The sequence below is a fragment of the Pecten maximus genome, chromosome 16, assembly GCF_902652985.1.
Source record: "Pecten maximus chromosome 16, xPecMax1.1, whole genome shotgun sequence".
Classification (NCBI taxonomy): domain Eukaryota; kingdom Metazoa; phylum Mollusca; class Bivalvia; order Pectinida; family Pectinidae; genus Pecten; species Pecten maximus.
This window is the reverse complement of record NC_047030.1, coordinates 140,554-212,642: the sequence shown is the minus strand read 5'-3', so window position 1 is coordinate 212,642 and position 72,089 is coordinate 140,554. Positions and strand designations below refer to the sequence as shown.

The following is a 72,089-nucleotide window of genomic DNA, read 5'->3' as shown; positions in this document are numbered from 1 at the left end:
ATCTTGGATTTTGACAATTGAAGTTTGTTATTGCTATTTCTGAGAAAGTACTGAAGGGATCTTTCTCAAATTTCATATGTAGGCTCCCCTTGGTGCCTAGTTATGCATATTGCATTTTGAGACCAATCAGAAAACAACATGGCCGACAGGCAGCCAGCTTGGATTTTGACAATTGAAGTTTGTTATCGCTATTTCTGAGAAAGTACTGAAGGGATCTTTCTCAAATTTCATATGTAGGCTCCCCTTGGTGCCTAGTTATGCATATTGCATTTTGAGACCAATCGGAAAACAACATGGCCGACAGGCAGCCATCTTGGATTTTGACAATTGAAGTTTGTTATCGCTATTTCTGAGACAGTACTGAAGGGATCTTTCTCAAATTTCATATGTAGGCTCCCCTTGGTGCCTAGTTATGCATATTGCATTTTGAGACCAATCGGAAAACAACATGGCCGACAGGCAGTCATCTTGGATTTTGACAATTGAAGTTTGTTATCGCTATTTCTGGGAAAGTACTGAAGGGATCTTTCTCAAATTTCATATGTAGATTCCCCTTGGTGCCTAGTTATGCATATTGCATTTTGAGACCAATCGGAAAACAACATGGCCGACAGGCAGCCATCTTGGATTTTGACAATTGAAGTTTGTTATCGCTATTTCTGAGAAAGTACTGAAGGGATCTTTCTCAAATTTCATATGTAGGTTCCCCATGGTCCCTGTTGTTGCATTTTGAGACCAATCCGAAAACAACAGACAGCCATTATTCCTAAATCGTAAATTTTATATATAGGTTCCCCTTGTTTGAAAAGTACTAGAGGGCTGTTTCTGAATTTACACAGATTAGTAAGACTTAGAGGAAGGGAAAAGTAGAGAAAAGATCAATCTGACATGGAACCTATAAAGATCATTCAATGGTGGGCGCCAAGATCCCTCTGGGATCTCTTGTTTGTATATACATTATGGCGCCAAATCGCCCGACCCGTTGTACCCCTAACCCCGTATTGGCCCTCTTTGTGGAACCCCTCTAGACTTTGTGCCTCATCATACTATTCGAGTCTCTCGGGGTTTGACGTTGCTCCTGTGTTGCCATTCAAACCAGGAAATTGTTTAGACATTATTGATTGTACTGCGTTTATAATATCAGAACAAATCAATTCTTTATTGGAAATTTTAAGTTTATGGCTTTCATTTATGTTATTTGCCCATGGGTTTTGCAGCGACTCTGTGTTATCAGCGACTATCTTCGCTAATATTATAGGTATCAGAATCTTCTTACTGAAATCTTAATTTCTTTTTGGAACACGTGGTGTCCTTTGTTTTACATGACTAAAGGTTTCCTTTTTAATAGATTGATTTGTAGGAGTTTTTATTTGTTGAATAGGAGTTTTTGATGGACCTAGTTTTTTCGTAGATTTTAAATATAATGTTAAATAATGTAAAACTTAATGTTAAATGTACCAAAAATGCTAATGGAATGTTAGGTTTTTTTTCAAAAAGGATATATTGGAAAAGGAATGGTGTCACATAAAAATCACTTAGATTAAAAGCTGTGTCATACCCTAAACACATTGTTACCGAGCTATCGTCTAAATCTAACAATTGGTTAAAAACCTCAAAAATTTCTGGTAAACCAAGAATAGTTCCTATGTCAGGATACACTTTAATCTCGTGGACAAAACCATCCAAGTGATCAGTAAGTAAATCCATTTTATAGATTTCATTCCTAGTAACAGTCATCGACCAGTGTAAGCTAATTTAAAGATTAATTATATTCATCAAGGTGTGAATGAGCCGCCCGTTACCTGGTCATGGTGACCGGTGTACCGTGTAGGCATATTTGTTGTTTTAGTATAAGACGTAGTGTGGTATCGGCTTGGGCGTACTCGTAAAATGGCGTCCGTGAATTTTTAATGAATATTAATAAAAAATATATCAGCTTGAAGCCTTTAAAATTATCTTATCTAGAGTGTTTCCCGAACAGAAATTGGTTAAGTAATAAAGGAGTTATGGACTAAGAAAGATGAAAATTTACATGTAACTTTATTTTGTCAATTTTTTATACCACCTCGAACATGTACAGTTGTTGCGGCAGTAGCGGATCACTTTGCATACAATCGCTGCCCAAATAGTATCAAACAGTTTATACCATGTGAAAGAGTTCAAAATTCTCCGTTTGTTGGTGGTTCCCGAACAAAAATCTGTTCAGAATCCAATTTGCAATATTAACAAATAACTAACATCATTAAAAGGGTCTGATTCTTCCCGATCCTGCCCGATTCGATCCTGTCCATTTCTGCCCGATCCTGCTATGCCGCGATCCTGTAAATCATCCAGCCCGGAGTTCAGAGTTGTCCGTCTGCTGATCGAAGCATGATCGTTTGCGACAGATTATTGTCTCATCAACTGTCAAATGATGTTTTTGTTTCACAATCAGATGATAAAGACATCGATGTGACTTGAAAGAAACATCGCGAAATTAAATGTAGTTTTGAGAGAAACGAAAGCGGAAGTAATAAAAAGTGGAAATCCCGATGATCTAGTCGAAGGTGGAGACAGCGCAATGAAACCAGTCTTTGCCTGAGAATTGCAAAAGTTTGAGAAGGGTCAAACCAAAGGTTAAGATAATATAACACCAGGTAATTATTTTATGTCGTAAGCTTTGTTGTAATGATGTTATAAAAGTACACGGCTAGTTTATAATGTCTGTCCATAAAATGATATATTCTGAGGCCATGCAGTGAGGGGGCGATGATTACATCGTTTTAAGTGTTTAAAACACATTTAATTGTATTTGGTCCTGGTTAACAGAATTGTCTCCTCAAACAGTTTTTAGCCCACCATCATCAGATGGTGGGCTATTCAAATCGCCCTGCGTCCGTGGTCCGTCGTCCGTCCGTCCCTCCGTCCGTCCGTCCGTCCCTCCGTCCCTCCGTCCGTAAACAATTCTTGTTATCGCTAATCCTCAGAAAGTACTGAAGGGATCTTTCTCAAATTTCATATGTAGGTTCCCCTTGGTGCCTAGTTATGCATATTGCATTTTGAGACCAATCGGAAAACAACATGGCCGACAGGCAGCCATCTTGGATTTTGACAATTGAAGTTTGTTATCGCTATTCCTCAGAAAGTACTGAAGGGATCTTTCTCAAATTTCATATGTAGGTTCCCCTTGGTGCCTAGTTATGCATATTGCATTTTGAGACCAATCGGAAAACAACATGGCCGACAGGCAGCCATCTTGGATTTTGACAATTGAAGTTTGTTATCGCTATTTCTCAGAAAGTACTGAAGGGATCTTTCTCCAATTTCATATGTAGGTTTCCCTTGGTGCCTAGTTATGCATATTGCATTTTGAGACCATTCGGATAACAACATGGCCGACAGGCAGCCATCTTGGATTTTGACAATTGAAGTTTGTTATCGCTATTTCTCAGAAAGTACTGAAGGGATCTTTCTCTAATTTCATATGTAGGTTCCCCTTGGTGCCTAGTTATGCATATTGCATTTTGAGACCAATCGGAAAACAACATGGCCGACAGGCAGCCATCTTGGATTTTGACAATTGAAGTTTGTTATCGCTATTCCTCAGAAAGTACTGAAGGGATCTTTCTCAAATTTCATATGTAGGTTCCCCTTGGTGCCTAGTTATGCATATTGCATTTTGAGACCAATCGGAAAACAACATGGCCGACAGGCAGCCATCTTGGATTTTGACAATTGAAGTTTGTTATCGCTATTCCTCAGAAAGTACTGAAGGGATCTTTCTCAAATTTCATATGTAGGTTTCCCTTGGTGCCTAGATATGCATATTGCATTTTGAGACCAATCGGAAAACAACATGGCCGACAGGCAGCCATCTTGGATTTTGACAATTGAAGTTTGTTATCGCTATTTCTCAGAAAGCACTGAAGGGATCTTTCTCTAATTTCATATGTAGGTTTCTCTTGGTGCTTAGTTATGCATATTGCATTTTGAGACCAATCGGAAAACAACATGGCCGACAGGCAGCCATCTTGGATATTGACAATTGAAGTTTGTTATCGCTATTTCTCAGAAAGTACTGAAGGGATCTTTCTCAAATTTCATATGTAGGTTTCCCTCAGTGCCTAGTTATGCATATTGGGACCAATCCGAAAACAACATGGCCGACAGACAGCCATTATCGCTAAATCTTAAATTTTATATATAGGTTCCCCTTGTTTGAAATGTACTAGCTATAGAGGGCTGTTTATGAAAATACACAGATTAGTAAGACTTAGAGGAAGGGAAAAGTAGAGAAAAGATCAATCTGACATGGAACCTATAAAGATCATTCAATGGTGGGCGCCAAGATCCCTCTGGGATCTCTTGTTGTCATACAACCTGGCAATGGTCAAGACAATGCTGTGATGAAAAGGAATTATTGAGAAATCAATCGTAATTTTAGGAAAAACAAAAGAGGAAGTAAAAAGATGGAAATTCCGATGACGTAATGGGTTTTTCTAACAGAGAAAACAGCCGAGGTGGCACAGACAAGCCAATCGAGCTTGTCATCGGAGCAGTGAATCTTTCCCAAGAATGTCATAACATTTAGAAGCATCAAGTCAAAGACCAAGTGTTAATTTACCGTAAGGTAATTATCTGATATGGTGTTAGCCTCATTGTAACAATGTATTGTACTTTACTGCCTTGTGTACCTAAGTGTAACAGGAGGGAGAAGGGGGGGGGGGGGGGGGTAATGTGAATTGACACCCCGTCTCGCCCTGTACACCAGTCAACCCAGGTTCGATGGGTAAATACTTGTACTGTAGGTTCGGAAAGGAGGACAAGAACTATAGAAATACCATTTAACAATTTATTGTGAGAAACATGTCAGTATTTACAACTAGGGTTGAAACGGTACACCTTCTCCACGGTTCGGTACGTATTGCGGTACACAGGTTACGGTTCGGTACTTTTCGGTTCGGTACATATATATTATACTCTATTGAATTCTACTGTAAGTTTGATATAACAACATATTTTTAAAGTCAACTTTTATTAAAGCTTATAACAACAACAAATAAAAAATGTCACGCCGTGACTAGAACTTCTTAAATAAAATGAATTAAGTAAATGTTTACTTAATAATAATCAACTATCATTCATATATGTAAAATTTAAATGAGATCATTTCTTCAAAACAGCCAGTCTCCATATCTCACAAACTTATAGGTCACTGCAAATCATGTAGGGATGATTAAATTTTTTTTTTAGGAAAACCAATTTATCTGTAGTTATAGCAACACTAGTGGCATGTTTTAACTCTGATTCTATCCTAGTTCTCACTTTGTTATATAGTACAGGTATTACAACCTCAGCCATATGAGTTTGACTTGGTATAGCATATCTTGGCTCAAGAGTATTGTGTAGATGACGAAAGCTCACGTTATCAACAACCGAATATGGTCGCATATCATAAGATATGAAACACCCAATTGCCTGGGTAATACACTTAGACTTGGTGTTGGAATGAGGTAGTTGTTGGTTTAAAAGTATTTGTATGATTGTTTGTTTACTATTAGTACTAGTAGCTGTTTGTTTTGAAGAGCTTGACTCCGCTATTAGCGGTAATTTGAAAGCGCATCTGTCAACTTGACAGTCTCATCCGCCATATTTGTTCCTTAACCCTTTGCCACATGCAGGTTATAACACTTCAGCACTCTGTGCCAATAGTGCAAAGATACATTGTTGCAATGCAACATTATTGCGCTGACTGAAATATATACATACACCATCTCAATGGCAGTTTTTGAGAAATTAAGCTTTCCTGTTTTGATTAATTTTTCTAAACCTAATTTTGAAAGTGAAATAGTTGTTTTAGACATTTTTAGTAAGTTACAATTATGTTCAGAATTTCTTAAATTTTAATCTGTGCTATTTTCTTTATAAAACCAACAACACATAACCACGAAATCAGCTGTATACAAACAGAACAGAAAAATTTCAAAATATTTTGACAATGTAATTTATAATTCATTGAATTCCTGTACATGAAATGATTCATCATTAACTCCCAAATGAAACAAACTGAATTTTCAAAGTTTTCACAAGAATATTTCAACAGTTCAGGCTTAAGCCTAGAATATTTTATATCCGATGTCGCGACGAAGGAATGTGTATCCGACCATTTCGGGTCAAATCTACCTTCGTTTTTCAAATGCCAGCGAGTGTAGTTATTAATGTGTGGAGCTATGGTGGAAAACTGATTCTCATTGAAGAAAAGGTAGAAATAATCAATGGGACTTGCAGTATCAAAATCAAAAGTTTCTGGAAGTACTGGCCCCGTTTCCCTAACAAAATCATTTACTGTGATCGGCGAAAAATCTCGGTCAACATTACCTAATGGTGGCGGTACAACTAGTCGCCGTTCGTCCTCATTTTCGGACTCGTTATCTGTTGACAGTTCATTTAGAACATCGTTAAGATCAATATCTGACTCAATGTATTCAGGTCCAAAGCCATCAAACTCTAAATTATCATCATCGTCGTCAAAAACGTCGCGCAAAATTGTAGCCACAGCCGCCATCACGCCTCGTTGTTGTCACACTTTTCTACACTCATGACTCACACTTTCTAGGTTAATTTATTCAAAAACTTTCGTATGAATGACGTGTACAAATCTGATTGGTCGATGCATTGATATCTTCTTAAAATAGTATCAGGGATTTCCAGATAGGTGTCGCTCTCAATCACGGGATTTTCCATGTCTAAGTTTACCGAACCGGCATGGCGTCGAGAGGCGCTTATATTGAGATAAAGTAGAGACGTCGAGAAGCGCTGACATGTGGCAAAGGGTTAAACCAAACAGGTAAATATAAGACCTCAAACGATTGGTTTATCGAAAGCTTTAGACCAATCAAAAACTCGCTTTCATAGGTGGTTCGATGTATACCGGTGTCGATGGAAATAGTCACCCTCGTACATGTGGTCGCGGTATGTACCGTCAATTAGAGTCACCGTACCGTGTACCTTACCGAAATAGATATACTGTGCTTTAACTACACCGCAGTATACCGTTTCACCCTTATTTACAACATAGAACACAGAACGATAATAATAGGCCTAACAACTAAGGAAACCCCCCATATCTATTAATAGCTAAGCTACGAAACTAACCCCCACCCGGCTATATAGCTCCCCATCCCACAATGATATTGTCTACACTAACGAACCTAACATAACCCCCAATTAACCCTAAGTACCTACGGCAGAGAAGGTTTGCACCACAGGAAACGAATCCAGCGCTCTGCACAGTATACGATACACCACCTTGAATTTATCCCACTTTTTAACAATACAGAACTATAAGGACCAATCACGACAGAGGATAATAGACGACACCCAGACAAGACCAAGATGCTCTACCAATTTAGCTACCTGGTCACCGATGATCGACTCAGTCCAGTACTCCACTACACTATTATAACATGTCATCTTTCCAAACGTCCTAATTTTAAAAGCTCAAACAATGGCATATACACTACAGGTCTACTCAGAGAGGTAAACATCACATATGTGATATATATATCTCTGGTCTACTATACAGTGAGGTGACAAAATAATCTTACTTGCGCTATCAATTTTTTTTTCTAGCCTTTCTGACCAATTTTTTGGGGCATATTTTTATAAAATTTTATACACTTTTAAGGACATGTTGTAACCCTTTCCTCACATATTAGCATAAATATATCCATTTCTTAATTTTGCAAGATAAAGACTTGATAAAAATGTAGTAGTGTGAAATACTGTTGTCACTGTGATTTAATTTAATTAGACAGTATATAAACACAAAGTAAATTTTTTTCTAAGACGATACATACATTTAACTCAGAGGATTTTCCTTGATGGTCATGAGGAAGTGGTGTTATTTTTCAGGTCGGTCACAAACCCCATGGCAACCATCTTCAAAAACACATTTTAAATTTCTTCTCCAGTTCCACTTGTGCGATTGAGCTGGAAATTGGTGAGGATGTCAAGGAAGGCGAGCCAACAAAGTGTTGTTATTTTTCTGCTTCGTAAAAACTTTGACATGGTAGCCATGTCGGCCATTTTGTAACACGATTACGCAATCATGGTTTTCCTGAACAACACCTATTTCAAACTTCTTCTCAAATTCCACCAGTGGAATTCAGCTCTATCTTACCAGGAATGATCCTGAGATTGTCTTGATCAAGTGTTGTTATTTTTCGGAATGATCCAAATTCCAAGATGGCCACCATGGCCCACAGTGCCACTATATATTATGCATACTACATGTAATAGTATAAGGGTCTTTAATTTAGAGTCAGATGACCGTTAAGGCCCCTGGGCCTCTTGTATGTGGTGAAAATGTTGTGCAGACATTCGTGTTAATTTGATAAAACCATATCATTTTAAATACCTAGTATATTTAAACTTATTAAGTTACTCAAAGTAGAAAATATGAAATAACTTAACAATTTAGAAAAATAATGATCACAAGCAAATAAATACAGGAAAGATTTTTTTGATCAGATTTTTAGGACCTGTCTGTCTTCGTGCGTCGTCCGTCCGTAAACAATTTACATTTTCAACTTCTTCTCCAAAACCACAGAACCAAATTCAATGAAATTTGGCAGGGAGCTTCTATGGCTAAAGTTCAACTAAAATTGTGAATTATATATATATGGTCCCCATCCCCCAGGGGCCTGAGGGGCGGGGCCAAAAAGGGTCGAATTGACTGAAATTTCAAAAATCTTCTTCTCTACTCTCATGATCAGATATGGTAGAATCAAATACTCTTATAGATGGAATGGTCTTAAGATGCTTTACCAAAATTGTGAATTTCATGACCCTGGGGTCTCGCGTTTGCCCCTGGGGAGGGGGTAAACTTTACAATAGTTTATATAGGGAAATCACATTTTTGACTATTATTTGTTGGATTTGTATTGGAATTCATTCTAATTTGGTTCAAATTATCAGCATAGGATGACGGTTTGATGGTATGTACATGTTGGCCCTGGTTGACCCCCAGGGGCTGATGGACGGGGCCAAAAAGGGTCAAATTGACTGAAATTTCAAAAATCTTCTTCTTACAAACCAAATAAGGTAGAATCAAATACTCTTCACAGATGGAAGGGTCTTAAGGTGCTGTTACCATAATTGTGAATTTCCTAGCCCTGGAGTCTCACATTTGCCCCATGGGAGGGGATAAACTTTACTATAGTTATAGGGAAATCACATTTTTATCCCCCGCGAAACGCGTTTGCGCATAACAGTTCAAAGCAGCTCCTTGAAACTTTCTGTATATATTATACTATATATAATAAGTTCCTTAGTTGTGCCTTTTGCTATTACGGACCTTCCATTTTCGGTATTTCTTCTGTCACCATGGAAACTTACCTGGTAGTCAAAAATACCAACTTACTGTTTCCTTTTGTTTCCGGGCTATAACTCAAAAACCGTTCGCCGCAGCTCCTTGAAATTTTCTGTATATATATATCAGTCTAGTGCCCTAGTTGTGCCTTTTGCTATTGTGGACCTTCCATTTTCGGTGTTTCTTTCTGTCACCATGGAAACTTAATCAAAAATACCAAATTACTGTTTTATATGTATACCTCTAAAAAATTCAGATAACTATTGTATTTATTAAATTATTATTAAATTTCCTGTTTTGCTACATAAATATCATCATCATTTTGTATATATTGCATCAATTTTGTGTTATTTTATTGTTTTTATTTCATTCAAGGACGATGCCAAACTCAAATACATAAATTTAAAGTTATACTTTAATATTTCAATTTCTACTCAAGTTGGACTCGATGAAACTACCAAACTTAATATGTTTCATTTGCTCATGAATTTGACCAGATTAACACTGATCAGTGCGTATGAATACATGGTTAAAATCCTTCCGCGGAACTATTTCACTGTTTCTACATTTTTGTTATAAACATGGATTAATTATTAAAATGATCAAATTTATAAGGTATTCTTGTATTTTATGAAAGACCAGATATGCTAGATACTTTATTTTGACAAAATAATGCTGTTTTTAATCCTAAAATTGCGGGCTATTTTACTCGACCGACAAGACATGCACAATCCGGAACTCCTCGGGCTTTTCCCCAATTAGACTTGCACAAGCTACAAGATATTAATATCTAGACCGACATTTTTATTCGAAAAAAAAACCAATTGAAATATAAGGATTGAATCTAGATTTGGTCGATTTCATGGGGTCATGAATTGAGTTGCTCTTGAGACAAATTCAACATGAACTGCTTCGCAGTTCATTAAATTTGTCTCAAGAGCAACTCAATTCATGACCCCATGAAATCGACCAAATCAAGATTCAATCCTTAAATAACTCTTACTTTGAGCTTGATATATATACGTGTATCAGGGTTTTCATACCAAATGCGGGGCGCGGGGGATAATGCCGAGCTTTGCGGCTCCTTATTGACTATCATTTGTTTTAGTTGTTTTGAAATTCATTCTAAATTTGTTAACATCATCAGCATGGGATGACTGCTTAATGGTATGCACATGTTGACCCTGACTGATCCCAAGAAGTGTCAATCAAATTTACTGAAATATTTCAAAAATCAGGTGAACGTTAAGGCCCATGGGCCTCTTGTAATTAGAATATATTCATTTCTTAATGATTATTTCTCCTTGTGACAAATCTCATCAAATTAGCTTATTGAATGAATTATATAGGAATTGTATTGTTCTTTAAGATCAAGTAGTTCAGTAATAAAAGTTGAATGTAAATGTATGTGAGTCGTGACGTCGTAAGTAACTATTTTGTAGAATGAATTATAAATCATGTAAGAGTGCATGGATGCCTTTGTCCATTAATGTTATAATATATATGTTATCCATTAAGTTGTAAAACTTATGGAATAGAGTTTAATTAAATACAGTTATTTAATGATTCATGGAATCATCACTGGAGTACATGTAACCAATATCATATATACAAACACTAATCTAATTATCAACCGCGAAACACGTTTGCGGGGAATATTAAATTGGGCTCTGTCCGTCCGTGTGTCCTTCTGAGATTCTTTTCCGGGCTATAACTCCATAACTGTTTAATGCAGCTCCTTGAAACTTTCTGTATATATCAGACTATAGTGCCCTAGTTTTGCCTTTTGCTATTGCGGACCTTCCATCTTCGGTATTTTTTCTGTCACCATAGAAACTTAATAAAAAATACCAAATTATTCTTTCCGTTTGTTTCCGGGCTATAACTCCATAACTGTTCAAAGCAGCTCCTTGAAACTTTCTGAATATATCAGACTAGTTGTGCCTTTTGCTATTGGGGACCTTTCATTTTTGGTATTTTTTCTGTCACCATGGAGACTTAATAAAAAATACCAAATTACTGTTTCCTTTTGTTTCCGGGCTATAACTCCAAAACTGTTCAACGCAGCTCCTTGAAACATTCTGAATATATCAGACTAGTTGTGCCTTTTGCTATTGCGGACCTTCCATTTTCGGTATTATTTCTGTCACCATGGAGACTTAATAAAAAATACCAAATTACTGTTTCTTGATAACTCTTACTTTGAGCTTGATATATACATGTATTTGGGTTTTCATACCAACTGCGGAGCGCGGGGGATAATGCCAAGCTTTGCGGCTCCTTGTTCACAGTTGTAACCAAAGTAACCCAATATATTAATGTGAAGTATTCCCGCATTACAAAACCGTTGTAATGGCAGATCGTGTGTAAATAGTGATTTAATGTGACATAGTGATTTAATGTGACATAGTAATTTAATGTGACATAGTGATTTAATATGACATAGTGATTTAATGTGACAGTGATTTAATATGACATAGTGATTTAATGTGACATTGTGATTTAATATGACAGTGATTTAATGTGACATAGTGATTTAATATGACATAGTGATTTAATGTAACAGTGATTTAATATGACAGTGATTTAACATGACATAGTGATCTGATATGACAGTGATTTAATATGACATAGTAATTTAATATAACAGTGATTTAATATGACATAGTGATTTAATGTGACAGTGATTTAATGTGATATAGTAATTTAATATGAGATAGTGATTTAATGTGAGATAGTGATTTAATACGACATAGTGATTTAATGTGACATAGTGATTTAATATGACATAGTAATTTAATACATAGTGATTTAATGTGACATAGTGATTTAATATGACATAGTGATCTAATGTGACATAGTGATTTAATATGACATAGTGATTTAATATGAGATAGTGATTTAATATGACATAGTGATTTAATGTGACATATTGATTTAATGTGACATAGTGATTTAATGCGACACATTTGGGCATTTGTAACATTTGTTATATTATCAGTTTAACTCAGCAGCGGTGAACCTGTGATGTATGATGCTGACCTACCTCGTTATCAAAATGAAATTTTGCATATAGGTTAACAGTCCAGATGGACCCATACATATAGGTCAGCTGTCCAGATGGACCCATGCCGTGCCCTTTATCTCAGCCTGTATATACACAACCCCAGAAATGTGGGGTGTTTGACCGCCTTTTCAGAAAACCAATATATAGACTTAAACCTTTTTGTGTCAAAAACTCTTTAATCATAATGAGTAAATTTTGTCTTAACACAGAAATCAGACGAGGTGACACGGACAAACAACTTAACTTTGTCAGCGGAACAGTGCATCTTCCCTAAGATGATTGAGATAGGTCAAGTCAAATGTTAATGTAACACCAGGTAAGTATCTTATGTCGTTATGTACTGTAAACCCAGCAATTAACACCAATTAACAACAGCTCCCATGCGCAGTGACAAGTGTGTTCATATCAGATTAGGCCCACACTCAGGTATGTTACGAATCATTTGTACATCTAATGTTAGGTATACTTTCTCGATTTGAAATTAATTTGATGAAAATGTATTTAGATATCATATATACCGAAAGTGTGCGAAATTGCGTACCCTGCACTCTACCGCCCGGTGTACGTGTACAAGCCAGGGAGCTTGGTGTAAACCATGGAGTTTAGTTTATTTTAACGTCCTATTGACAGCCAGCATCATTTAAGGACGTGTCAGGTTTCAGAGATGGAGAAAAGCCGTAGTACCGTGAAAAAAGCCAGGGTTTGGAACTCACAACCCAGTGGTCGAGGCTTGGCCTAGGGCTATTGATACAGTGTCTGGACACCTATTTATGTTATAACCACTCACGATCGGCCACCGCATCCCCATAGGCCAGGGATTAAGCCAGGCCAGTCAACATATTCTGAGGGGCGGTGGTACTGTTTGTCAATATTCTGAGGGGCGTTGATAATGTTTGTCAATATTCTGAGGGGCAGTGGTACTGTTTGTCAATATTCTGAGGGGCGGTGGTACTGTTTGTCAATATTCTGAGGGGCAGTGGTACTGTTTGTCAATATTCTGAGGGGCGGTACGTGGTACTGTTTGTCAATATTCTGAGGGGCGGTTGTACTGTGTTTGTCCATATTCTGAGGGGCGGTGATAATGTTTGTCAATATTCTGAGGGGCGGTGATAATGTTTCTCGATATTCTCATGAGGGGCAGTCATAATGTTTGTCCATATTCTGATGGGCGGTGATAATGATTGTCAAAATATTCTGAGGGGCGGTGATAATGTGTGTCGATATTCTTAGGGGCGGTGCTAATGATTGTCGAAATATTCTGAGGGGCGGTGATAATGTTTGTTGATATTTTGAGAGGCAGTCATAATGTTTGTCAATATTCTGAGGGGCGGTGATAATGATTGTCAATATTCTGAGGGGCGGTGATAATGTTTGTCCATATTCTGAGAAATAGATATGATTAAATGGTAATTGCTATAGAAATGAAAGGAGAAGCAAAAAGTTGGTTATAATAATTCTGAAGATGGAGTAATTTCACGTTTAAATGTGTACAAAAATAACTGGTAGTGGTAAATTTTGTCTGACAGGTAACAGCCCAGTGAAACAAGTCGACCTTGTCAGTGGAGTAGTCAAACTTCTCTGGGGAATTCATAAAGATACAAGTCGAAGAGCATTGTCGGACACTGGTGAGAAGTGCCTAGATGTCTTCACAGATAGAGAGGAGCCAAAGCATGTATACCTAACTCAAAGACTCGGTTTTGGATCTAATACAACACCAGGTAATCATCTTATGCTGTCAGCCTTTGCTACAATGTTATGATGTACTTTATCACCAGTTTATTTTAGCTCACATGGTCCGAAGTACCAAGGTGAGCTTATGCCGTACGGTGGCGTCCGTCGTACGCCCGTCCGTCAATCCGTCAACAATTGACTTATTTGACTTCATGTTCATAACCGCCGATCGGAATTTGAACATATTAAGTAAGGGACTCAAAATCGTACAAATGATGGGGCTGACTCCCAGGGGGCCTCTAGGGCCGGGCCAAAAGGGGTCAATTTGGTTTCATTGATATAAATGACTTCATTTCTGAAACCGAGAAATGTGGGAACTTAACCCCCTGGGGCCTGATGGGCAGGATCAAAAGGGGTTAATTTTACCTCCGTGAAGTTGATTACTTATTCCTTATTCCTTATTCCATTACTTATTCGATTTCTCTTTACAAATTAACACTTTGAATGGTTCAAAACTAATTAATAAGCATTCACAATGCACATTCCACCATTCCATTCCTTATCCATACATTATTACTTGTTCAATTCCCCCATTACTTATTCGATTTTCTCATTACTTATTCGATTTCTCTTTACTAATTAACAATTTAAATGGTTCAAAACTAATTAATAAGTATCCCCAATGCACATTCCACCATTCCATTCCTTATCCATACATTATTACTTGTTCAATTTCCCCATTACTTATTCGATTCTCTCATTACTTATTCGATTTTCTCATTACTTATTCGATTTCTCTTTACTAATTAACAATTTAAATGGTTCAAAACTAATTAATAAGCATTCACAATGCACATTCCACCATTCCATTCCTTATCCATACATTATTACTTGTTCAATTCCCCATTACTTATTCGATTCTCTCATTACTTATTCGATTTCTCTTTACTAATTAACACTTTTAATGGTTCAAAACTAATTAACAAGCATTCACAATGCACATTCCACCATTCCATTCCTTATCCATACATTATTACTTGTTCAATTTCCCCATTACTTATTCGATTCTCTCATTACTTATTCGATTTCTCTTTACTAATTAACAATTTAAATGGTTCAAGACGAATTAATAAGTATCCCCAATGCACATTCCACCATTCCATTCCTTATCCATACATTATTACTTGTTCAATTTCCCCATTATTTATTCGATTCTCTCATTACTTATTCGATTTTCTCATTACTTATTCGATTTCTCTTTACTAATTAACACTTTGAATGGTTCAAAACGAATTAATAAGTATCCCCAGTGCACATTCCATCATTCCATTCCTTATCCATACATTATTACTTGTTCAATTCCCCCATTACTTATTCGATTCTCTCATTACTCATTACGGCGGGTTTTACAGTCCATACAAAATGACAGATTCTGCCAAAAAAAAAAGACTCAAAAGTGTGTGGAATTGGCAAAACCCGAGTATTTCCTTCAGAAAGAAATGATTCATTGGAACTAAATTAGAGAAGAAAACGGAAGGAATAGACTCGAATTCCGAATTTTTCGGACGTCTATTGGATTGCTGGTTAGCTTTTGAACATTACGAACTTCATCCATCGAAGATTTTATAGATGTTTTGTTACATGCATATTGCTATATTTTAAAATTAAGTATTTAAATGTAAACTATGTTTGCTTATTTTGTTCAGTTACCTGGGTATTACGCAAATATTCTGTTAATATGTTCATTTATGTTCAGTGCACGTTGTTATAGCCTCGTTCTTACATGCGGCAAGTTATTTTTATACGCTGATGTCTTTAAGGACTCCCCCATTCAAGCGTCCAGGCCAGTGGTCATTTTAATGTTGGGAGAGCGTGAATGAGCATCTTGGATTGCCATTAATACACGTGTGCAACTAGAAGTTTAGGTTGTTCGGGAGTATATGGCTTTAAAATAAAATTACATATATATTAGCTATAAAATAACTGTAAGATTAGAAGCTTCCCTATTTAATTCGCCCACTTGTGAACTCGATCAATATACGCCTATGTAAAATGACTGGAAAGATGTTTGAAAAATAAAACTTCATTTCCCCAAATCTTATTTTGCAATAACCATTAAACCATTAAATGACTTGTTCGACCTACTGGCTTAATCAGACGTCCCTTTGAAACATTATTCCTTCAATAGTTAGGCTTAGTCCTACTGTAACCCTGAATAAAATTGTGACAGGGTGATAAATTTGATGAGGAGCAGCGACAGAGTAAGGGGAGAGAAACAGACTGGCATGTATACATGTATGTCCAATTGATGATTTTGACATTGTCCCAAGACACCTCACCGAGGCTATAGATTAGGCTATGTTTATAAATGAAGTAATGCATGAAATTGTTCTTTTGGATGAGGATTAAAAGTGTATGGCTTGACAGCTAAAGGGAGCCAGTGGCGTGAGAATGTGTGTGCCTAGACAGAGTGATTAGGATAATGGTATGAAGAGCGAGGAGTGAGGATGGGACAGAGGAGTGAGGGTGGGACAGAGGTGTGAGGATGGGACAGAGAACTGAGGATGGGACAGAGAAGTGAGGATGGAACAGAGGAGTGAGGATGGGACAGAGAAGTGAGGATGGGACAGAGGTGTGAGGATGGGACAGAAGAGTGAGGATGGGACAGAGGAGTGAGGATGGGACAGAAGAGTGAGGATGGGACAGAGGAGTGAGGATGGGACAGAGGAGTGAGGATGGGACAGAGGAGTGAGGATGGGACAGAGGAGTGAGGATGGGACAGAGGAGTGTGGATGGGACAGAAGAGTGTGAATGGGACAGAAGAGTGTGGATGGGACAGAGGAGTGTGGATGGGACAGAGGTGTGAGGATGGGACAGAGGAGTGAGGATGGGACAGAAGAGTGAGGATGGGACAGAGGAGTGAGGATTGGACAGAGGAGTGTGGATGGGACAGAGGAGTGAGGATGGGACAGAAGAGTGAGGATGGGACAGAGGAGTGAGGATGGGACAGAGGTGTGAGGATGGGACAGAGGAGTGTGGATGGGACAGAAGAGTGTGGATGGGACAGAGAAGTGAGGATGGGACAAAGAAGTGAGGATGGAACAGAGGAGTGAGGGTGGGACAGAAGAGTGAGGATGGGACAGAAGAGTGAGGATGGGACAGAAGAGTGAGGATGGGACAGAGGAGTGAGGATGGGACAGAGGAGTGAGAGTGAGACAGAGGAGTGAGGGTGGGACAGCGTGCGAAAGTGACTTTTAAATGGAACTTATAAATATGTGAATAAACTGTAAACTGTAAATAGAAAACTACCCGATTATCGTTGTGTGATTAGCAAACCAGTGGCTCCGTCACAAAATATCCATGTGTTATAGGTGCCCCTGTGGTACAAAAGCTGTGCAGCATCTAAAAGATGCAGATCGGAAATAAAATAAAATTAAGATAAGCTATATTATTACCACTTGCGGATTATTTGGGGGGGGGGGGGGGGGGGGGGTCATGGTTTTGCATTTACCTGCTCTATTTTTTTCCCGCGGGTAGTATCCCTGCACCCATCCCCCACCCCCACACCCCACCCCACCCCACCCTCCCACACCCCACACCCCATCCCCCTTGATGAATATTAATAATGCCCATATCCTTTATCAATGGGAGAAATATGATAACATTCTACACACCCAGGCAGACTCATTGTCTTTAAAAGCAAGTATTTCTTTATAAGTGATCCATCCCATAAGGGCGTACCATCGCTGCGCATTCCCCTAAACCACCACCCAACCCTCAACACCCTGCCTTAATCAGTCTTAAGATCTGACACTGACATATGTTATCATGAGATATTAAGAAATACCGAGAATGAATGAAATGATGATGTTGCAATGACAGGCCTTTGTACAGTGTTGTTATCTCCATATGATCCAAGTAAATGCTTTAAATATTGTAACGAACTCTTCATTGATTTAAAGACATTGCTTAGTTGACACAACGATAGTTGGAAAAAATATATATTTCACGTGATGCAATGTAGAAATATTACTATTATCCTTTGTTCTTCCAAAACAGGACAGTGCATATGTCTCAAATATACACTTCCCTGCTGACAAGTGAACAGACAGTTGGAGGAGAGGGAGAGCGAAATCGTATCCTATCACGTGTACCATTAAAATGCTTCAAAATCAAAATGTTGAGTAAAACTGTAACTGTAAACGTGTTAGATAAACCATGCATATTAGCTAAAATTATAAATTAAAATAGCCCACAGGGCCATGACATAAATTAAGACAAAACTTATTTTCACTGACCTGCAGTTCGTCTGCCATAGTCTTCTTCTTTAGGCCTTAAATGTTTACTTCACAGTATGCGCGCGCGGCGACTGTTTATATTTCAGTATTATCAGTATAATAATTCTTTACCTTTTCGAAATTGTAAAGTTGGAGTGCTGTAGTGGTAACATCATTTCCTCGTGTGGACAAGGATGTCTGTTCGATACCAACCAAGGCAGGCGTTGTGTTGGTTTTTTTTTTTTTTATTACTTTCTATTTTTTAGCTTCAGTATTTATATATTAGCTATGTTAGTAGTGCTATCTTATTGCTAACCTTTCCTTTCTGATATGGTACTTTATTTCAATAGTACTTTTTCTGTCTTTCATAGATAATTGAAATTCTGTTACACTTTTACCTTTAACATAATTCCAATGTCGGTTATCTGCACTGAACTGATGGATATTTTTGTGGTTTTTAAATGTGATTTTTTGATGCAATTAAAGTGAGATTAATTTCATAAAACACCATTATATTATTGATACCCTTTTCCATCTCTTCATATATGGAATCTCATTTTAATTGCAACAAAATACCAAATTCAATAGCCATAAAAATTTCAATCGGTTCAGTGCAGTTAAATATGGTCAAGTAGTAATACCGACAGTACAGACAAGTAAATTCTTGAATTACGTGTTTATTACAACCGATCACATATAGACATAGGATATGGATCAGTTCCACAAGTACAGTAAATAAACAACGAACACAGTTGGTATGATTGTGTTAATGGTCCCTTACCCATGGTCGATAATTAATTCGCCGAAGACCTATTGTAATACGAGATTGTATTAATAGTTAAATAAAAGGTCTCAAAAATAGCGGCGAAAGTAACAGCGATGAGGTGATAGCGCATGCTTTTTAGCAAATGTTTGCATATACATTAAATATTATTATTAAATATTTGAGCGGTAAATTAAACATCTTGTTTATGTATATAATGTAATTTCATGTGTTTTTTTCTTTTGTTTTGTTTTGTTTTGTTTTGTTTTGTCTGGTACAGCAAAGTTTAATAGATATTGAAAATCTAAACTAGCAGGTAATTATCATGTCAACAACGTTCCAATATCATTAAGAAACACTAAAAATATATGAATTACTAGATATCTGGATGATGGGAATGCTTAATAATTAGTTTTGAACCATTTAAAGTGTTAATTAGTAAAGAGAAATCGAATAAGTAATGAAGGAATCGAATAAGTAATGAGATAATCGAATAAGTAATGAAGGAATTTAATCAGTAATATGGTATGGATAATGAATGAAATGGTCGACTGGATGATGGGAATGCTAAATAATTAGTTTTGAATCATTTAAAGTGTTAATTAGTAAAGAGAAATCGAATAAGTAATGAGATAATCGAATAAGTAATGAAGGAATTTAATCAGTAATATGGTACGGATAAGGAATGAAATGGTCGACTGGATGATGGGAATGCTTAATAATTAGTTTTGAATCATTTAAAGTGTTAATTAGTACAGAGAAATCGAATAAGTAATGAAGGAATCGAATAAGTAATGAGATAATCGAATAAGTAATGAAGGAATTTAATCAGTAATATGGTATGGATAAGGAATGAAATGGTCGACTGGATGATGGGAATGCTAAATAATTAGTTTTGAATCATTTAAAGTGTTAATTAGTAAAGAGAAATCGAATAAGTAATGAAGGAATCGAATAAGTAATGAGATAATCGAATAAGTAATGAAGGAATTGAAGAAGAAATTAGGTATGGATAAGGAATGAAATGGTCAACTGGATGATTGGAATGCTTAATAATTAGTTTTGAATTATTTAAAGTGTTAATTAGTAAGGAGAAATCGAATAAGTAATGAAGGAATCGAATAAGTAATGAGATAATCGAATAAGTAATGAAGGAATTTAATCAGTAATATGGTATGGATAAGGAATGAAATGGTCGACTGGATGATGGGAATGCTAAATAATTAGTTTTGAATCATTTAAAGTGTTAATTAGTAAAGAGAAATCGAATAAGTAATGAAGGAATCGAATAAGTAATGAAGGAATTGAAGAAGAAATTAGGTATGGATAAGGAATGAAATGGTCGACTGGATGAGTGGAATGCTTAAAATTAGTTTTGAATCATTTAAAGTGTTAATTAGTAAACGAATAAGTAATGGAATAAGGAATAAGGAATAAGTAATCAACTTCACGGAGGTTTAATTTTTCTATTGACGACTTCTGAAACCAAGCAGTTGATATTGGTCATTTTTGCCTGGTAGCATCACTGTGAAATGGGGATTCAAAATTGTACAAATAGTTGGACTGACCACCCCGGGGACTGAGGGGCAGGGCCAAAAGTGTTCAATATGACTAGATTGATATAAGCCACTGACTTCTCCGAAACGGAGAAATGAATATTGCTTATATTTGCTTGGTAGCATCACTGTTGGGTGCAGATTCAAAATTGTACAAATGATGGGGCTGACTCCCCGAGGCCCGGGGGGCAATGCCAAAAGAGGTCCATTTGGCAATATTGATATTTAAAATGACTTTTTCTCTTGTACTAAGCAATGCATGACATTGATATTTCCGTGGTAACATCCATATGTGGCTGGGATTCAAATTTATACAAATGAAAGGGCTGACCCTTCAAGGGGCCTGAGTGGTTGGGCAAAAGGGAGCAATTTGGCTGTATTGTTAAAAACGACCTCATGTATTTTAGAAACTGTTCAGATCCCCATCCCATAACCATATATAGCATCGTTGGCCATCAAGTGATAAACACAACCACATTGTTGAAAATTGTCACTGGGATCTTTTCCCACCTCTAGGGACTTAGTTCTTTTATAATATCTTTGAAACCATTGAGATCCCTACCCTATAACCATATATAGCTGTTACGTAGGACGAGCGTCGAGTAGTTAGATGAGAAATGAAAACAACATTGGATATGAAAATTAACAATTTATTTACAACAAAACAACAAAACACACTCACTCTCAGCCATTTCCACACAAATTTAGATTCACTAAAGTCTCTGCTCCAAAACAATGGTCAATCAAATCCACAAACGCGCATCAAACATGTGCGGTATACCTGTAGCTGTAGCTATAACTGTGCCAGTCCATTACACATGACGTATTTCCAACCGCAGTCAGAATACAAATTAAGGTTTCCACACAGGATACCAACAACCAACAACACTAAGCACGTTGGTTACACAAACACCTTATGTGACACATCCAAACACTGACACTGTAGCACTGCTGGAGCACAAACCTCCTCAAGCTTGGCAGTGTTTAAATCACTCCTGTACCTCCTGACCTGTCCTGGCGCTCGGGATGTAATGATGGCTGACCATCCTGTCTGATGGTCCTGGCGCCGGCATTCCCTGGCGATGGTATAGGCCCTGGTAGGGGTTCATATGCTGGTGTGACCCTCACATGGAGCTTAAAGAATAATAATACAAGTTGTCTAATACTTGCACACAAACCTCACTTATACCGAAGTTATTACACAACAATCTTAATCAAATAATTAATATCAATATTAATTATTAATAGGAAAAAGGCTAAATTACCGTTATATATTACTCACAATATACTTCAATGTAATAGATAATGATTTCACAAACGACTATGTGCGGGCTCAGAATATCCTAAGAACTATGTTGAAAACAATGCACACATCATACGGCCACTCAAGGCTTCCATACTTTTCAAAACATGCATACGTTCTCACCTGAGTACACTTCAAATTTATAACATTAGTTTAAGTTATAATAATTACAAATATATATACACATAGCTTAAATAATAATATTTATGGCAAATTACAAAGCAATATTCGTAAATATATACCTTAAATAAGCACAACAAACAATAACAACAATGTTACGCATCACTGAGCCGCACGCTCTCTAAAGAGTGTTTACCAAAGATATTTATCAAAAATAGGGCTATGAAAACAGTAAAATAGGTACAGAAATATAAAGATAGACTTACCACAGTCTGACATCTGTGCCTGATATAAATTCCACTGCTAACGCAGTATAAATAGGGTAAAACACCCGTAAATCGCGGTCCGAGACTTTAACTCATTATGACCTCGCACCTACCTGGTCACACACTCCCGTACGGTAGCCAATTAGCAACATATAATTACAAACACCGCACGAAAACAAATAACAATTATATACATACGACGTGACAATAGCATTGTTTGGCATGAAGAGATAAACACAATCATGTTGTAAAAATAGGCCCTGGGGTCAGTCCTTACCCCTAGGGACTTTAATTCTTTGTTATATTTTTGAAACCGTTGAGATCCATACCTCATAAACATAATAGCATTGTTAGACATCAACAAATAAAGCTGTTGAACATTACTTTGTAGTTTGATCAAATCAACCAAATGTGCGATACAGGTGATTTAGGCCTCTTGTAATGTCTGTCGTGTACTCGTGTTATTGTTGAAGGCGGGGCCATACTAGGCTTCTTTGTTCTGTTATGAGATTCAGGTATTTATAGATTTCGTCCTGGTTTACAGAAGTGTCTCGCCAAACAGTCTAATAACATGTTTGTATCACAATCAGACAGTAATCAAGGTGTTCATGTGATTAGAGTATTGAGAAATTAAACAATTTGTGGGGAAGTAAACGCATTGCAAATCCCGATGATTGAGTCACCAAACAAGCACACTCGCTAATGGTTGTGAGGATTAAATGTTTGAGTGCCAAGGTAACTTTACAAAGGGTACAGCTGTAATAACTCTGGAACTTAGTGTTAGAGCCACTGACCTGTCCACAGTGCAACATATATACATGTATTATTAGATCAGTCTAGAATTGTTATATTTATACCCCCGAAGCGAAGTAAGGGGGGTATACTGGAATCAGGTTGTCTGTCCGTCCATTCGTCTGTCTGTAGACGTATTTTGTCCGGACAACTCCTCCTAAACCGATGGGCCAATTCCGATGAAACTTCCCAAAAATATGTATAGATGTGCATGCCTCTTTATTTTTCTCAATATTATGGTTGCTATGGCAACTGGTCACAATAAACAGGTTTACTGATAAGAACCATAACTTTAAGTTTGTCCGGACAACTCCTCCTAAACCGAAGGGCTGATTTCTATGAAACTTCACACAAATATTGAGGACCATGTGTAGATGTGCATGCCATTTTCTGTTTTTTTGGTCATCTGACCCGAAGGGTCGTCTGTAAACTTTTCACATTTCAATCTTCTTCTCAAGTTCCACCAGTGGTATTAAGCTGATACTTGCCAGAAATGATCCTGAGATGGTCTTGACCAAGTGTTGTTATTTTTCGAGTCGGTCCAAAATCCAAGATGGCCGCCATAGTCGCCATTTTATAAACACATTTTAAACTTCTTCTCACGTTATATCAGTGCTATTGAGCTGAAACTTGCCTGAAATGGCTCTGACCAAGTGTTGTTAATTTTTCGGGCCAATCTGAAATCCAAGATGGCCACCATAGCCTCCATCTTGAAAAACACATTTTAAACTTCTCCAGTTCCATTGGTTCCATTGAGCTGGAAATGGGTGAGGATGTCAAGGAAGGCGAGCCAACATAGAGTTGTTATTTTTTTGACCTCGTAAAAACTTTGACATGGCAGCGATGGTGGCCATTTTGTAACATGATTGCGCAATCATGGTTTTCCTGAACAACACCTATTTCAAACTTCTCCTCAAATTCCACTGGTGGGATTCAGCTCTATCTTACCAGGAATGATCCTGAGATGGTCCTTACCAAGTGCTGTTATTTATCGGGTCGGTCAGAAATCCAAGATGGCCACCATGGCCAACAGTCAGTGCCACTGTATACTTGCCACAAAGAATACATACTACAATAATATAAGGGTTTTAATTTAGAGTCAGATGACTGTTAAGGCCCCTGGGCCTCTTGTTTTTTTTAATTTTAATAAAATATACCCCGCAAACGCATTTCGCCGGGGATATTAAATTGGGCTCCGTCCGTCCATCCAAGATTCTTTTCCGGGCTATAACTCCATTACCGTTCTACGCAGCTCCTTGAAACTTTCTGTATATATCAGAGTAGTGCCCTAGTTGTGCCTTTTGCTATTGCAGACCTTCCCTTTCGGTATTTTTTCTGTCACCATGGAAACTTAGTCAAAAATACCAAATTACTGTATCCTTTTGTTTCAGGGCTATAACTCCATAACCGTTCAACGCAGGTCTCTGAAACTTTCTGTATATATTAGACTAATGCGCTAGTTGTGTCTTTGGCTAATGCGGACCTTCCAATTTCGGTATTTTTTCTGTCACCATGGAGACTTAATCAAAAATACAAAATTACTTTTTCCTTAATTACTCTTAATTACTTTGAGCTTGATATATACATGTATTTGGGTTTTCATACCAACAGCGGGGCGCGGGGATAAAGCCAAGCTTTGCGGCTCCTTGTTCAAAATTATGGTTGCTATGGCAACTGGTCACTATATTACTGGATTATCTTAGTTAGCCTCTAATTAACAGTTCCAATTCACCATTGACTCATGCAGATTGCGGGGATATTAGTCAGCCATCCTGGCAACAGTTCTAGTTTGGCATGGGTTATCAAAATTCCTTATTTGATCAAATTTTCAGCGGCATTTGTTGACTACCTCCTCAAGTTTAGCCTTAGAACTGTCCGAGAGTCAACAGATACTGAACTGTAATTAAATTTAAATTGCCATCTTCTATATTGTATATATCAATTGTTAAGAGGAACAAGGACGTATCTCCAACATGGCCTGATAAGCTGTAAAGGGCCGTATCTCAAATTTATCAATGTTTAGATTTTGATAAATTACAATTCTGACAGAATTTTTCTTATAGAATGTGTTCTTTATATCAATGGAAATTGTCTAATTATTTTAAATCACCTGTATTTCAACAGAATTGTAGATGAAGTATAAGAGGTAAAGTTTACCTTCCCGTTTTGGAAAGCTAAATTGCCCCCGACCCTGTGTTACAAGACTACAATTGGTTTCATTAAACTACAAAAAACCTCATTGGTGGCGATGGCGGGGTAGAGTTGTAATTGTTGTTACAAGTTGGCCCGAACAACAATTCTAGTTTTATTCCCTTATGATATGAAAATGTGTATATAACTGTAATTGAATCGTTCAAGTATCTAATAGAATTCGAATATTGACCTTTAAATCTTTTTGTTGAAACTGCACACATTAATCTGCATGTTGTCTCATTGAGTGGCTGCTTCAGGATAAAAAAACAAAAATGTTTAAGTACTGGTTCTTATCACTTAAAAAGCCATTCAATAACCTATACAAAAGGTCATTTTACTTCAGATTATATGAGACAAGGTATATTGAGAAATGGTTTATTAAGAAATGATATAAATTCTTATGTTAAGTAAAGTTTAAGTAGAGAATATAAAGGTTGTACAAATGCAGTATTTTCACTTGTTACATCAGATTACAGGTGACAGTTAAAGGCTCAATAGTCCTGTTATCTTTTCCAGCATCAACATTATCCTCTGTCCTGAAACCAACTATAAGGATGTCTGCCAAGTATACTTACACCAAAGAAACGACTAACTATGCCCGGATATGTAGACTGGTCATTGATGTCTTCCCTGACGTCTTCAGAGAATTACTCGTCACTCGACTGCCATCTGGACTCCCTTATGTTCTTTCCAGTCAAAAGGGTCAGATTATCTCCCAGTTGAATAAACAACAGAAGAAAATGCTTTACTCCTCGGGTGGAGTGTTCCAAGGTTCTGAGAAGGATATGGATGTTTCTTTACTTTATATCCTTCTAAGGAATCTAGGGAACATCACTCCTCATGGAAAGGGTTGGGGTAATGTTCCAGATGCTGCAGACCGTTGTCTGTCAGCAAATATTGATCGTCTACGGATACACAGAAATGAGATAGTGCATGCCAACATTGCATATCTTTCTAATAGTGACTTTAGGACGAGGTGGGCCGACATCCGTCAAAGTGTTGAGGACATACAGAACAGTGACCTGAAGACAGGGATGTTTGTACAAGCCGTGGATAGTATACTGACCATGACCATGGACCCAGATGTAGAGAGGAAGTACATAACTCTTGTAAAGAAGATAGAAGGTAAACTGCATAAAGAATATGATTACATCACTGAAAAATTGATATTTCACATGGCACAAAGTGTCAGTGAGCTTATGGTATAGTACCTGAGTGGGTGTCCGTTTTCAATCTTTTACATACATTGAACTTTGATGATATACATTGTACTTTGATCAGATAAACTGTACTTTGATCAGATAAACTGTGTATTTATCAGATATAGTGTACTTTGATCAGATACATTGTTCTTTTATTAGATACATTGTACTTTGATCAGATACACTGTACTTTTATTAGATATACTTCAAGACTACACTGTACTTGAGTCTGTACAATGAGATATACTTCTTTTTTATTCAGGGGAAATCAGTGACATGAAAGAGAGACAAGACAAGATGGCAACAAGTTTGGATGATCTCAAAGGTATCTATAACACAGATTATATTTTGATGACTGATGTATATTATATAGAGGTACTTAATACATGGTATCTGAGACTGGTGATCTGACCCAGATTGTATACCAAACCTAATGTACATGACTAATGTATCTAGAGGTACGTAATACATGGTATCTGAGACTGGTGATCTGACCCAGATTGTATACCAAACCTAATGTACATGACTAATGTATCGAGAGGTACTTAATACATGGTATCTGAGAGTGGTGATCTGACCCAGATTGTATACCAAACCTAATGTATCTAGAGGTACTTAATACATGGTATCTGAGACTGGTGATCTGACCCAGATATTACACCAAACCTAATGTATCTAGAGGTACTTACTGTCGTGCTTGTCTCACCGTTGACGATTCTGTTTGCGTATTAGCTTGCGCGGTTCACAACTACCTCAGGTACATTGCCTGACTAACTAACAGTGACGTAATATTGACGCAGTTGTCTAATTATAGCACTGCGTCCGGAACCCCGACCCGGAGCTCCCGGAGCTCGAGGCGTGCGTGGGTAGTTGTCCGATGAGTTCCGAGTATTGGCGGGTAACTTCAGGTTGTCAGAGTGGCGACAATTGGCGCAAGATCTTGGTTTACTTCATCAAAAACCGTCGACATGGATCCGGACAAGACTGCTGATACATTTATCAGCTCTATTGACCCGGGACTATTGCCTTATAAAAAAGAACTCTTTAGATTAGCCGTTACGAGTATGCAGACTTTGAAATTCCTCCGGCCATGGGAGGTTAGAGGTATGGATATTCCGGATGTGTACAAACGCATGCTTATCAGCAAAATTCTGAATCTACAGACCCCCGAAACTAAACTAAAAATGAAAGATGAAATTGACACTCGGAGTCCCAAAGTGAAACAGCCTAAAAAGTTGCATTTTTCAAAGAAAATTAACGATCGCGTGCATGATGATAACCCGGTGACGGAGACTGACATGGCCGCCATATCGGGCATGGACCCATCTGATGGAGAATGCACACCTGCCAAAAAACCATTTATCGACACTGAAATCGGCAAATTAGAGGACGAGAGAGAGACGTTCACTATTTTACTTGTTCACAAAAAAAATGAACTGAAAGACATGCGGACACCTCCAATAGAACCACTGGCACCATTACCAGCCCATAGAGGGGTACTTACGAAAACAATGTGTGATAGATGTCATCGACGAGGCCACAAGGCACACGGCAACAGGGGAGGGGAGTCGTGTCCATACGATATTTGTGAGGGTTTCAAGCATTGCGGTAACCTCCACAAACACAAGGAATACAAACAAGCCATTATGGAGGTAGTGTATATCTGATATTTTTTTAGCGTGATTGCATTGATTTTTGTCTCGGCTAAAAGTTAAACGTAAAAAAAGTGACCTAAACCATATAGGCCTATATGTCTCTGAACCAATGCACATTTAAAAAATAATAATCTAGAGAAAGCCGATTTGCATCCAGTTCCTCGACATAATATATTAACCAGTGTTTATATTGGAACTAAGAAATTGAAATGTTGGGTAATTATTTGGATTATTTACATGTATTTGAAAAAATATCTGATTTCTAATATCTAGATTTAAACAAAATGAATCGAAATGAAGCAGCTATTCTGATTTTCAAAATATTGAAGGGGAATTGGGGAAAAAAACATGTACATTTAGCAATATACTAAATTTAATTTGGCCATAGCAAGGATATATATATATATATTAAATAATTAAATTATGTAATTAATGTCATTAATTAGTGGTCAAAGTCATTGTTTAATTGAAATCTTGAAATTGTCAACTATTGATCAGCAGATCAAGCCTCGGTCTCTACCTCTCTATCTCTGATTTGACACAAGCAATTCACACGACAGTTAACATTCATTTTAATTAGCGTTACGACACTTGGCTGGGGGAGGGGCTAATTATATATACATATATATGTAATTAGGATAACAACATGTACATGTACACAAGTTGTCAATATATTTAATGACATAAAATGTCTTGTAAGCTTGTAATGGGCAATGGCTGGAATTAATCTGTGTACATGTGACACTTTCAAATAAATATAAAATATGGTTTTGATTTGACTGATTGGTATCAATATTATCACATGAAGATAGACCGAGTTGAGAAGTAATCAAGTTTTTTTTTTTAAGGTTAAGATTTTGCTATAAATGTAAGTGCCAGTAGGCACATGTCTAATACGTATCGACCCAAAAAAAGGAGGGGTGCTATGAAAGAAGTTTTCCCAACCCGAGGTTGTCAGACAATTTGACATGCTGGTATATTGCTTTGGTGATGGACTGACAATATTTAAATATTAAGTAATAACTTTAACAAAGACCGTAAGACGGCAGGTGAACTAATAGTCCCACATGGCTTTGCTGGTAGGGGACTAATAAGCAACCCCTCATCTAAATCTATATCTTAATTCTTATCATTCCTTTATTTAAATTCCAGATGGAAAAAGAAATTGGTAATTTGGAGAAAGAACTACATAGCAATGAGGACAGAATAAAGAGCCTGAAAACTTTCCTCGAGACCAATACAACAAATTTCGTCCGGCAAGTTCGACCTCAACTGCAGTTGAAAAATAAGTATATCGGAAAGGAAGGCTTGCAGAAATTGCTTAAAGATGTTCGATTTCTTAAAATTGCCACAAATGGCAAAATACCGCCAAATTTGCACAGCATGTCTGCTGAAGAACTTGACGATTTAATAGCTAAAGGCAAAATGCAAGTATCATCAAAATTTGAGGTAAAAGATGTCTCCACAGAAGGTACCACTCCGCAGCTGCAGCTCCCATCTCAAGCAGGCACCCCCCATCAATGGCAGTGTACACCTCAACAGCCAACGACAGTAGGTTCACAGCCTATACATTCGATGTGGCCGGCCATATATCCATATTCTCCAATAAGTTTGAACACTCCAGTAAGTCCATACAACAGTGCTATGTATGATGTATATGGTGGATCTCCGCAGTTTTCTTCACCATATCATGGTTATAACATGTGGTGTCCTCGTCCCTACGGGAGCAGCAGTACTGTGTCAACACCCCCACCAGAATTGGAAATATTCCCTCCATTACCCAAAGAAAACCCACGTGCACCAAGTCCATTGCCTCCACTGCCCGAGGGAGGAACATCACCTCCATCCTCACCTGTGCATGTACATTTATCTTGATGAACTGAACAAAAACCTGTTATTCCCCACTTGTGTTCAACATCCTGGTCGGATATGTAATACTCGGGACATGGTTCAATTGTTTTGATTCTTATAATTTTAACTTGTATCAGTAATACAGCAAAACTTTTTCATAGTTAAATAAATGCGTGTTGTTGAAGACATTTTACAACTGACTGTAAAACAAGGTATAAACAGTTCACATCAGAAATATTCATTAACTTTGAAAGTTGATTTTATCTGTTGATATTTTGGTTGATAATATGTACCAAATTGGTTACATTCAAGTGATGTTCAACACTGATTAAATTTAAAAAATGATTCACTGTAATGAAAAGATTTTCTCTTATGTATGAATCTATGAGGGGCTTCAATATTGAAATGATGTTGAATCATCATTCAAGGCTTTCATTTCAATCTCACCAGCCCAAATTGCAAGTGATCTTATGCCATGGCGCGGCCATTTGTTTTGCATTATTTATAACGGCGTTTTGAGTCGGTTAACTATGGTATTTATTTAAGGATAGTGGCACAGCGTCCCTCATCAGTCTGTCAACTATTCAAATGACTTCTGAAGAACCAGTAGCCTGAGTAGGTGTAGGATCATGATTTGTTGCCTGTACTTATAAGTAGCCTGAAGCTCTACAAAGTTGGAGAAAGTAAATGACCTTGACCTATTTTCAAGGTCACTGGTGTCAAATTATCAAACAACATCCAAAAAGCATAGAATTGCAATAGGTGATGTGTTATACATGAACCTTCGAATTCCTTGGAAGAAGTCCACAGTCCAAGGACATATAGTTGTCAAATAAATTTGACCTTGACCCACTTTTTAAATCACAATTTAAAATGTGTTTGAATGACAGGTGAGCGATTCAGGCCTATTGGGGCTCTTGTCATTGTTTAATTTCTTGGAAACTATATACACTGCATTAGACCAGTCACTGATATCTTTGAAAAGCACACGGCTTATAATAATATAAAGGGTTGTATTTAAACTATAAATATGGATGCAACGAGTGGTGGAGTTAAATTATGATCTTCATACCAGTCGGGGCATCATTAAAAAACTGTTTGCAGTTTCCCGACCAACTCACTTAAAATGGCACCTATACTCAAACTTTTTTTGTAACTTCCAATAACATTTTTAATTTCGCTGCAAAATCACTTTAATTTACTGTTTGATACAGAAATCCGACCTTTCCAAAAAGAAATGTCTACCAACCTACTGAAACAAAATTGAGTCGGGGGGGGGGGGGGGGGGGGGGGGGGGGGGGGGGGGGGGGGGGGGGGGGGGGGGGGGGGCTACAAAAAACATCTTTTAATGATGACCTAACATGAACTTCAGGTCATGCACCAAAGTGCCCTCTGTACTTCTCATGGAACAGAATTGAATGATATCACTATTATTTATGATATTAATGAAATGGAGGCAGAGAGTCGGACATCTGTCACATTAATTTAAAGATCAAATGTTAATTGGAGAAATAGAATAGTGAGTTAAAGTTAAATCAAAAGCTAAATTTGAATGGATTGGTGTAGCTAGGCAGTATATTACTATACTGTATACGGTAAAGTAAAACATGTACAAGTGCTGGAAATCGAGTGTTTATGTTGAAGTATTTTAATTTGCTCCTTCGCTATTAACTCATTAAGGCAAAAATGAGACATTTTGTTTATGCTAAAATATAAACCATTTCATCACATGTACATGTACAATACATTTTGTTCAACTAGTCCACGATCCCCCCCCCCCCCCCCCCCCCCCCCCCCCCCCCAGCATTTACTAAGTACAAATAGGTCAGACTTGTAGATCTCTATTTCTTTTTTGATATCTGTAGGCCTATATATACAAATGTACCTGTTCTCAAACACAAACTGTATCTACTGTACATGTACCTGTCAAATCAGTTTAAAAAAATAATGTTTTAGTATTCATATAAGCAGAACCACAGTGACAACCAATCTACATACATGTATGCCATGTGTATACTAGGCCTGTATTTCAGAAAATACTAGTATCTTATCATTCATCATATAGTTCAGTAAGCATTGGTTCTGGATAGTAATCAGTTTACTAAATTGTTTTTATTACCTGCAACCTAAAAGTGCATTAAAAATCAAAGTCTATACAATACATGCAACAACTTGGGCCTATAATATTTACATGTACTCCACAGTAATAAAGTCACACATATCCACAGTTCTCTATTAAGTTTGGCATAGTTGAATCCTCAATTCTGTTTAATGCATTTACTATGGCTAACTCGGTGAAGGCATAAGTAAACTCTGCATTTTCCCTCAAATTATTCCTCATCAAATGAAAGACATATTCACAAATATTGAGTTCAGGACTGTATGGTGGCTGAAATAATAAGGTGATGTTTCTGGCATTAAGCAGGTTTCTCAACAGTTGTTCACCAAGACGGTTATGATGGAATCCGCAGTTGTCCATTATTACACAATCACCATAGGCTAGCACTGGGTTTCCCAGCTGGTTAGTCTCCTGCATCAGTTCATCAAAAAAGGTGAGCATCTCCATGGCATTCGAAGCTCCATTTAAGATGTCGAAATAGTCGACACCAAAATAACCACACGAAAGATTTACAGTATATGTTGCGTTCGAAGCATATCGCTGAATCTCAACCGCAGGACTCCCTTTAAAAGCGTGGCCATACCTTCTATTTCCGGCTGTTCTTATAACCGATGCCTCATCGAGGAAATGAAGCTGTTCTGGTTTAAAATTCATTACATGTGCGATGAAGGCGTCTAATCGGTTTTCGTATGCAGCAGTACGAGTTTCCGCTGGTACACTCTGCATCACCTTACGTGTCATTCCCAGTTCATTCTTAATTACGTGCCTGATACGACTCGCAGAAGGTACATTTTCATTTGTGCATATATTATCTCGTAGTAAATGCTGTCTTATTTCTTTACTGTATGTGCTGGGTTTTTTAATTTTCACGTACTCTATGTAGCGAAGAACCTCGTCTGTCACTTTCTTTGCTTGTTTGTTTACATGTGGAGTTTCTACTGTTCTTCTCGCGATGACGTTTTTTACGATCTTATGGCACCCACCTTTAGTTAATCCAGTTCTTTTACTGATTTCCTGGAAACTTAGGCCTTCTGTATACAGCTTAACGATCCGTGACTTTGCACAATTATCCGTAGTTTGGCCATTCATATATGTTCTCCCCAAAAGGTTTTGTTTCATGGCCGCCATTGTGTGTTGTCGCGCTCATTTAGGCCCCGCCCCTTGTACTAAAATTAGATCTGTAGGCCCTAACAGTTAGACAACCACGTACAGACGACGCAATGTACCTAAGGTAGAGGTGAACCGCGCAAGGTAATACACGAGCAGAATCGTCAACGGTGAGACAAGCACGGCAGTAATACATGGTATCTGAGACTGGTGATCTGACCCAGATTGTATACCAAACCTAATGTATCTAGAGGTACTTAATATACATGGTATCTGAGACTGGTGATCTGACCCAGATTGTATACCAAACCTAATGTATCTAGAGGTACTTAATACATGGTATCTGAGACTGGTGATCTCACCCAGATTTTATACCAAACTTAATGCATCTAGAGGTACTTAATATACATGGTATCTGAGACTGGTGATCTGACCCAGATTGTATACCAAACCTAATGTATCTAGAGGTACTTAATATACATGGTATCTGAGACTGGTGATCTGACCCAGATTGTATACCAAACCTAATGTACATGACTAATGTATCTAGAGGTACGTAATACATGGTATCTGAGACTGGTGATCTGACCCAGATTTTATTAGCCCACCATCATCAGATGGTGGGCTATTCAAATCGCCCTGCGTCCGTGGTCCGTCGTCCGTCCGTCCGTCCGTCCGTCCCTCCGTCCGTAAACAATTCTTGTTATCGCTATTTCTGAGAAAGTACTGAAGGGATCTTTCTCAAATTTCATATGTAGGTTCCCCTTGGTGCCTAGTTATGCATATTGCGTTTTGAGACCAATCGGAAAACAACATGGCCGACAGGCAGCCATCTTGGATTTTGACAATTGAAGTTTGTTATCGCTATTTCTGAGAAAGTACTGAAGGGATCTTTCTCAAATTTCATATGTAGGTTCCCCTTGGTGCCTAGTTATGCATATTGCGTTTTGAGACCAATCGGAAAACAACATGGCTGACAGGCAGCCATCTTGGATTTTGACAATTGAAGTTTGTTATCGTTATTTCGGAGAAAGTGCTGAAGGGATCTTTCTCAAATTTCATATGTAGTTTCCCCTTGGTGCCTTGTTATGCATATTGCGTTTTGAGACTAATTGGAAAACAACATGGCCGACAGGCAGCCATCTTGGATTTTGACAATTGAAGTTTGTTATCACTATTTCTGAGAAAGTACTGAAGGGATCATTATCAAATTTCATATGTAGGTTCCCCTTAGGTGCCTAGTTATGCATATTGCGTTTTGAGACCAATCGGAAAGCAACATGGCCGACAGGCAGCCATCTTGGATTTTGACAATTGAAGTTTGTTATCGCTATTTCTGAGAAAGTCCTGAAGGGATCATTCTCAAATTTCATATGTAGGCTCCCCTTGGTGCCTAGTTATGCATATTGCCTTTTGAGACCAATCGGAAAACAACATGGCCGACAGGCAGCCATCTTGGATTTTGACAATTGAAGTTTGTTATCGCTATTTCTGAGAAAGTACTGAAGGGATCTTTCTCAAATTTCATATGTAGGTTTCCCTTGGTGCATAGTTATGCATATTGCGTTTTGAGACCAATCGGAAAATAAAATGGCCGACAGGCAGCCATCTTGGATTTTGACAATTGAAGTTTGTTATCGCTATTTCTGAGAAAGTACTGAAGGGATCTTTCTCAAATTTCATATGTAGGCCCCCTTAGGTGCCTAGTTATGCATATTGCGTTTTGAGATCAATCGGAAAACAACATGGCCGACAGGTAGCCATCTTGGATTTTGACCATTGAAGTTTGTTATCGCTATTTCTGAGAAAGTACTGAAGGGATCTTTCTCAAATTTCATATGTAGGTTTCCATTGGTGCCTAGTTATGCATTTTGCATTTTGAGACCAATCGGAAAACAACATGGCCGACAGGCAGCCATCTTGGATTTTGACAATTGAAGTTTGTTATTGCTATTTCTGAGAAAGTGCTGAAGGGATCTTTCTCAAATTTCATATGAAGGTTTCCCTTGGTGCCTAGTTATGCATATTGTAATTTGAGACCAATCGGAAAACAACATGGCTGACAGACCGCCATCTTGGATTTTGACAATTGAAGTTTGTTATCTCTATTTCTCAAAGTACTGAATGGATCTTTCTCAAATTTCATAAGTAGGTTCCCCTTGGTTCCTTGTATTGCATTTTTGGACCAGTCTGTCCTGAAAACAACCTGGCAAACAAACAGCCATTATCGTTAAATCTCAACTTTCTTATATAGCTAGGATTCCCTTGTTTGAAAAGTACTGGAGGGATGTCTCGATTTGCACAGATTAGTAAAATGAAGGGAAAAGTAGAGAAAAGATCAATCTGACATGGAACCTATGAAGATCATTCAATGGTGGGCGCCAAGATCCCTCTGGGATCTCTTGTTATGTATTGACCCCCATTAAGCTTTACTGATATCCAATGCTGTGGTTAAGACAATGGTAAGTTTTGAAATAAGCAAGAAAATAGACATCCATCTTGGATTTTATCCGTTAAAGTTTCAATTATCACCATTTTTGACAGAGTTCTTGATGGATCTCTCTTTTTTTATTTGTAGGTGAATATTGTTTTCAAATGATGTAAGAGGAAAAGAGAAAAGATGAGAAAAGTGGAATGAAGACCAGTCTGGCATCAATTCAATAAGAACCCTTTAATGATTTTTAATCATATGTACACATAGCAAAAATGTTCATATACATGTTGTACCTAGTCGCTTAAAATTGTCTTCTACTATTTTGATCAAGAAATACTGTTTACAGGAGAGGACAAATAAGGTACATGTACGTAATAGAAATATTAATAAAACTGTTTTTATTTAACATTTTGACAGGAACTGTTGATAATGTGAGTCATCATGTTGGTGCTGTGAGTGATGAAGTTGGTGATGTTAGGAAAGACGTTACTGCTGTGAGTGATGAAGTTGGAGCTGTTAGGAAAGACGTGACTGCTGTGAGTGATGACGTTGGAGCTGTTAGGAAAGACGTTACTGCTGTGAGTGATGACATTGGAGCTGTTAGGAAAGACGTTACTGCTGTGAGTGATGAAGTTGGAGCTGTTAGGAAAGACGTTACTGCTGTGAAGGAAGATGTCAGTACCCTGAAACATTTTTCATCGACAATAAAAGGTATAACAGACAGTCATAAGTGTGCTGGTAAATATGAGATGGGAAGAACTTCAGAAATCTTCTTTTAAAATTTTCCATGATGTTTGGTCAGTAGGTACTTAATGCTTAATGATCAAAAGGCAAAGAAGAAGGATTGAATCAGTAGAAAAACCAGTCTTACATGTAAGACCAAATAAAGATCACTCAATGAATGTTCTAAGATGAAATGATTGACATGTGTGACAACAGACATAGATAACCTAAGAGGTATGATATGTAGGATGTTTTAAGATGAAATAATTGTACACACATGACAACAGACATATATAACCTAAGAGGTAGGATATGTAGGATGTTCTAACATAAAATGATTGTACACGAGTGACAACAGACATAGATAACCTAAGAGGTAGGATATGTAGGATGTTCTAACGTAAAATGATTGTACACGAGTGACAACAGACATAGATAACCTAAGAGGTAGGATATGTAAGATGTTCTAACATAAAATGATTGTACACGTGTGACAACAGACAGATAACCTAAGAGGTATGATATGTAGGATGTTCTAACATAAAATGATTGTACACAGGTGACAACAGACATAGATAACCTAAGAGGTATGATATGTAGGATGTTCTAACATAAAATGATTGTACAGGTGTGACAACAGACATAGATAACCTAAGAGGTTTGATATGTAGGATGTTCTAACATAAAATGATTGTACAGGTGTGACAACAGACATAGATAACCTAAGAGGTATGATATGTAGGATGTTCTAACATAAAATGATTGTACACGAGTGACAACAGACATAGATAACCTAAGAGGTAGGATATGTAGGATGTTCTAACATAAAATTATTGTACATGTGTGCCAACAGACATATATAACCTAAGAGGTAGGATATGTAGGATGTTCTAACATAAAATGATTGTACAGGTGTGACAACAGACATAGATAACCTAAGAGGTATGATATGTAGGATGTTCTAACATAAAATGATGGTACACGTGTGACAACAGACATATATAACCTAAGAGGTAGGATATGTAGGATGTTCTAACATAAAATGATTGTACAGGTGTGACAACAGACATAGATAACCTAAGAGGTATGATATGTAGGATGTTCTAACATAAAATGATGGTACACGTGTGACAACAGACATAGATAACCTAAGAGGTATGATATGTAGGATGTTCTAACATAAAATTATTGTACACGTGTGACAACAGACATAGATAACCTAAGAGGTAGGATATGTAGGATGTTCTAACATAAAATGATTGTACACAGGTGACAACAGACATAGATAACCTAAGAGGTAGGATATGTAGGATGTTCTAACATAAAATGATTGTAAACTTGACAACAGACATAGATAACCTAAGAGGTATGATATGTAGGATGTTCTAACATAAAATTATTGTACATGTGTGACAACAGACATAGATAACCTAAGAGGTAGGATATGTAGGATGTTCTAACATAAAATTATTGTACACGTGTGACAACAGACATATAAAACCTAAATGGTAGGATATGTAGGATGTTCTAACATAAAATGATTGTACACGTGTGACAACAGACATAGATAACCCAAGAGGTATGATATATGTAGGATGTTCTAACATAAAATTATTGTACACGTGTGACAACAGACATATATAACCTAAGAGGTATGATATGTAGGATGTTCTAACATAAAATGATTGTACACGTGTGACAACAGACATAGATAACCTAAGAGGTAGGATATGTAGGATGTTCTAACATAAAATGATTGTACACGTGTGACAACAGACATAGATAACCTAAGAGGTATGATATGTAGGATGTTCTAACATAAAATGATTGTACACGAGTGACAACAGACATAGATAACCTAAGAGGTATGATATGTAGGATGTTCTAACATAAAATGATTGTACACACATGACAACAGACATAGATAACCTAAGAGGTATGATATGTAGGATGTTCTAACATAAAATGATTGTACACGTGTGACAACAGACATAGATAACCTAAGAGGTATGATATGTAGGATGTTCTAACATAAAATGATTGTACACGAGTGACAACAGACATAGATAACCTAAGAGGTATGATATGTAGGATGTTCTAACATAAAATTATTGTACACAGGTGACAACAGACATACACTACTGTCAAATTGCCCATTACAAACCCATTAAAAAGCCATTACATATGTTGGGATTACTTTTGTACACCTTTAATGGCCCCTAAAGTAATGGCCAAACCCATTACAAACCCATTAAAGTTTTCACTAAGTAATTGCCATTACAATGTAATAGGGCCATCAATAACTAGTTTTCAATGTAATGGGCATTAAACCTTATGGTGTAATGGGCATTAAACGTTTTGGTGTAATGTAATGGCCATTAGGTTTGGAGCAAAACCATTTTTGTAATGCCCATTAACGGTGTCATTACTTTCTGAAGTGTACTCTGTAATGGCCATTACATTTCGTCAGAAAAGGTGTAATGGCCATTAAAGGTGTACAAAACTAATAGACCCATTACAAGAAAATACACTTTAATGGCCATAATTTTTACAAATATAATGACCATTACTTTTAAAGTACAAAAACTGTTCAGAGATCAACATAATTGTAATGGCCATTACGTTTTTACAAACAAAAGTGTAATGGCCATTATATATATATACAGGTATACAAAATTAATGGACCTACATGTAACCATTACATGAGACGCATTCAGAAAATTTAGAAAATGCATTTTACCACTTATTTTCATCAAAGTTCATCATGAACTGTATCACTATGCATGTTTGACAATATCCTTGTACTTGTAGTCCTTCCATTAAAAATTGCATTCAAATTGATCCATCATTTGTTTCAAATTTATAACTGCTTCAAAAATGGGTATTGTACACAATCATGTGGACCCAAAATCCTTTTAATATTCTTCAGATACATGTAAGAGTGATATATGTTCATTATTGCATTAATTCTCAATGTACATATGATGTGTGTTTGTAAAATTTAGATAAATAGGCAATACAATTTAAGAAATGGCAAAGCTGTTTGAATATAATGTACACTATGTAAATTTAGGTCACATGCATGGTGATTGGTTGTAAGTTAATTCTTACCTATAAACAAGTTGACATACTTCCAGAGTTGAATAAATCATTTCCTGGTAGTCTTGTATTAATCATGAACCAGGTATTAAAGATAAATACTTCCCTTCATTTGTAAAATAACATGTTGTTCATATGTGTGAGAAAAGCCTCATGGCTGCCATGTATTGGAACTCTCCTGCTTGAAGTTATTGGGCGGGAAAAATTTGGCGGGAAAATTTGACGGGAAATTTGAAGTTTTCTTATTGTAAAGGGGTTTAGTAAGCCTGTACAGTTTCCTTATTCCTCTTTAAAGCTAACAACAAAATTGTAATATAGACATGGAATTAAACAATAACAATATAATAAAAAATAAGATACTGAAATAATACATTAATTTAAGGCCAACAATTCATGGTAGTATATTGAATATTGTCATAATTATGTATTACAATATGATGTGGTGATATTTGTAACAATTGTAATGGCCATTACATGAAAAAAATGTTACTTATGAGGAATTGCACATCAGAATAAAAAAATGTAATGGCATTACATAAAGGCACCATTCAGTATAATGGCTATTGCATTATGACCATAATTTGTTATGGTCTTTAAATGGAAAATGTAATGGGCATTACATGAAGGTACCAATAAGTAATGGCCATTACATTGTGACCCTAATTTGTTATGGCCATTAAATGGAAAATGTAATGGGCATTGCATGAAGTTACCAATAAGTTATGGCAATTGCATTGTGATCATAATTTGTTGTGGGCATTAAATGGAAAATGTTATGGGAGTACATAAAATCCACAGTTAGTAATGGCCATAACATTATGATGACTCCACTCTAATGGCCATTACAAACAAAATAAAGGCCATTAAGAAAAATACAAAACATGAAGTAATGGCCATTATTTTGTTAATGACCATTACAAAGAAAATATTAATAGGAAAGTAATTGAAATTTAGAAAAATAATGCCCATTACATTACTTAACTCCAGGTTTGTCCCAAAAAAGGAAACGAGAAATAATGGCCAATTTTAATGGAAACAGTGTTTTTAATGGGTTTGTAATGGGTTTGTAATAGATTTGTAATGACTTTGCTGGGCAGTAGTGATAGATAACCTAAGAGGTAGGATGTTCTAACATAAAATGATTGTACACGTGTGACAACAGACATAGATAACCTAAGAGGTAGGATATGTAGGATGTTCTAACATAAAATTATTGTACACGTGTGACAACAGATATAGATAACCTAAGAGGTAGGATATGTAGGATGTTCTAACATAAAATTATTGTACACGTGTGACAACAGACATAGATAACCTAAATGGTAGGATATGAAGGATGTTCTAACATAAAATGAGTGTACACGTGTGACAACAGACATAGATAACCTAAATGGTAGGATATGAAGGATGTTCTAACATAAAATGATTGTACATGTGTGACAACAGATATAGATAACCTAAGAGGTAGGATATGTAGGATGTTCTAACATAAAATGATTGTACACAGGTGACAACAGACATAGATAACCTAAGAGGTAGGATATGTAGGATGTTCTAACATATAATGATTGTAAACTTGACAACAGACATAGATAACCTAAGAGGTATGATATGTAGGATGTTCTAACATAAAATGATTGTACATGTGTGACAACAGACATAGATAACCTAAGAGGTATGATATGTAGGATGTTCTAACATAAAATGATTGTACACGAGTGACAACAGACATAGATAACCTAAGAGGTAGGATATGTAGGATGTTCTAACATAAAATGATTGTCAACTTGACAACAGACATAGATAACCTAAGAGGTATGATATGTAGGATGGTCTAAGATGAAATGATTGTACACTCATGACAACAGACATAGATAACCTAAGAGGTAGGATATGTAGGATGTTCTAACATAAAATGATTGTACACACATGACAACAGACATAGATAACCTAAGAGGTAGGATATGTAGGATGTTCGAAGATGAAATGATTGTACAGGTGACAACAGACATAGATAACCTAAGAGGTAGGATGTGTAGGATATTCTAACAAAAAATGATTGTAAACTTGACAACAGACATAGATAACCTAAGAGGTAGGATATGTAGGATGTAGGATGTTCTAACATAAAATGATTGTAAACTTGACAACAGACATAGATAACCTAAGAGGTAGGATATGTAGGATGTTCTAACATAAAATGATTGTACACGAGTGACAACAGACAGATAACCTAAGAGGTAGGATATGTAGGATGTTCTAACATAAAATGATTGTACACGTGTGACAACAGACATATATAACCTAAATGGTAGGATATGTAGGATGTTCTAACATAAAATGTTTGTACACATGTGACAACAGACATAGGTAACCTAAGAGGTAGGATATGTAGGATGTTCTAACATAAAATGATTGTACACACATGACAACAGACATAGATAACCTAAGAGGTAGGATATGTAGGATGTTCTAACATAAAATTATTGTACATGTGTGACAACAGACATATATAACCTAAGAGGTAGGATATGTAGGATGTTCTAACATAAAATGATTGTACACACATGACAACAGACATAGATAACCTAAGAGGTAGGATATGTAGGATGTTCTAACATAAAATTATTGTACATGTGTGACAACAGACATATATAACCTAAGAGGTAGGACATGTAGGATGTTCTAACATAAAATGATTGTACACGTGTGACAACAGACATAGATAACCTAAGAGGTAGGATATGTAGGATGTTCTAACATAAAATTATTGTACATGTGTGACAACAGACATATATAACCTAAGAGGTAGGATATGTAGGATGTTCTAACATAAAATGATTGTACACACATGACAACAGACATAGATAACCTAAGAGGTAGGATATGTAGGATGTTCTAACATAAAATTATTGTACATGTGTGACAACAGACATATATAACCTAAGAGGTAGGACATGTAGGATGTTCTAACATAAAATGATTGTACACGTGTGACAACAGACATAGATAACCTAAGAGGTAGGATATGTAGGATGTTCTAACATAAAATTATTGTACATGTGTGACAACAGACATAGATAACCTAAGAGGTAGGACATATAGGATGTTCTAACATAAAATGATTGTAAACTTGACAACAGACATAGATAACCTAAGAGGTTTGATATGTAGGATGTTCTAACATAAAATGATTGTACACATGTGACAACAGACATAGATAACCTAAGAGGTAGGATATGTAGGATGTTCTAACATAAAATGATTGTACACACATGACAACATACATAGATAACCTAAGAGGTAGGATATGTAGGATGTTCTAACATAAAATTATTGTACATGTGTGACAACAGACATATATAACCTAAGAGGTAGGACATGTAGGATGTTCTAACATAAAATGATTGTACATGTGTGACAACAGACATAGATAACCTAAGAGGTAGGATATGTAGGATGTTCTAACATAAAATTATTGTACATGTGTGACAACAGACATAGATAACCTAAGAGGTAGGACATATAGGATGTTCTAACATAAAATGATTGTAAACTTGACAACAGACATAGATAACCTAAGAGGTTTGATATGTAGGATGTTCTAACATAAAATGATTGTACACGTGTGACAACAGACATAGATAACCGTATATTTATATACAGTTTATTGTTAATATTGATATTGGATCTATTAAAATAGATGGAATTGATACCTAATTTTGAAATAATTCTCCTTAAAAAAATGATGTCTTTGTTGAATAAAAAAGTAATAATTTTTAAAAGTCGTCAATCTAAATTTTGATATTATTCTAAGATCAAAATAGAAAGGAATAAGCAATTTTTTACAAGATATTGAAACACATTGCACACTTTCAACAAAAAAGTAGCAGAGACTCCTGTATTTTCAATACATATTGTGTATTTTTATAGCGTATCTAAATGTGTATCATATCGTTTCGACCTTTCTAATACCTAGGCCTATTAGGTATACATCGGTTTTAAACACACAAATGCAAGTTTTGAACTACTTAAGTATAAAAGTTGGTTTAAAGTATGAATGTTAACGACATGTACCTAAGTAGAAGTTGGTTTGGAAAAAAAATTAAAATGTTTGAAATTAGAAATGTTTAACTACTTAAGTAGAAGTCAGTTTGAAACTTGCATTGAAGATGGTTAAAACCATTATGTACATCGGAACAGTCTAAACCATTACATTCATCAGGACTGTGAAAACCATTTTGTCCAGTTGGTTTGACACACTTAAGTAGAAATGTTTCATCATGTTGATATCAGTTTAATTTCTATTCTTGCTTTATTTCAAATATAACCTTTACATCTGACTAGCGCCTCCTGTAGTACTGTCATTTAACATTTTGACAGGCACTGTTGATGCTGTGAGTGGTGATGTTGAAGCTGTGAAGAAAGATGTCAGTGACATGAAACAAACTTCAGCCAAAAATGAAGGTATAAAAGACAAATGAATGGATCTTTGTTATCACTATACCTTTGACAGGTGTGTATGGATCTTTGTTATCACTATACCTTTGACAGGTGTGTATGGATCTTTGTTATCACTATACCTTTGACAGGTGTGTATGGATCTTTGTTATCACTATACCTTTGACAGGTGTGTATGGATCTTTGTCATCACTATACCTTTGACAGGTGTGTATGGATCTTTGTTATCACTATACCTTTGACAGGTGTGTATAGATCTTTGTTATCACTATACCTTTGACAGGTGTGTATGGATCTTTGTTATCACTACACCTTTGACAGGTGTGTATATATCTTTGTTATCACTATACATTTGACAGGTGTGTATGGATCTTTGTTATCACTATACCTTTGACAGGTGTGTATATATCTTTGTTATCACTATACCTTTGACAGATGTGTATGGATCTTTGTTATCACTATACCTTTGACAGTTGTGTATGGATCTTTGTCATCACTATACCTTTGACAGGTGTGTATGGATCTTTGTTATCACTATACATTTGACAGGTGTGTATGGATCTTTGTTATCACTATACCTTTGACAGGTGTGTATAGATCTTTGTTATCACTATACCTTTGACAGGTGTGTATGGATCTTTGTTATCACTACACCTTTGACAGGTGTGTATATATCTTTGTTATCACTATACATTTGACAGGTGTGTATGGATCTTTGTTATCACTATACCTTTGACAGGTGTGTATGGATCTTTGTTATCACTTTACCTTTGACAGTTGTGTATGGATCTTTGTTATCACTATACCTTTGACAGTTGTGTATGGATCTTTGTTATTACTATACCTTTGACAGGTGTGTATGGATCTTTGTTATCACTATACCTTTGACAGGTGCGTATATAGATCTTTGTTATCACTAGACAGGTGTGTATATATCTTTGTTATCACTATACCTTTGACAGGTGTGTATGGATTTTGTTATCACTATACCTTTGACAGGTGTGTATAGATCTTTGTTATCACTATACCTTTGACAGATGTGTATGGATCTTTGTTATCACTATACCTTTGACAGGTGTGTATATAGATCTTTGTTATCACTAGACAGGTGTGTATATATCTTTGTTATCACTATACCTTTGACAGGTGTGTATGGATTTTGTTATCACTATACCTTTGACAGGTGTGTATAGATCTTTGTTATCACTATACCTTTGACAGGTGTGTATGGATCTTTGTTATCACTATACCTTTGACAGGTGTGTATGGATCTTTGTTATCACTATACCTTTGACTGGTGTGTATGGATCCTTGTTATCACTATACCTTTGACTGGTGTGTATGGATCTTTGTTATCACTATACCTTTGACAGGTGTGTATGGATCTTTGTTATCACTATACCTTTGACAGGTGTGTATAGATCTTTGTTATCACTATACCTTTGACAGGTGTGTATATAGATCTTTGTTATCACTATACCTTTGACAGGTGTGTATGGATCTTTGTTATCACTATACCTTTGACAGGTGTGTATGGATCTTTGTTATCACTATACCTTTGACAGGTGTGTATATATATCTTTGTTATCATTATACCTTTGACAGGTGTGTATATAGATCTTTGTTATCACCATACCTTTGACAGGTGTGTATAGATCATTGTTATCACTTTATATATAAGATATTGTTTGTCTTTTTAGGGGAAATCTGTGACGTAAAACAGAGACAAGACGAGATGACAACTGACTTGGACAACCTAAAAGGTATGTAACATGTCCCACTGACTATAATATACTCAGCCGCCTGTCAAAGTTTGAATTGGAATGAATTTCATACAGATTTACTATTGGTATGGAGATACATGTGCCCTATATAGTAAACACTGTCTGCCTGTCCGCTCATCCACCTGTACAAGAGAAGATTTTGTTATTGACCGATAATTGGTATTTATTGACTAATTTACATGAAAACTTGGTCCAGATGTTCAACTCAAATTAATGCACATGGTGAGGCAAAACATCAAGGTCAAAGGTCAAGGTCATTAGATTAAAGTTAAAGTCAAATTTTGTATTTCTTTACTGATAAAAGTTTTGTTATGACAATTTGAATTAAAATTAGCTGGAAATTTACAGGAAGTCAAGGTTAATGGGTCAATTGTCAAGGTCATTTCTTGCATCTTTTCATTGATATACATTTTGTTAGGACATTTTGAACGGAAGTTATTTAACAAGTAGTTAACAAGTGGGACTGATCCGAAAACCAGGTGGTTGAAAGGTGGCCATTTTTTAGCTCGTCTCTTCGAAGAAGAGTGAGAGCTTATGTCGTCACTGAGGCGTCGGCTTCGGCGTCGGCGTTGGTTTTCCAAATGTTAAATTTTTGGTGCAAGTGTTGAAAGGCATAGTAATTTATGGTAATATGGTCCCTGTGGGGGTGAAACTATCACCTGCCGGAGTTAAACTAAAAGACTTTTTGGAAAAAAAACAGATTTTTGAAAATTTTTGCGTTAAGTTTTTGGTGCAAGTGTTGAAAGGTATTAATACATCACTTCATAATTGTACTAGGGTGCTGATAATTGGCAATAGAGTCCCTCTGGGGTTAGACTATCCCCTGCCGGAGTTAAACTAAAAGATTTTTTTGGGGAAAAAAACAGAACTTTCAAATTTTTGGACTTAGAATATTTCTGCGTTAAGTTTTTGGTTAAGTGTTAAGAGGTTTTAATACATCACTTTATAATTGTACTAGGGTGCTGATATTTGGCAATAGAGTCCCTATGGAGTAAGACAATCCCTTCCAGGAGTAAAACTTTAAAAAAAATTGTTTTTTTTCTTTTTAAATCTGTGTTTTTTTGTTTTTGTTTTTAAATCTTTAGACTTTGTGTTTATATTGTGAGTGTTGAAAGGTATAGTAATACATGGTATTAGGTTCCCTGTGTGGGTTAAACTTTCCCTTTCCTGAGTTAAACTGAAATATTTTTTTTGTGGAAAAAACACATGTTTTAAAAATTTTCGTGCAAATGTTGAAAGCTTTTTAACACATCACTTTATGATTGTACTAGTCTAGGGTGCTGATATTTGGTAAAAGAGTCCCTATGGAGTTACACTATCCTTTCTTGGGGTGAAACTGAATATAAAACAATATGAAAACGTCACAATAGACAATTTATACTGGTCCACATTTTTCAAGGGAGACAACTCTCATTAGGATATGTTGTCAAAAAATTGAAGAAATATGTCCAAAAGCAATTACATTTGTGTTTAATATCTTTATTTAATCTACAACAGCATAGCTTATCTCCCAAATGTTTGTCAATAAATAATTTATATATATATAAATTGGTATGGTTTTGAAAATTGCATGAATTCACAAAACATAATCTGATGAAGTAATAAACAATATAAATATTATTAATGCAATATGCGAAACCATTCCAATTAATATATTTTAATTATTTATTGACAAACATTTGCGAGACGAACTATGCTGTTCTCCAACAGCTCTTGTTTCTTTTGACAGTTAAAGTTTGTTTTTGCTACATGTATATCTCAGAAAAATCTGTTTAAATTTCACCTAATTGTACCTCCAAAATCTCACTGAACGGAAGATGGTACCATATATATTGAGGTTCAAATGTTATAGATATATTAGAAATTGATTTTTTATGGAGGCGTTTACGCCTGCCATATGATGATCACCTACGAGTTGTGACGTCACAATCTCTCACTTTCGTTTTCGTTATATTTCCTTTCACTGTTCATTTTGCGGTTTCTTTCGGTTCATATATGATGTAGGTGAACTATATATGCATTTATGAAAACTATTAAGACCACAAATGAAGTGCTATAACATGAAAAAGGTATATTCAGTATTAATTTCTGTTCGATGGAAGTACAGAATTTGAGACCTCTGGTGGTAATTTCTGTAACTAGGGGTAATGACTCGCTTAGTTCCAAGTATAAGGCGCGTCATTGTAGTCTGTGATGCAAAGTAGATGTGCACAGAAATGTATTAACTATGCTGATAATGTTGTGAACATTTCAGGAACTATTATGAATAAACAATAAGAATAATGTCTTGTAAATATCTACACCTGCATCGATTTTTGCAAATTTATATTGAAAATACTGATTTGAAGGGAGATAACTGCGAAAATTCTGACGTTACCTTCCAGGGGACACTAGTTTAACTACTAGAAATAAAGATGGCATAACAACCAAGTGCAAACAAATTCATAATCCTCTCCAGGGTTTTGGCTAACAACATTTCCTTTGTTTACAACTTTTTTTCACGAGATTTTATGAGATTTTGTCCGATATTTAACAATCACCTGATCCTTCTGTTTACCTGACTGTGCGATGCCACGAAATGTCATACTATGAACCGAAGTGTTATCAACTCCAAACTTACATTTTTCGACTATAGTTGCCTGATTTCTATGTACATGTAGTGAGCGAGCACACAATCAAAATGGCACCTGTTGAATCCGGGCGTTTTACGAAGCATCAAAGTGTGATGTTTGTCACTAGAAATTAATAGCTATTAACACGAATTAAAGGAAAGTTCCTTATAAAGTTTAAATCTGTTTGTTGACCCACTGAAATAAGTGTTTGTTTATTTAGGACAGAGACGTATATACCCTGATATACAAGTCTCTCTTTAGCCATAGGACGAAACTGTTTACGATAAGATATTCAAGCCTGGCCAGACAACAAAATCACAATATCTACTGCGATAACTGATTGAAGTTCATGTGTTTCGAATCCACGAATCAGTACGTAATGGAATGCGATCGTTTATTTTTAAAACTAAGAAAACTGGCACATCTGTCGTGGTTGTAATTTGTACTGTACCTTCTCCGACAGAGACAATATATAGAATCTGGATTTTTGTGATAAGATATACTGCAGTAGCCAGGTAGCTACACTCGCACTCGGAATATATATGAAAATACAAAATGATTATTAGTAGTATAGTTATAGTAATCAGGTTGTCCGTCCGTCCGTCCGTCCGTCCGTCCGTCTGTCTGTCTGTCCGTCTGTCCGTTTTTTTTCTTCTGCACAAAAATGATTGAAGGAGATAAAGGATTTGTATCAAATTGGAACTGATGATTCCTCATGCATCCTAGATCAGATGTGTAGTATTTCATGCAAATCGAATTCAAAATGGCTGTTAGGCGGCCATATTGGATTTTAACATTAACATGAAAATACTGGATCTTTGTTGTTTTTAACTGTTCACTATTCGATTATGCAAAGTTGTCAAGAAATAAACCAAGAGTTAACTGACAGAATGATCAAACTCATAGTTCAAGGTCACAAGTTCAAAGGTCAACGGTCAAGGTCATCCTGGGTCGGCTTCAAAATGCCAGGTAATCGACCCTTTTGGATTTTAGCAGTCAAAACAATTTTGACATTTTCTTATCAATGAATGATCTTGTTCTCAATTGGAAACTTTGATTGCTTCAACAATTTAAATTCGTTTGAAGGATTTAAAAGGTCTAAAATTGTCATTTACTTTTTTTTTTAGAAAAGGAATGTAATCCTATCATTATTCAAAAGGCTTTATTCAGCACAAATCATCTAATAACATGAAATGTTTGTGCTTACTTAGTTTTCCGACGTGATATCACCATCAACTGCTCCTATACTAATAACCTAAGTTGAATATAATATTATATAACTTATTGTAGTTTGTACTAATAACCTGGTTAATTATATAAATTTCCCATTGAAGTTTGTACTTATAACCTGGTTAATCTTATAACCTGATTGATTTGAATTTGTAGCAATAACCAGGTTAACTGTAATTTTGTTTAATAAATAACCTGGTTTATTAGGGCCCCGTATCGAAGATGTGGTGCCCTATAGTAATCAGGTTGTCTGTATGTCTGTTCGTCCGTCTGTCCGTTTTTTTCTTTTGCGCCAAATTATTGACAAGAGTTGAAGGATTTCGGTGAAAATTGGTACCACTTACAAAACCGTCTGTTGCCATGGTAACAAATGGAGGTTTCTGATTGGTTGAAATTTCTATATTGTTCGATTTCGGTGAAAATTGGTACATAGTGGTTTTTAGGGAAGCCAAACACAATGGTACCACTTATGAAACTGTCTGTTGCCATGGTAACAAATGGAGGTGTCTGATTGGTTGAAATTATTGGGAATTTTCGAGTTGATTTCGGGAAAAAATCAGGCTAAAACGCATTGAGAATGGGGTCGTTTGGCGCACCCAGTTATATAGGCAGGAAAAACACTGACAATAATTATTACATTTACCCTGAAGGGTCAGACACATAGCGGGGCCCTTTCTGACGTGTCAGTGTTCTAGTTGAACCAGGTTGTCTTATTTATATAATATTCAGCTATTCAACCTTTTCAAGTGTTTTCATGTAATATGCACAGAGCTGTGAAATGTTTGTATTACATAAACTATATATATATATATATATACACATTATTGTATAAACAACACACAGTAATTGTAGATTAACAAAATGTATAAAAATTGCTTTTACCCTATTAATACAACTTTTTGTTGTTTTCATACTGTTTCATGTTATATGATTAATATATTCATTGACAATTATATTCATGTTGGATTTTCATGTTGCGAACATTATAAATCCCTTAAAATAATCAATCTCCTTATTGGTCTCCAGAAAGTGTGAAAAAAAGTTAAATTCTTTTTGTCAATAATTTCATTCGTTATGAATAAATGTATAACCATTTGGGTATCTTCAAATACTGACCTTCAAATCTGTTTAAACTATATATACAAGCAACAATCTGCGGGATGTCAAATATGGAAGACCGTTTCAGGATAAATTACCAAAAATGCTTAAGTACTGTTTCTTATCACGGATCACATATAATAGGGTTTTTGACTATTATGTGTTATTGCTACTTAAGTGTGATTTTTTTTTCAGCTTAAGTGACAATGTGTTTCTGTGCACTTATGTGCAACAGACATCGCGAGAGTTTAATTCACATACATATATTATTGACTCCTACAAAAAGAATCAAGCGAGTGGTTGACCGACGAGAGGCATCCTATCAAATCTCATATTGACTATTCATATTGCTCATTGTCATATTTCATTGTTCCGGTCCTGTAATGAAAAAAAAAATTATGACGGTTCGTATGAACATTGTGTTTCATTGTCTTGGAGATATCAACTGATACTAACAATGTCATCGGCGCCTAGACTGAGAAGATATAGTGTTGTTAACAATTGACAAATATGTTTTAGTCAGCTCTAGAAAAACATATGAATCTATGAAAGTAACTAACTCCTTTAATGTTTGTGTCAAAATTAAGTATATATATATATATCGTACAAAAATGTCAAACTTCTAATATTATAGATATGAAACATGCAATTTATGCTGACTGCCTGATAATATAATTATAATACAGTATGTACAGAATTTACAATCCTTTGACATTCAGCTCATAATATGTACACCAACATAATTAAAATTTGATCAGTCGTCGTGATTCGGTCTTCTTCTCCAGACCCAGATATAGCAGAATGGTGTACAAAAGGTTCTTAAGCTGTTTTATCAAAATTGTTAATTTCATGGCCTCCGTGTGTCACATTCCCCCTAGGGAGGGGATGAATTTTACTATTATAGTTTATATAGGAAACTCATCCCACATATTTCAGCATAATTTGTTCATTTTCATTGGAAATCAATTAGCATGTGGTCAGAGCTAAATTTTCTCAATGACATTATCAGAGAATGTCAAGGTATTGCGACTTGTTATCGCTCATATTTATCTGGTAGCATCCCTGTGGGGTAGGGATTCAAAATTGTACAAATGATTGGGCTGATCTCCAGGGGGCCAGATAATGGGGACAAAAGGGGTCAATTTGGCTTAATTGATATAAGCGACTCCTTCTCTGAAACTAAGCAATGTTATATCACTCATATTTGACTGGTAGCAGCCTTATGGGGTAGGGATACAAAATTGTACAAATGTTGGGGCTGACACCAGGGCCAATTTGGCTATATATATTGATATAAATAATTGTCTGGAAGAAGGCGATGGATTTCTCTCATATTTGATTATTAGCATACTTTTGGGCTAGGGATTCAAAATTGTAAAAATGGTAAACCTTTTCCCACCATTGCAAACTGATTACTTTTGTTTTATCTGTGAAACCATTCAGATCCCCACCCGATAATCATACATAGCCTTCCTTGGCATCAAGAGATGAACACAATCCTGATGTGATCCATGTTCTTTCCCCACCCCAAGGGACTTATAGTTTCTTGAAAAACAATCACATATGGTTTCAAATATGAGAGTTTTCTTCAATATTTTGCATGTAAAACACTGTATATTTATATACAGTACGTATAATAGGCTAATGTCTACATCTTGGTGGTGAATTGAAAAACAACAAATTACAAATCACAGCTGATTGTTTTTATTGATATTGGATCTATTAAAATAGATGGAATTAATACCTAATTTTGCAATAATTGTCCTTAAAAAAATGATGTCTTTGTTCAATAAAAAAGTAATAATTTTAAAAGTCGTCAATCTAAATTTTGATATAATTCAAGATCAAAATAGAAAGGAATAAGCAAATTTTTTTGACAAGATATTGAAAGATTTTGCACACTTTCAACAAAAAAGTAGCAGAGACTCCTGTATTTTCAATACATATTGTGTATTGTTATAGCGTATCTAAATGTGTATCATATCGTTTCTACCTTTCTAATACCTAGGCCTATTAGGTATAAGTTGATTTTAAACACATAAATGCAAATTTGAACTACTTAAGTATAAAAGTTGGTTAAAAGTATGAATGTTAACGACATGTACCTAAGTAGAAGTTGGTTTGGAAAAAAAATTAAAATGTTTGAAATTAGAAATTTTTAACTACTTAAGTAGAAGTTGGTTTGAAAGTTGAAGATGGTAAAAACCATTATGTACATTGGAACAGTCTAAACCATTACATTCATCAAGACTGTGAAACCATTTTTTCCAGTTAGATTGACACACTTAAGTGAAAATGTGTCATCATGTTGATATCAGTTTAATTTCTATTCTTGCTTTATTTCAAATATAACCTTTACATCTGACTAGCGCCTCCTGTAGTACTGTCATTTAACATTTTGACAGGCACTGTTGATGCTGTGAGTGGTGATGTTGATGCTGTGATGTTGATGCTGTGAAGAAAGATGTCAGTGACATGAGACAAACTTCAGCCCAAAATGAAGGTATAAAAGATAAATGTATGGATCTTTGTTATCACTATACATTTGACAGGTGTGTATAGATCTTTGTTATCACTATACCTTTGACAGGTGTGTATGGATCTTTGTTATCACTATACCTTTGACAGGTGTGTATATATCTTTGTTATCACTATACCTTTGACAGGTGTGTATGGATCTTTGTTATCACTACACCTTTGACAGGTGTGTATGGATCTTTGTTATCACTATACCTTTGACAGGTGTGTATGGATCTTTGTTATCACTATACCTTTGACAGGTGTGTATATATCTTTGTTATCACTATACCTTTGACAGGTGTGTATGGATCTTTGTTATCACTATACCTTTGACAGGTGTGTATGGATCTTTGTTATCACTATACATTTGACAGGTGTGTATGGATCTTTGTTATCACTAGACAGGTGTGTATGGATCTTTGTTATCACTATACCTTTGACAGGTGTGTATGGATCTTTGTTATCACTAGACAGGTGTGTATATATCTTTGTTATCACTATACCTTTGACAGGTGTGTATGGATCTTTGTTATCACTATACCTTTGACAGGTGTGTATGGATCTTTGTTATCACTATACCTTTGACAGGTGTGTATGGATCTTTGTTATCACTATACATTTGACAGGTGTGTATGGATCTTTGTTATCACTATACCTTTGACAGGTGTGTATGGATCTTTGTTATCACTATACATTTGACAGGTGTGTATGGATCTTTGTTATCACTTTTTAGCCCACCATCATCAGATGGTGGGCTATTCAAATCGCCCTGCGTCCGTGGTCCGTCCGTCCGTAAACAATTGTTGTTATCGCTAATCCTCAGAAAGTACTGAAGGGATCTTTCTCAAATTTCATATGTGGGTTCCCCTTGGTGCCTAGTTATGCATATTGCATTTTGAGACCAATCAGAAAACAACATGGCCGACAGGCAGCCATCTTGGATTTTGACAATTGAAGTTTGTTATCGCTATTTCTGAGAAAGTACTGAAGGGATCTTCCTCAAATTTCATATGTATATTCCCCTTGGTGCGTAGTTATGCATATTGCATTTTGAGACCTATCGGAAAACAACATGGCCGACAGGCAGCCATCTTGGATTTTGACAATTGAAGTTTGTTATCGCTATTTCTGAGAAAGTACTGAAGGGATCTTTCTTAAATTTCATTTATAGGTTCCCCTTGGTGCCTAGTTATGCATATTACATTTTGAGACCTATCGGAAAACAACATGGCCGACAGGCAGCCATCTTAGATTTTGACAATTGAAGTTTGTTATCGCTATTTCTCAGAAAGTATTGAAGGGATCTTTCTTAAATTTCATATATAGGTTCCCCTTGGTGCCTAGTTATGCATATTACATTTTGAGACCTATCGGAAAACAACATGGCCGACAGGCAGCCATCTTAGATTTTGACAATTGAAGTTTGTTATTGCTATTTCTGAGAAAGTACTGAAGGGATCTTTTTCAAATTTTCATATGAAGGTTCCCCTCGGTGCCTAGTTATGCATATTGCATTTTGAGACTAATCGTAAAACAACATGGCCGACAGGCAGCCATCCTAGATTTTGACAATTGAAACTTGTTAACGCTATTTCTAAGAAAGTGCTGAAGGGATCTTTCTGAAATTTCATATATAGGTTCCCCTTGGTGCCTAGTTATGCATATTACATTTTGAGACCTATCGGAAAACAACATGGTTGACAGGCAGCCATCTTAGATTTTGACAATTGAAGTTTGTTATCGCTATTTTACAGAAGGTACTGAAGGGATCTTTCTTAAATTTCATATGTAGGTTCCCCTTGGTGCCTAGTTATGCATATTACATTTTGAGACCTATCGGAAAACAACATGGCCGACAGGCAGCCATCTTAGATTTTGACAATTGAAGTTTGTTATCGCTATTTCTCAGAAAGTATTGAAGGGATCTTTCTTAAATTTCATATATAGGTTCCCCTTGGTGCCTAGTTATGCATATTACATTTTGAGACCTATCGGAAAACAACATGGTTGACAGGCAGCCATCTTAGATTTTGACAATTGAAGTTTGTTATCGCTATTTTACAGAAGGTACTGAAGGGATCTTTCTTAAATTTCATATGTAGGTTCCCCTTGGTGCCTAGTTATGCATATTACATTTTGAGACCTATCGGAAAACAACATGGCCGACAGGCAGCCATCTTAGATTTTGACAATTGAAGTTTGTTATCGCTATTTCTCAGAAAGTATTGAAGGGATCTTTCTTAAATTTCATATATAGGTTCCCCTTGGTGCCTAGTTATGCATATTACATTTTGAGACCTATCGGAAAACAACATGGCCGACAGGCAGCCATCTTAGATTTTGACAATTGAAGTTTGTTATTGCTATTTCTGAGAAAGTACTGAAGGGATCTTTTTCAAATTTTCATATGTAGGTTCCCCTCGGTGCCTAGTTATGCATATTGCATTTTGAGACTAATCGTAAAACAACATGGCCGACAGGCAGCCATCCTAGATTTTGACAATTGAAACTTGTTATCGCTATTTCTAAGAAAGTGCTGAAGGGATCTTTCTGAAATTTCATATATAGGTTCCCCTTGGTGCCTAGTTATGCATATTACATTTTGAGACCTATCGGAAAACAACATGGTTGACAGGCAGCCATCTTAGATTTTGACAATTGAAGTTTGTTATCGCTATTTTACAGAAGGTACTGAAGGGATCTTTCTGAAATTTCATATGTAGGTTCCCCTTGGTCCCTGGTGTTGCATTTTGGGACCAATCCGAAAACAACAGACAGCCATTATCGCTAAATCTTAAATTTTATATATAGGTTCCCCTTGTTTGAAAAGTACTAGAGGGCTGTTTCTGAATTTACACAGATTAGTAAGACTTAGAGGAAGGGAAAAGTAGAGAAAAGATCAATCTGACATGGAACCTATAAAGATCATTCAATGGTGGGCGCCAAGATCCCTCTGGGATCTCTTGTTCTTTCATGCATGTTCTTGAGTCTACAAGATATTGTTTGTCTTTTTAGGGGAAATCTGTGACGTAAAACAGAGACAAGACGAGATGACAACTGACATGGACAACCTAAAAGGTATGTAACATGTCCCACTGACTATAATATACTCAGCCGCCTGTCAAAGTTTGAATTGGAATGAATTTCATACAAATTTACTATTTGTATGGAGATACATGTGCCATATAGAGTAATCACTTGCTGTCTGTCTGTCCACATTTATTTGTTATTGACTGATAACTGGTATTCATTGTCTCATTCACATGAAAATTTGGTCCAGATGTTCAACTCGCAAAAATGCACACATTCAGGCTCAAGGTTAATGTTCAAGGTTAATGGGTCAAGGTCAATTCGTGCGTTTTTTCATTGATAAACATTTTGTTGTGACACTATGAAGCAATATTGATAAGAATTCAACTCGAAGTCAGCTGACCAAAGGTCAAGGTCAAAGATCTAGGTCAGATTATGAAGCTAACATTACAAAGCATAGTTGGTCGTACCAGAACAAGGAGTTAACTGACAAAAGGTAAAAGTCACAGAGTTGTCTGATGTCAAACATCCATCCAGCCTGTAGCAATTGTCATTGCTGTTCTCAGAAAAATCTTCATGGATTTTTCTCAAATTTCGCTCTTAGGTTCCCCTTGGTCCCTAGTTACACAAATGCATGTTCTATTTTGAGACTGATCTGAAAACAAGATAGCTGATAGAAAGCTATAGGTAGTCATTTTCAATTTTGACAGTTGAAGTCTGTTATCTCTATAGCTATTTCTCACAAAATTCTTTATTGATCTTTCTTAAATTTCACTTTCTATTTCCCTTTGGTCCCTAGTTGTGCATGTTCCATTTAAGGACAGATATGAAAATAAGGTGGATGACAGGTCGCCATCTTTAACTTTGACAATTTGAATTGTTTTCGCTATTGCTCAGAAAGGTTCTCTGAAATTTCTCCTCATTGTACCACCAAAATCTTGCTGGATGGAAGATAGTGCTATATTGAGGTTTTACTGTACAGTTATAGATATTATATGAAATTGATTTTATTTAACATTTTGACAGGCACTGTTGATGCTGTGAAGAAAGATGTCAGTGACATGAAACAAACATCAGCCAAAAATGCAGGTATAACAGACAATTATGTTGGTGTGTTGGTAAATATGACTTGGGACGAACTTCAAAAATCTTCTTTTGAATTTCTTCTGAGGCTGAACCTATGATATTTTGTCATTAGGTAGTTTAAGGTTAAAATGCCATCAAATGTTTATGGGTCTTCTATTACTTCAAAAGCTTAATGAGTTAAGGCCAGAAAGGAGGTGTAGGTGCCCTGTAGTATTTGTATTGTCCACTAGTCCATCCTTCAGTTCTTCTGTGTCAGTCTGACAGTCAACGTACATTTAATGAATGTAATATTTCTAAACATCGATCAGAAGATCTTTCTACACCTGGTTTTGATGGACATCAGGTCACACGAGACTACTTCAGAAATAAAAAGTTGGTGCAGACGATATATTGTGAACCCCTTTACAAATATAATATCGGTATTTACATTGTTTATCGAAACAGAAGTTCTACACCTTTAAGATACGTGTGGTCATTAGTCCCAGTTATATGGTCAGAAGTCATACATAGCCACTCTGATACAAGTGTTGTATATTTGGTGTGTATAAACAGTAATCTAATTTAAATGTAAGATTCAGGTTTTAAGAGTCAGATATTATGGGAAGCCCTGTGTGATGTGTCTAGTTTTGTAAATTTTAAGAAGAATACTCGACGCGCTAGCTCAGTCGATTACAGTGTTGGCGTACATAACCTCAGGTGAAGGTCCAGTGTGTGTGGTTCACACTTCCTACCCAAGACAGTCTGTGTTTCTCAGTCGATTACAGTGTTGGCGTACATAACTTCAGGTGAAGGTCCAGTGTGTGTGGTTCACACTTCCTACCCAAGACAGTCTGTGTTTCTCAGTCGATTACAGTGTTGGCGTACATAACCTCAGGTGAAGGTCCAGTGTGTGTGGTTCACACTTCCTACCCAAGACAGTCTGTGTTTCTCAGTCGATTACAGTGTTCGCGTTCATAACATCAGGTGAAGGTACAGGGTGTGGTTCACACTTCCTACCTATGACAGTCTGTGTTTCTCAGTCGATTAAGGTGTTGGCGTTCATAACATCAGGTGAAGGTCCAGGGTGTGGTTCACACTTCCTACCTATGATAGTCTGTGTTTCTCAGTCGATTACGGTGTTGGCGTACATAACCTCGGGTGAAGGTCCAGTGTGTGTGGTTCACACTTCCTACCCAAGACAGTCTGTGTTTCTCAGTTGATTACAGTGTTGGCGTACATAACTTCAGGTGAAGGTCCAGTGTGTGTGGTTCACACTTCCTACTATTACAAGACATTCCTTTACCCTCCTCTGTGTGTTATTCAGTGCTTGACCCAAAGTCTAGTCCATCCCCTGGGAATTTAGTTCATTGTCATGATTGACCCAAAGTCTAGTCCATCCCCTGGGAATTTAGTTCATTGTCATGATTGACCCAATGTCTAGTCCATCCCCTGGGAATTTAGTTCATTGTCATGATTGACCCAATGTCTAGTCCAGCCCCTGGGAATTTAGTTCACTGTCAGGATTGATCCAAAGTCTAGTCCAGCCCCTGGTAATTTAGTTCACTGTTGACCCAAAGTCTAGTCCAGCCCCTGGTAATTTTATTTCACTGTCAGAATTGACACAAAGTCTAGTTCAGCCCCTGGGAATTTAGTTCACTGTCAGGATTGACCCAAAGTCTAGTCCATCCCTTGGGAATTTAGTTCACTGTCAGGATTTAACCCGAAGTCTAGTCCAGCCCCTGGTAATGTAGTTCACTGTCAGAATTGACCTAAAGTCTAGTCCGGTCCCTGGGAATTTAGTTCACTGTCAGGATTGACCCAAAGTCTAGTCCAGCTCCTGGGAATTTAGTTCACTGTTGACCCAAAGTCTAGTCCATCCCCTGGGAATTTAGTTCACTGTCAGGATTGACCCAAAGTCTAGTCCATCCCCTGGGGCTTAGTCCACTGTCAGGATTGACCGAAAGTCTAGTCTAGCTCCTGGGAATTTAGTTCACTGTCAGGATTGACCTAACGTCTAGTCCAGCCCCTGGTAATTTAGTTCACTGTCATGATTGACCAAAAGTCTAGTCCAGCCCCTGGTAATTTAGTTCACTGTCGGGATTGACCTAACGTCTAGTCAAGCCCCTGGGAATTTAGTTCATGTTCCATATCTTGGGAAAGATAAGATCCTCACCCTATAATAATAAACAATGCTGGACAAGAAGGGATTACCCGGAGGAGTCACTGTGTCCCACACATGCTGGCCCCGGGGACAATGCTCTTATGTCATAACTTATAATCATGTGTGCTAATCTGTACCTTACCAATAAATCTCTGTCAAACATTTGACTGAAAAGAAACAGTTTATCCACCATTCCACATAAAGGGAGTTCACTTTCCTGTGATTCACATATCAAAACTATTTTCTATTTATTTTGTCACTGTAAATTTTTAAATCATAATTATGTGAAATATCTCATGACTTGGATCATTTTATTTTACAGGAAGGGATCCTAAGTTGACGGCTATGATAGGTGAGTCTTGAGATTGGAGGGATACAACAAAACGCCCATATGGACCAAACTTCATCAGGGACGACAGCTACTGAAACATTTGAAACATTGGATGTTTACATGTTTAAAGAACACACAAAATACTTGATTTTGATATAACAATTACTGTTGATGAAATTATCCATCAAAGGTCAAGGCCACATGTTATCTGATACGTCACATAGTCATTGTGGCTGACTGATGGAAACAGGTTGTCTTATTGTCAGGGCCAGCTTCTGTCGTCTGTCAAATTTTAGGTCACCTGAGTTGAAGTCTGAAGTCATCCATTTTAATTCCTTTTGTTCATTGTTGTGCAGTAGGTGTCGTCTGTCCATTAACAATTCACATTTTTGCCGTCTCAGAAATCCCTGAACCAATTTTAATGAAATTTTGGAGAAACTTCTATGGTCAAAGTCAACCAACAGTGTAAATTATATGGTCCTCACCTCCCAGGGCCTGAGGGTTGGAGCAAAATGGGGTCAAATTAACTGTATTTCAAAAATTGTCTTCTCAACACGCAAATAAGTTCAAATCAAACACTCTGCTTAACCAAAAGTTTGAATTTCATCACCCTTTGGTCTCACGTTTCCCCTCTGGGGAGGGGTAAAATTTACTATAGTTTATATAGGGAAATCACACTTCTGAGCATCATTTGTTTAATTGCTATTAGAAAAATTATAATCAAAACTTGGGTAGAATAACATTATGGAATGACATTTTGATGTTATGCACATATTGGCTCTGACTGAAATGTATCAGAACTCCGCGACCTGCTCAGGCCCATGGGCCTCTTATTCTTTAAATGACTTTTTTATCCCCCAACTCCTCACTACCATCACCAGCCCTCACCCCTCTTTAGGTATATCAGTTCATGAACAATTCAAATGGACCTTTTCTGTGGTTCGTTGTCCGTCCATAAAATCCTTGTAATTGTGATTTCCTGGGAATAGGGCACGGATCTTTTGTAAACTTTTCATGGAGGTTCTTAAATATGCCCGTTCCAAAGAGAGCGTGATTGAAAAAACAAAACAGCAAACAGGCAGCCATCTTTAATTCTTTGATTTTTACAGCTTGAAGTTTCTTGAGAAATATTGGAAGGCTACTAAAACAGTAATTCTCAACTGAAATGTAGGTCCCATAGACCCTAGTTGTGTCCGATTTACTATTAAGACTGATAAGGAAATCAATATGGCTGACAGTATACAAAGGATATTTTGACATTTTAAATTTGTTCTTGCTTATTCTTGAGAAGTACTGGAATTTAACAAGAGAAAGTAAAGCAATGATCAGTCTTTCACAGAACCAACAAGATCATTATTTGGTTGGCACCCAAATCCCTTTGAGTGATGTAATAATTTCCTCGGTGGCATTGATTTAACATCACAAGATTTCAGGTTGTATCCATTAAAATAAGGAAAATAATCATAAACTATATCAGGAAGGACAATTTTAATTAATCATTATTTGTAAAGTCTCATTATTTCAAAAATTTAGTTAAAACTGAATAATTTAATTTTGTATGAAACGCGCATTTTCATTGGCTAAAATAATTTTGTTATACCTCCATAACAAATTTTTTGATGTTGCGAAATGTAACGTCATTTTTGATTGGCTGATGATGTTGCGTAATAATTTATCACAGAAAAGAGTTCGCCAAAGAAAGTGAAATATCTTGGTGTGTATAAGACGAAATTAAATTATAAGAATTAACATTAATTATTTTTTCTGTTATACAGTCATAACAGAAAAAACTGGAGTGTACTCTCTTCATAAACCGCTTCGCGGTTTATTTTGAGTACACTCCAGTTTTTTCTGTTATGACTCTATAACAGAAAAAATAATTGATGTTAATCCTTAAATATTTAATCTGAACTTTGACTGATTCTGAAGGTCGAGGGTTTCGAAATGATCGTGAGGAGCATTTATTGATCAATTGGTGAACGATGAAGGTTCTATGAGCCTTTTGTAATAGTTTGTGTTAAAAATGTACATGTATTTCTGATAGAGAAACCTTTCATGTACATGATGTAATATTAGGTTCAGTAATATGTGATAAGTTATACGTATCTATATATTGTAGTTATTTTTTATTTTATTTTTTTTTCGTGGTAGGGAGTCTGTCATTTTTTATGTAAAAAAATATTGTCTCATGCTCCCAGGGAACTCGTGAATTTTGGCTTTGTCATGCTGATGTTTGTTCTTACAAGTTTAATCTTCTTTCCTTGCAGATACAACAAAGTCTACAATTCGGACAGAAAAAGAAAGCTACAAGTATATTTCTACGAAAAGTCTCCAAGATGCCCATCAAAAACTTCTGGAGAACAAAATCGTTATAATCCAGGGAAACTCGGGGGACGGGAAATCGTCTACTGCACTTGAACTTCTCGGTTTTGTGCTGTGCGGTAATGAAGAGGAGGGGCAACATAAACGATGTCGACAACCACTACAACTACACGAGATAAAAGACTTAGATTCAGTTGCACCAAAGTCACAATTAGTTATTTATTTTGATGACATCTTTGGAACGAATGTTGTGTGTCAGGAAGATGTGAAAGAATGGGAGAAACGAGAAAAAGAAATTATTGCAAAACTTTGTGGAAATGAATCTGAGTCCAATTATCTGGTCATTACAATTCGTAGTGGAATGATTAATTCTTTAAGTGGCCTAGGAAAATTATTTACTAAAGAAAACATTGTTGACCTTAGCCAGTACAAAGAAGACAAAGAAAAACTTGCATTGTTAAGGTTGTATCAACCAAAAACTGAATTTGTTAAATGGACAGATGTTGAGGAGAAACAGATTGTGGCCTCGGCCCCAGACATTGGGTTTCCACAGTGTTGTAGATTATTTAGGGACACACCTAGTTTACAAACAGAGAGAGTCAAATTCTTTGAAAGACCTTTGCATTATTTTAAATCCTCTTTATCTAAATTAGAAGACGGGAAATTTTATGGTCTGCTGTATCTGTTCCTCAATGGCGGCTCAGTTGTAGAACATGATTTAGACCCTTCTATTGAAAATATTGAGGAAAATGAGAAAATGAAAGCAGCATTTGCTTTTGATGTAGTAAAAGTTAACCTAACACCTGAGCTTATTGACAAAAAAGAGAAAAAGAAAGCTGAATTTGTAAAGGAGTCATTAGAATGCCTTTTGGGTTGGCTGGTGAAAAAAGAATCTACACTGTGGGTAAAATGTCCCTCTTACAAATTCAACCACGACTCCATTGAGGAAACAGTGGCACTTCTGTATGGAGAGAAAACTCCCATTGGCTACATACAGAATTGTCCCAGAGAGTTCCTCAGGTATGTAACTACAGCAAAAATCAACCCAAACAGAATAGTTATATCTTCTGATAATCAAACCAATGCCATATATAAACGTATAGTGAAAGAGTTTCAATCTGTTGATCCTAAAAGTGACTGGTATTTGAGTAAGTGTGACTATTTAGCTACATTAGACGTATGGACAGACACCCTGTTTCTACAGGGATTTATCAGATGGCTAAGTGGTCAGAATGATGACAAAAACTTACACCAACTGATAAAGTGTGCCTTGTTAAATGGAGCTTGCTCTGCTGGTTTAGAAGATCGTGTCTCGTATCTCCTTTCTGTGGGTGTAACGCCTGACAAGGATACACTGTTTAGTGTAGTGAAGTGTGGGAGTGTACAACTACTGACACAAATACTAATGTATGACGTCATTCCTACAGCGAGGGCAGACAGGTCACGATCATCATATTTAGCTGTGAATATCAATGTCCTACACGAGGCGTGTTTGTTTGAGAGAGAAGAGATGGTGACCATGTTGTGTGACACTTACCCAGACTTGGTACATGAGACTGATGACGAGAGACAAAGCACGCTCCATTGTGTGGCACGGACAGGAAACGTTGGTCTATTTCAGACAGTGGAGAGATTGATACTTAAATCATTGTGTAGAGTTGAGGATGTACAACATATGTGTGAGACAGAAAATGGTCGTGATGTACATAGGAGTTGTGTGTGTGGACGGTACATGTCACAGTTAGTGGACGAGGACGGGTTTACAGTATTACATGATAGTTGTAGTGAGGGACACAGGGAGCTTAGTTTATACCTGTGTACGTTATACCCAGCACTAACTACAGCTGTAACTAACGACGGGTATACAGTATTACATGTTAGTTGTATAATGGGACACAGGAAGCTTAGTTTAGAGCTGTGTACGTTATACCCAGCACTAACTACAGCTGTAACTAACGACGGGTATACAGTATTACATCATAGTTGTATGGAGGGACACAGAGAGCTTAGTTTAGAGCTGTGTAAGTTATACCCAGCACTAACTACAGCTGTAGATAAACGTGGGTATAATTGTCTACATCACATAGCCAGGATGACATCAGATGTAGACTGGTTCACTGATTGTGAACTTCACGTAAAACAGTACGTAGAGAAAACAGGAGGTAAGTATGACATCACGACCATACTTACTAATAACGGGAGATCTGTTTTAGACATGGCAAAGGAACAGACAGAGAGGAGGAGAAAGTGGAGGAAGTATGATAACCCATTGTATGATCATCTTGTCAAAGTTTTTAATAAATAAACGTATTAAATATTCACACTTCTATACATTAACTTGTGTAACATAATGACAAAATAAACAGCAACGAACAGAACACCGTGGAAACCTTTTGTAGGATCATCTTGTCAAGTTTATTTGTAAATAAAACTACTTATAGATAGTCACACATACTTCTTAACCTTCTATACATTAACTTGTATAACATGGTGTATAATTAAACAAAGATTAAGTTGAAGAAACAATTTATTTTCATCATTGTTCACAACAACAAACAAAAGTCGGCGGTTTTAGAAATTTTCTTCGGCGATAGGGGGTGTCCTCAGGTAGGTGCGAGTGAAAGGAAGGTGGTGATACTAATAACCGCCTGGTACGGCCCAACACAGACTGGAGGGTAGGGTAGGGCCCAACACAGACTGGAGGGTAGGGTAGGGCCCAACACAGACTGGAGGGTAGGGTAGGGCCCAACACAGACTGGAGGGTAGGGTAGGGCCCAACACAGACTGGAGGGTGGGGTATGGCCCAACACAGACTGGAGGGTAGGGTATGGCCCAACACGGACTGGAGGGTAGGGTAGGGTCCAACACGGACTGGAGGGTAGGGTATGGCCCAACACAGACTGGAGGGTAGGGTAGGGCCCAACACAGACTGGAGGGTAGGGTAGGGCCCAACACAGACTGGAGGGTAGGGTAGGGCCCAACACAGACCGGAGGGTAGGGTAGGGTAGGGCCCAACACAGACTGGAGGGTAGGGTAGGACCCAACACAGACTCGAGGGTAGGGTAGGGCCCAACACAGACCGGAGGGTAGGGTAGGGTAGAGCCCAACACAGACTGGAGGGTAGGGTAGTACCCAACACAGACTGGAGGGTAGGGTAGGGTAGGGTAGGGCCCAACACAGACTGGAGGGTAGGGTAGGGCCCAACACAGACTGGAGGGTAGGGTAGGGCCCAACACGGACTGGAGGGGAGGGTAGGGCCCAACACGGACTGGAGGGTAGGGTAGGGCCCAACACAGACTGGAGGGTAGGGTAGGGCCCAACACAGACTGGAGGGTAGGGTAGGGCCCAACACAGACTGGAGGGTAGGGTAGGGTAGGGCCCAACACAGACTGGAGGGTAGGGTAGGGCCCAACACAGACTGGAGGGTAGGGTAGGGCCCAACACAGACTGGAGGGTATTCCAGGTCATATCATAATGAAAATATTAACCCATATGAAGTATTTGATTATTTACTATTTAGAAATTGAAACTGTTTTAGTAACAAATATTTTTGTGACCAACCACATCATTAGAATTACAAGACTGTAATTATATAAATAGTATAATAGTTTACACAACTAAAGACATCATTAATTTACATGTAATCATAATCACATCATTTTCAGGTGTTTTATGTAGAGTTTTTAGGTCACCTGAGACAAAGTCTCAAGTGACCTATTCTAATCCCCTTTTGTCCGTCGTCGTGCGTCGTGCGTCGTCCGTCGTGCGTCCGTAAACAATTTACATTTTCGACTTCTTTTCCAAAACCCACAAACCAAATTCTATGAAATTTGGCAGGAAGCTTCTATGGCTAAAGGTCAACCAAAATTGTAAATTATATGGTCCCCACCCCCCAGGGGCCTGGGGGGCGGGGCCAAAAAGGGTCAAATTGACTAAAACTTCAAAAATCTTCTCTACTCTCAGATATGGTGGAATCAAACACTCTTCATAGATGGAAGGGTCTTAAGGTGTTTTACCAAAATTGTAAATTTCATGACCCAGGGGTTTCACGTTTGCCCCTGGGGAGGGGCTAAACTTTACTATAGTTTATATAGGGAAATCACATTTTTGACTTTAATTTGTTTTCTTTCTATTGGAATTCATTCTAATTTTGTAAACATTGTCAGCATGGGATGATAGTTTGATGGCATGCACAAGTTGGCCCTGACTGACCCCCAGGGGCTGATGGGCGGGGCTAAAAAGGGCCAAATTGACTGAAATTTCACAAATCTTCTTCTCTACTCTCAGATATGATTGATTCAAATACACTTCATAGATGGCTGGGTTTGAAAGTTCTTTACCAAAATTGTGAATTTCATGACCCTGGGGTCTCAAGTTTGCCCCTGGGGCGGGGCTAAACTTTACTATAGTTTATATAGGGAAATAACATTTTAAACTTTTATTAGGTCACCTGAGACAAAGTCTCAAGTGACCTATTCTAATCCCCTTTTGTCCGTCGTCGTCCGTCGTCCGTCGTGCGTCGTGCGTCGTCCGTCGTGCGTCGTGCGTCCGTAAACAATTTACATTTTCGACTTCTTCTCCAAAACCCACAAACTAAATTCTATGAAATTTGGCAGGAAGCTTCTATGGCTAAAGGTCAACCAAAATTGTAAATTATATGGTCCCCACCCTCCAGGGGCCTGAGGGGCGGGGCCAAAAAGGGTCAAATTGACTAAAACTTCAAAAATCTTCTTCTCTACTCTCAGATATGCTGGAATCAAACACTCTTCATAGATGGAAGGGTCTTAAGGTGTTTTACCAAAATTGTAAATTTCATGACCCAGGGGTTTCACGTTTGCCCCTGGGGAGGGGCTAAACTTTACTATAGTTTATATAGGGAAATCACATTTTTGACTTTAATTTGTTTTATTTCTATTGGAATTCATTCTAATTTTGTAAACATTGTCAGCATGGGATGACAGTTTGATGGCATGCACATGTTGGCCCTGACTGACCCCCAGGGGCTGATGGGCGGGGCTAAAAAGGGCCAAATTGACTGAAATTTCACAAATCTTCTCTACTCTCAGATATGATAGAATCAAATACACTTCATAGATGGCTGGGTTTGAAGGTTCTTTACCAAAATTGTGAATTTCATGACCCTTGGGTCTCAAGTTTGCCCCTGGGGCGGGGCTAAACTTTACTATAGTTTATATAGGGAAATAACATTTTTGACTTTTATTGGTTTTGGAATTCATTCTAATTTTGTAAACATTGTCAGCGTGGGATGACAGTTTGAAGGCATGCACATGTTGGCCCTGACTGACCCCCCTGGGGCTGATGGACGGGGCTAAAAAGGTTCAAATTGACTGAAATTTCAAAAATCTTCTTCTCAAGACTGAAATAAGGTGGAATCAAATGCTCTTTATAGTTTGAAGGGTCTTATGGTGCTTTATTGAAATTTTAAATTTCATGACCCTGGGGTCACAAGTTTGCCCCTGGGGAGGGGGTAAATTTTATATAGGGAAATCACATTTTTGACTGATTTGTTTTGATTTCTATTGGAATTCATTCTGGTTAACATTTTCAGCATGGAATGAAAGTTTGATAATATGCATATGTTGGCCCTGACTGACCCCTAGGGGCTGATAGGGGGGGGGGGGGGGGGGGGGGGGGCAAAAAGGGTCAATTAAATAAACTGAAATATTTCAAATCTCAGGTGACCGTTAAGGCCCATGGGCCTCTTGTTTTTAATATGTATTTTTTTTATTTTATTTTTTTATTATTTTGATTTATTTTTTTGCCAATTAATATATATATATGAAATGTTGATTTAAGTTATGAGAGAGATTTCAGTTGAAATGTATTTTTTCTAATCTTAAAATTGTTTCATCAACTATTTGTATTGATATTTCAAAGTAATACATAAGGAAGATGTTTGGTTTTCTTAACAAAAAAAATTCCAATGAAATCTCAACACTTTTATAAACTAAGAAAAGAAATAATCCTGAAGTTTGTTTCTTGTACATTCCTAGTATTTTAGTTATTTTTGTTTGTTTTGGTTTCTATATTCAACATACATTCTTTGTACTGGCTTATCTGTATTTTTGTTCTTCCATTGAAATGTTTTAAATTAATGTAAAGTGAGTTTTGAAAGATAAGTTTCTAAGAAATATCTTTGAATTATTTGAGGAGGAATTTTTATTGGCATTTCAAAGTGATACAAGATTTATTTTTGTTTAATTTTCAGAAAGAAAAAAATGTACAAATGCGATCTCAAACTTATGTTGAGTTTTAACATATTTTATTTGAAATATTCATCAGGAAGTGAACACAAGTTGTAACAACTTCGGTATGTCCCTCTCCGTCAACAATTATACACTGGCATCGTTTGTACAGTTTGCAACGTATGTGATAGAATATTTATAAATAAAACAACCTTAATATGATCTGGTGGGGAAACATTAATTATCCGTCCCAGCCGTCGGATGTTTACATTTTTCATGTGTAATAGTACATACGTTGTGTGAATTACATTTTGTAAGTCAGATTGCAAATGCATGTATATTTTAATTTCTTTTTATTCTATCTGGTGAAATCTCATGTAATATAATATGAAGTGTATTATTAGCATCAATATTGGTACCTGGTACTGACTTTACTAGAACTCACTGTGATACCAGGAACAGAGCAATGAGACTGAGTTATAACATCAATATTGGTACCTGGTACTGGTTTAACTAGAAATCACTGATACCAGGAACAGAGCAATGAGAATGGGTTTGTATTTACAGTGTGTTGATTGACAGAAAACTTTGATACATATTTATATGTAAGTTTAGTTTGTTGTATATTATGTAATATTATTGTCTGTTGCCTTTTGTTTGTATGTATAGAATGGTGTTTGTATAAATAGTTGTTAGACTAAATATAACTGAAAGGAATGAAAGTGATTGTATGTGTTGTTGCAAAATTCATGTGATCAGCTCACAACATAAAAAAAAGACATCGCCTTTTGTAAGGCCGCTTTTTATTGGCTGATAAAGTGGCGTAGTAGATTTTAGAGAAAAGAGGCTATCGATAAGAGTGCTTTTCATTGGCTGATAAAGTGGCGTAGTAGATTTTAGAGAAAAGAGGCTATCGATAAGAGTGGATTTCAAAGGGATTGTTTGTGTAGAGTAGATTAGATTATAAGGATGAACTTGAATATATTTTTAGGTCACCTGAGACGAAGTTGACCTATTGTGATAGCCTTTTGTCCGTAGTCGTGCGTCGTAAACAATTTACATTTTCAACTTCTTCTCGGTTACCAACAGGCCCAGAGACCTGATATTGGGTATGTGGTATGCTTGGATAAAGGGCTACCAAGTGTGTTCAAATGGATGACCTTGACCTTAATTCAAGGTCACAGGGGTCAAATATACTAAAATCTTTGAACGACTTCTTGATAACCAAAAGGCCAAGAGACTTAATATTGGGGTTGCAGCATGCTGGAATAAAGGGCTAATAAGTTTGTTCAAATAAATGATCTTAACCTTCATTCATGGTCACAAGTGTCAAATAGGCTATAATCTTCGAACGACTTCTTCTCAATAACCAAAATGCTCAGAGACTTGATATTGGGCCTGTAGCATACTGGGGTGAAGGGCTACCAAGTTTGTTCCAATTAATGATATTGACCTTCAAGGTCACATGGGTCAAATAGACAATAACTTTCAATCGACCTCTTCTCAATAAGCAAGAGGCCCAGGGACTTTATGTTGGGCCTGTGGCAAGCTGCGATGAAGGGCTTCCAATTTGTTCAAATGAATGACTGTGACTTTCATTCAAGGTCACGTGAGTCAAATAGGCTATAATCTTCAAATGTCTTCTTTTCAATAACCAAGTGGCCCATGGACTTTTTATTAGCCTTGTAGCATGCCGGGGTGAAGGGCTACCAAGTTTGTTCAAATGAATGACCTTGACCTACATTCAAGGTCACAGGGGTGAAATTTTGCGATACCCAAGATTCTCCGAGACCTGATATTAGGCCTATAGTATGCTGGAAAGAAGGACTAGAAAATTTATTGATATGAATAAACCTAGCCTTCTCTGATATTTGAATAAAGAGGTAATCAACATAGTATCTGTAGAAATGACCTCAATCAACTTCAAAGTTGCTGTATAGAGCTAGGTGAGCGATACAGGCCTATTGAGTCTCTTGTTTTTAAGGTGAAAGGGGTCAAATGTATAAAAAAAAATCTGATAATTCAGTGTCACTCGTGTTCATGATTTTGGACCAGGAGCATGTTAGAGTGGAGGGCTACAAATGTTGTTAAAATATTAACCTTGACTTTCTTTGAGGGTCACATAGGTCAAAGGTTGAGAAAAATGATACATTTATAGTCACATTCTTTTATATATAGTAAGTAAAACTTCAAACCGAAGTTGGGGGTCTCCAGGGGTCAAATTGATGAAAGTGTTGACAGAATACTGTATTTCAACATGCAATGTGTGGTATTCAGAGATCTCTATATGTAAATAAAATTGTGACATTGATGTCCAGTTATATAGGTTACTGATGTGTTTACTTCATCCTGTATAATATTTGTTGACTTTGTATATGAGAGAAAAAATAAAGAATTGAAACTGAAATACTGTTCTCCTTGTCAATAAAATTCTGAGTATAATGTCACCCTGTTGACTGTATTCAGTATCAGGGCGACTGGAAAAGTGATTGCTACCGGCCCTAATTAGACCCTCTGTAGCCTGTCATACATATGTAGTACAAACATTAATCTATCTTGTATGTAGGGCACCTAGCGGAGTGAGCTTATGTCGTGACGTGAAGTCTGTCATCATAACTTTTCCCTTTAAACGACTTCTCAATGACCAAAAGTCACAGGTGATATTGTGCTGGTGGTATGGTGGGCTACCTTAGTTGTTCTAATGAATGACTATGACCTACTTTTGATGTCAAAGAGTTTAGATGTGTTTAATTTTTTTCTCAGAATAAACAAGAGAATTAGGGTCATGATATTTGACCAGCATTATCCTTTTGGGATGAAGAGATAAACAACTTGTTGGAAGGACGTCCATGTGGCCTCTTCATTTATAAAGTATTGTTGATTCTTTATCTCATAGAAATGTACTTTAAAGATATGTATCACTGCAAAGTTCATGCTCCTTCTCACGAAGCTTACAAGTCATTAATATCCACTGTATGGACAACATTTATTGTGAAATAATGTATTACTCTGACTGATAATTCATATTGCTGTTTGTTAATATGGTGAAGAAGTAAGTTTATTATTATGGAAAATATCTGATAAAGTTCACTTATATAGTATATGAATTCACTATTCTGGTAACTTGTCTTTTAGAAGTTCACTAACGAGTTGATCAAGTTCAAATCATCATACAGAGGGGTTGGATAAGATATACTCTGTATATGAGGGGAGAAGATTTCAAGTTGGTGAACAGTCAACTCGTGACAAAAGTGTTGGTTAACAGTCAACCCGTGACAAATGGTGTTGGTTAAAAGTTAACTCAGGACAAATAGTGTTGGTTAACAGTTAACACGTGACAAAAAGTGTTGGTTAAAAGTTAACTCAGGACAAATAGTGTTGGTTAACAGTTAACTAATGACAAATAGTGTTGGTTAAAAGTTAACTCAGGGCAAATAGTGTTGGTTAACAGTTAACACGTGATAAATAGTGTTGGTTAACAGTTAATACGTGACAAATAGTGTTGGTTAAAAGTTAATACGTGACAAATAGTGTTGGTTAACAGTTAATACGTGACAAATAGTGTTGGTTAACAGTTAATACGTGACAAATAGTGTTGGCTAACAGTTAATACGTGACAAATAGTGTAGGTTAATAGTCAACTCGTGACAAACAGTGTTGGTGAACAGTCAACCCGTGACACATGGTGTTGGTTAAAAGTTAACTCAGGACAAATAGTG

At 36.7% G+C, this 72,089-nt stretch overlaps 2 protein-coding genes and 1 long non-coding RNA gene across 3 annotated transcripts; 2 read left to right on the top strand and 1 right to left on the bottom strand.

The window, feature by feature from the left end:
- The first annotated feature begins 13,955 nt into the window (after window positions 1–13,955).
- LOC117345051 lies at window positions 13,956–64,713 on the top strand. Its single transcript, XM_033907995.1, has 8 exons — window positions 13,956–14,137; window positions 25,877–26,485; window positions 26,825–26,887; window positions 36,146–36,439; window positions 56,271–56,333; window positions 57,312–57,374; window positions 59,834–59,863; window positions 62,110–64,713. The coding sequence occupies exons 2-8, from the start codon at window positions 25,915–25,917 to the stop codon at window positions 64,467–64,469; spliced, it is 3,444 nt and encodes a 1,147-aa protein (XP_033763886.1). The 5' UTR covers window positions 13,956–14,137; window positions 25,877–25,914; the 3' UTR covers window positions 64,470–64,713.
- Window positions 21,321–22,540, bottom strand: LOC117345055. The gene is made up of 2 exons (XR_004536330.1): window positions 22,376–22,540; window positions 21,321–21,820 (listed from the first exon to the last, which is right to left on the bottom strand). It is a non-coding gene; the product is annotated as an uncharacterized LOC117345055 (long non-coding RNA).
- On the top strand, window positions 27,254–30,403 carry LOC117345053. Its single transcript, XM_033907998.1, has 2 exons — window positions 27,254–28,214; window positions 29,370–30,403. Exons 1-2 carry the CDS (start codon window positions 27,531–27,533, stop codon window positions 30,090–30,092), a joined length of 1,407 nt encoding a protein of 468 aa, XP_033763889.1. The 5' UTR covers window positions 27,254–27,530; the 3' UTR covers window positions 30,093–30,403.
- Window positions 64,714–72,089: the final 7,376 nt, after the last annotated feature.

Excerpts from the sequence above, each read along its gene's own strand:
- LOC117345053 (XM_033907998.1), top strand. The coding sequence starts at position 27,531 with ATGGATCCGGACAAGACTGCTGATACATTTATCAGCTCTATTGACCCG. Across the intron at positions 28,215-29,369 it reads ACAAACAAGCCATTATGGAG|ATGGAAAAAGAAATTGGTAA; the intron begins GTAGTGTATATC and ends TTTAAATTCCAG.
- LOC117345051 (XM_033907995.1), top strand. The coding sequence starts at position 25,915 with ATGTCTGCCAAGTATACTTACACCAAAGAAACGACTAACTATGCCCGG. Across the intron at positions 26,486-26,824 it reads TCTTGTAAAGAAGATAGAAG|GGGAAATCAGTGACATGAAA; the intron begins GTAAACTGCATA and ends TTTTTTATTCAG. Across the intron at positions 26,888-36,145 it reads AAGTTTGGATGATCTCAAAG|GAACTGTTGATAATGTGAGT; the intron begins GTATCTATAACA and ends ACATTTTGACAG.